This window comes from Pinus tabuliformis, chromosome 5_2, assembly GCF_031772625.1.
Source record: "Pinus tabuliformis cultivar Carrire ecotype Pingquan chromosome 5_2, CPIR1, whole genome shotgun sequence".
Taxonomy (NCBI): Eukaryota; Viridiplantae; Streptophyta; class Pinopsida; order Pinales; family Pinaceae; genus Pinus; species Pinus tabuliformis.
In genome coordinates this window covers 479,524,072-479,596,160 of record NC_142306.1, presented here as the reverse complement: position 1 = coordinate 479,596,160, position 72,089 = coordinate 479,524,072, and the positions used below count along the sequence as shown (strand labels likewise).

The window sequence follows — 72,089 nt, the reverse complement described above, 5'->3', positions numbered from 1 at the left end:
GGGAAAATAGTGCCCCCCCACCCCTATGACATTAGCAGGGGGGGTGGGACTATTGAGTTTAAATTGTAGGATGATTCAAGTTGCAGGGAACCATCAAATCTCCACCCTGGAACCATGAAATGGAACCAAGACAGCTGAGCATCCCCCCTCTAACGTTAGTGAGGGGATGGGGTCACGCTTTTAATTGTTGCCATTATTTGAGTTGTAATATTTGGTTTGTTAGATGGTGCAGGACTACAAAGGGTGGGCCCATCGTTAAACACATGCAAGCATTAGTGGCTAAATGTGTAAGCGTTAGAATGTGTGTGTGTGTGTGTGTGTTCCACCATTATATATATACATATATATATATATATATATATATATATATATATATATATATATATATATATATCTATATCTATATCTATATATGTATATATATGTATATATATATATATATACATATATAGATATATATATATATATATATAATATATGTATATATGTATATATGTATATATATATATATATATATATATGTATATATGTAGATATATATATGTATATATATATATATGTATATATGTATATATATGTGTATATATGTATATGTATATATGTATATATGTATATGTATATATGTATATATGTATATGTATATATGTATATATGTATATGTATATATATATATATATAGATGTATATATATATATATATATATATATATATATATAACATGTATATATATATATATATAATATATATATATATATATATATACATGTATATATATATAATATAATATATATATATATATATATATATCTAACGCAAGCACCTGCCACCATGTTGTAGTGTAGAAACATGCCACGTGGGTTCCACATGGAAGGAAGGTGAGGTAATACAATTGAATTAGTAATACTTTAAAGGACCATAATTTGTAATCTTGGAGTTCAATTGGCAAAAAATTTATACCATTGGAAAAGTCTTGCCGAAGCAAATACATTGATGGTATCCAACTTGAGTTTTGGAAATTTGGGTGAAAGTAAAAATAAATTACCCCAATTCTCTAACTATACCAGGTAAGTTGGGTTAGCATATTAAATACACTCACAAGGGCGTGGGAGTGTGTTTATAGGTGGTATCAGAGCTTCCAGGTTCAACACTTGGACTAGATGGGCTATATCGTAGATGAAACAAAGCCAAGGGTGCAACTTTAAGCCTTTGGAAGCAAAAATTGGTTCCATGTTATGAAATTTAATAAAGTGGTAAGTCCAATGATTGAATCTTCGGAGATGGAATGGAGAATAAGCTTTGGGCGCATAGGTGAAGGTAAATAATGACTACATACTACTCATAGCACTGATTGTGAATTTTATTTTGTTTATGGTATTTGATTATATAATTTCATGTGGAATGTAATAATGTTGCTAGCATGTTGTTTAAGGGGGATAGTAATGCATGCAGTTACTATCTTGCGTGCTAAATGTTGTGACAACTTACTGTTATGAATTGGGATAATCATTATTTCTTTAACTGTTGCAGAACTACCTGCACGACTTTGTGCATTATTGTTGTAGTGTATTATCACAACAACTGGGATGTATGAACATGTGAATGCTTATGTGATATGAAGGATTTAGGGGAATCCTTGTATTTCTTGTGTTATTTTGTGTTTTATATAAATGTATATATTGACTGGGACGTGAGAATCCCATGGTTTGATTTTTAGATGGCAAGGAACCTTGGTGGAGGTTGACTATTTCTATAGGATGATCCTCAATTATTATGTTTTTATTTATGAATGTTTGTTATTCGTGGTTATTGCCTTCCTTGTTTAAGAAATGGGGTGTAACATATGAAAATGGATGGTTAAATCCTATAAAGGTTGTTATCTCACTATGAAATAGAGCATCCAAGTTTAATGCTTCAACTAGACGAGTTCAAAGGCAAAGGTCTTGTGTAGACTTTGTGGATAAATGATTTGTAGCTTTGCTAGAGATTGATGTTCTTGGTGATTGCTTGTTTGTGCTAGTTGTAGCACTGTGAAGGTAAATGGCATGTTGATTTCTTGCTTGTGCAAGTAGGCATTGGGTGAAATACTGTGATTGAATGCCTATATATACATTGATTGTGAGATTGCCAACATATACATGATACAATTCGTAAATGTGATATTTTTTTATAAGTTATGAAATGGAAAATGCTTATATGTTCAATGGTTTTTAACTAACCTTTGAGATTGCAGATGTTTTTTTGTTGTTGGCCTTGAATAAAGAGGCTGGATATACATACTACCATGGTTGCTTACGGAAAATTCGATTCTTCGATTAGTGAAGATGGTCTCAGTAAAGAGACTAAATGAAACTAATGAAGGTTGATTGGTCTCAAAGAAGAGGATGATATTAATTAATGCCAATAATTTTGGTAAAATTCTGAATATTAATCATGTAAAGGCATGATTATACATGAATCGATATGCTCATATGCATGAAAATTCTGGTTTTTGAAAAAGTTATAAAATATGCATACTTACATCCTGGATTTTGAGACATATGACTAATGAATGAATTGAGATATGTGTGCTGTAGGACAACATGCTTGGTATAGCATGGCAGGGCAACAACTAATATGTGTTATGCATTGATAATATTAATAGATAGATGAAAATAACAATGCTTAAAGAGATTGGTACAACAAGAAGAGAGTGGCTTGCAAGAGCTCTCAAGCACTTGAGGCAACAAATTTTAATGTTGCAAGAGAGGGAAGAGGAGGGGGATTTCCCTCAAGACCCTCTAATAAGTATTGAAGGATTCCTCCTGGGAGAAATTGGAGGGGAATTACAAGTTTAAAAGGGCTGCCATGAAATCTTAAAGAAGGATGGGACTAAGATTTTATTCATGAAGCATTGAAAACATTGGAACTCATGGGGATTGAGTGGTTGTGGTTGTTGAATATTTAATATTTTGTGTTCTTCAATTGATTTTATGTTTGAATTGCCATTTTTTTATTGTTATCTATGCATGGTTGTGCTACCTTGTCTGTGGTTTTGTATTGTTCCTATGAGCTTTTATGATGTTTCCTTCATTTTCTTCTTATTCTTGCCTTCTATGTTTTTGGGGGTCTTGGGAACTTGTTGGGAAAAATAAAACTAATGGAGCTCGGGGATAGATGAGTGGAGCCCAACAAGAAATGTAAGACCTGGATATATACCAGAGCCTAACGAATGAAAAAAGGGAAACTAAAGGTAGGAAGGAAAAATATGACAACTAGTTGGGCTAGTTGGGTTTATAGAAATAAATGGACAATGGCAAGACGACCATGAAAAAGGGAGCAAAAGGAAGATTTCTAATATTTTAAATGCATGTGTATTTGTGTGTCTATATATATGCATCCCTTGTATTATTATGCGGTGAAGGAATAATGATGTTGGCTGGTATGACATGATTTTAGTTGAAAGCCACCATAGTAGCAGGATAAGCCTAGTTATCCTTAAAAATATGATAATGCAAATGGAAAAAAATTGTGATTGCTATGTTTTGCTAACTGGTGAAGGTACCTAAGGGGTTCCAAATAACATGGAGCAATATTGGGAAAGTGCGGAGGAAAGGCCATTGCCAGAAACTTTGTTGGAATGACGTTCCTGAGTGTGAACAACTCGATAAAGAAATACGAAGTTCACGAAAATATTGGTGATTGTAGCAACAATAATATCAATTAATAATGTTGATGGTAGTAAAAAGGAAATGTCAAATAAATGGATTTGGGGTAACAAACTCCTAGATCCGATTGGGAACTATTGTTCAATGTTGTATATGCTTTCATGGATGAAGGAAGTTCTTTTAACCTTGACTTTATGGAAACATGTAACTATGTTGCATTCATGATCATGTTGATGAATGAATAAATGTATATGGTGCCATAGTGATTGATAGGTTATTGTCTAGAATGTTCTTGTAAAAGAATAATTGATCATGCTTATGCATTTAACATATAAATGGATGGCATGTTTGTGGTTCCTGCTTATGTGTGGAATTAATTGGGAAAGAAGTAGCCTTGAGCGATTTATGATCTTGATGTCATGCAATTATGATTCTCATACGATGCCCATGCTTGCATTATGAATAGGGAAGGATGAAGGATATACCAAAAAAATGAAAGTGGTGTGATCTGTGGCATGTTGGGACAAGCATGGACAATTAAAGGAGACACAGATCCATGATTTGAGTTGTGGTTTCACGTGGAAAAAAAATGGAAAAAATAATGTTCAGGTGAAGGAACACGGTCCTCTAGATTTCCAGTTTGGGTGGAGGCCTTGTATCCTTTGGATTCTCAATTTATACAGGTGGACATGGTATAGTTTTTGGATTCACAATGATATATACATGCTTGCAATTAGTAGTGTTGTACATTTTGTATTGTGCCAAGTGTACGTGTTATGTTGTATATGCGTATACATTGTATTGTGCCACATGTATATGTGTATCTGTTGTATAATGTGTTGGGACAAGCAGGTATGGGATTGTCTAGGCCTTTGTGTTGTGTAATGTGTCGAGTGAAGGCGAGTTAACCTTTGGATTCTGGATGATAATATTTTGGCGACAAAAGACGACCTAGTTTGGTAGCAACTACCTAGTTTGGTAATGCCCATAGTCATGAATGGGTTTATATATATAATCATCATTGGGTGGAGGTATAAATCTTTGGATTCCATTGATGATTCAAGGTGGAGGTGTGCCTTTGGATTCCCCTGTTGCTTTGGAAACATATCCAACATGACTGTGGGGTTGGTAACTTAGCATTTAGCCTAGAGGGTATGTGGAGTCCTGGAGTAGCATGATTATTGAGTTGGTACCTTGAAAAATAGTTTGGAGGGTACCTGGAGCCTTGGAGCAGCCACTTTGGGTTGACACCTTAGTGGTGGAGGACATGTTATTATCTATGATTGGGTGCTTGCCAGGTGTTGAAGCCCCGAAAATCGGGTCTACAACAAGGGGGATACCTGCCCGGTCCGGACCTTGGTTGGCAGCTCCTTATCCGTTTGATATAGCGGGTCCAACTGGGGATATGGGACCAGTTTCCCAATCTATGAGTGTGTGTGTGTAGATTTTGATGTTCCTTATCTAACAGTTCCTAATTAAGATATTCTAATTCTAAATTTAATCTAATGCTATGCTATTGTAATCTAATAAGCAGCAACATCTAAGTCTAGACTAACCCGGGATGTAATTCTTCTATTATGCAATCTAAAAAGATTTCAAATAACAACTAGTAATAAAGATCATTCAGCTATTATGAGAAAATAAATCAATAAGGATGAACCACTTCGTATAAAAAGTTAGACGAAACAGTTGTGAAAAACATATCGCATAATGAGCTATTCATACATTGAGCATAAATAAATAGCTATCACCGTACAAAAGTGCCAAATGATAACTTAGGCATTCATGCAGTAATACATAAACAACTAAAAGCTGTATATCACTTTAACACATAAGCAGAAATGGTCAAAAGATAAAAGTACCATTTATGACTAGTCCTACTCATGAGCTTCAAGCGACAATGATTTATCTCTCTTTGCTCTAACATCCACTAAGAGTACAGAAGTGCAACATCAGTAGCAGATATCAAATGCAAACATCAACAAATCTTGTTCCATTCATTCACCAAAACCTCCTCTGAGGGTGCAAAAGTGCATGTTCTGAGGACAAGTTTTTGATAAATTTCTGGACCCTTCTCTAAATGCATGAGAAGGGTTTAAATACTACTAACTAAATAACTTAATTACATAGATTCAGGATACGGTTTAAATGACCGCCCTTTTTCTAAGCAAAAATAAATCAAAACTATTTCTAAAAATTAAATCTAATATCTAACTATTTCTACATTTGCTCCTTAATGTTGCAAGCATTCAGTATTTGCCTGAGTAGAGTCGGCTGACTGTCTTCCGCTTTTGGTTGAGCTAAGCAAACAAAATTGGTAAGAGCTGGCACCATTTTCTCAGCAAAATCGATGATATACTCGAGAGTCATCCTCTGACTATGTGGCTTTACCGCGTGTGCCCAGTAATATTCTCAGTTCAACTTGGTTAACCCTTTGGATTGCTTCTGCCTTTTCTTTAGCTTTCTGTTTCTAGTTTGTTTTTTACCATTGCTTTCTTTCATTTTTCGGGCTTACAGGTGACTGAGCAGTTAGAGGCTTTCCTTCTTGAGCAATTTTCTCAGCGACGCTAATCGTGCATCGAAAACTGCCTCCGTTCTTTGATCCGGGCTTCTCTGATGCGTCTTTCGCCTTTTGCGCCTCTTCATCTTTATCAGGTATAAAGCTTCAAAATTTGTAAAAATAATGACCTCGTGAGCTCTTGACCCTGAGCATTAAACTGCCTGTTGATATCAGCATCGCTTAGTACCCATTTAATCATGGTTGTATATGAGAGACCTGTAATGGATGGCTCAGCAACATTCTGTGAATCTGTGGCTCTGCTACATGCGGTATCTATTTACGAGGGTGTCTTTTCTCTGTCTTTGAACATTGGAGCTCTACCCTTTTTCCTCATAGCTTCCTGCACATTGCTTTGTGTAACTTTTGTTTTTCGTTCCTGCAGTTCACAAGTGAGGAGAGAGTAATGATAATAAATAATGACAGGAAAGCTTTAAATGCTACGGATATGCAAAAACACGCCACCTTACGTGAACTGGCTCTTCGAACAACACAAAACCATATTTTATTAACAACTGGCATATAACTCATTAATTATCATTAAAGCGCGTATCCAGTTCTTGGTTCATGGAAAAATTTTTCTTGAATATTGAGCCAGGAAAATCTGCGATGGAATGTTTCTGCGATCTGCATCGCAGTATCGCATTTCGCTGTATCGCATTACCGCAATCTCATCGTGTTGTTCTATCGCAAGGATCGCAGATCGCAATATCGCAAGGATCTTTGATCGCGCTATCGCAAGGATCGCAGATCGCAGTATCGTTTAATCGTTATGTGTCCTCCATGCAATTTTGCGATATGCGATATCGCATATCGGCGATTTTTAAGGTTTTCCAACGTGAGCGTTTCTTAATGCATGCGATGCGATGGAGTTCGCGTCGCAATCTCACATTTTATCATTTTGATTCATAAGAAAATGCCCTATCATTCTTTGCGCGATGCGATATTTCTTAAGGAGTGACATATATGAGCACTATGATTTTTTGAATTTTTTGACTAAGGGTCCTCACTTACATAGTGTTATTGCTAATACTAAATAAGGAGGGGGGTTGTTGGTGGCCACAACACCAGGATAGGCAATTGACTCCGTGTGTACGAGAAAAGAGAAAGCCATCGAACTCAAGATAAGTACCAATACTTTTTTGATTTCTAAATTTTGATTCAACGCTCTGATTTACGATAGTTGGGTTCTTAGCTAACCTGATGTGATATTTTGATGGTTTTATTTATAAAATAACCTGATTTTGTTGTGATAGGAATCAAATAAATTTCAAGTTCACCTCATGGATAAGTTTTTTTTTTTTTTTTTTTTTTTCTTGTTAAGACTAACCTACGCACCCACGGGGATTTGAACCGGTGACCTATCGCAAGGAGTGCCTTAACAGCGCACCCATTCACCGTCAATCCAAAGCCCCGTGGGCCACCTCATGGATAAGTTACCAATGAGGTATGATTTAAATTCATTACAATTACTTTATGAGGAGTCTAATGGAAATTATGTGTTATGATGTAGGAAAGCATGGAAACTGCCTAGTTTGGGTGGTTGGAGTTGGCTACAAGATTGATAGAAGAAACAACAAAATAATTAAAGCATGCAATAATATGTTGGTAAAAGATTTTAGGAACAGGACCATTGTGGGACACTAGCACCAATGGTGCCAACTGATTGCCATAAAGCATGTTATGACCAGTATGATAGTTTTGAGGCAGGGATATGCCTTGGATTTGAGACCCTTCTAATGCGAGGAAACCTTGCCAAGGAATGGATCGCCCAAGGGACTGGGAAGCAGAGAAGAGGATGTCTAAACTTGGAAGGTGAGTGACTGCATGAAAGGGGGATGACCAGATTGCCCAAGGGACTAGGAAGTAGAGAAGGGAAGGCCAATAAATAAATTTGTTTTTGGTCATGAGAATAGTTGATTGGAATCAAAGGCACATTGGGGTGTGCTTGGAAAAAAATGAGTCAGGAACTGTTTATTGAAGGAACAAAGAGCACAAGATAACGATGCTAGACTTTAAAGGTAGGAAACACTCCATAGAAAGGGAACAAATATAAGTTGGATTGAATGTATCTAAAGCATCAAAACACTACAAAGAGGACCATTGGAAGATGGTTGAATTATAAATTAATGTTTTTTGTTTGTTGGTTGAAGAAAATGTATATAATTTTGTAAATATTTTACAGAGTTGTGTATATAAAGCTCCATAAATAGCATGTTTGTTTTTAAGCATGTCTTTTGTGTTGTATACAGACAAAGAACACTGAGGACGACATTCCCCCAAGGGGGAGGGGTTTATGATAACCCTGATTACTTTCCACCAATGTATATGATGTACATATTTGATTAAAAAAATGGGTTGAGTCAAATGAACACAAATTCTGGAGCTAGGCGGTTACTTGCTTGGGATATTTTAAGGTTTACTTACAACAAGAAATATGCATTGGTTCATGGTAGCCGACAACTATGCAAAAAGGGAAAATTTCAATTATCTTATCAGTTGGATGCAGATGACAAAAAAATGTGCTTCTTTGTAGCAGTATAGAAGGAATCAAGGATGAGAATTAAAAAGGAAAATGGGCAAGTTGCCAGCTCTTAAGGTGTGTTGAACACCCACTATAAAAAAATTAACCATTGAAAACAAACTTGGGGGAAATATAGACAAGTGGCACCATTCGATAGATTGGCAAGATTTTGGCAGACAAAGGAAATTGTCTTAAGGAATTCGTAAGGGATAGAGGAAAAAAACATTCGAAAGACCTGCTACAAGAGAGGATAACGTTGTTATGGAATTGGGGGCTGGCTGGAAAAAATGGGAGGAAGCATAACTTGGGAATGAGAGATAAAGAGGAGGGATCTCGAAGGCAGGGAGGAACACATAGATGCAATAGGTAAATCAATTTTCGGTTGACAAAATGGAACAAAAAAATTGCTCTCTGGTGAGGAACATTGGCCTCTCGATTCCCTATTATCTAGAGGGTGGAGATGGTTTTCTATGGAGTACCTTGATGGTTGGGGTGGAGGATTATTCCTTAGATTTCCGAAAGGAGGATTTTTGAAGGCCTTTCTTCTTGTGGTTATTTTTATAGTGGGTTTTGGATTTTCCAAGATGGGTGGAAATACTGTGTGGTAATTGAAAGGTGGAGGTAACATGCCTCTGGACTCCATGTGCATTGTTGACTACTTAAGTAGTTGGTGGTTGGAGGTGGTAGAACATCTGGAATCCCTGTATCAATTAGTAGTTGGAGTTTAATCCCTTGAGCAAAAATATCCTCAGTCTACGGAATCTGTCTTGGGGGTGACAACTGCAAGTGAGAACGAACTGTAGCTTGTCTATGGTTGGGTGGAGAGTCATTGTCCCAGACTTAGTTGCCCAATCTTAATTTGAGATAAGTGAGCCTCCGGTTTGATTTATATAATGAACTTCAATTTATGTTAGATATGATTGTTTACATGGTTCTGGATACTAATATTTTATAATGCTAGTATAATGTCGAATGTGATGACATTCATAGTTGGCGAGATACTTGAACACAAGATACTCAGAGTTATATGTGAATGAGTTGACCTAGTGATTGGTTAGCTTAACAAGAAACTTTGGACTTGGAAATTGCTTAGAAGATAATTTACAACCCTATATATATATATATATATATATATATATATCCTTGTGCAATAAAAGGAAAGAATCACAGGTATGTGAGCTCGAATCCTGAAGCATGCATATGCGCAAATATGTGATGAATGTAAGTGTAAAACCTTTGTTTCTCTCATACCAGGGAAAAGCCCATAACCCGTGAATCAACCAACTACAACAAGATTCCTTGCAGGTATCGATTTGCATGTGTGTTTTCCTTACTAGATTTGGCATGCATGGTATTGCATGTGGTTCTTTGCTATTATGGCATGGGTTTTGCTAGGTGTGACAGTGTTTTCAGCATAGTCTTTCCATTTCCGGATATCCATGATGTGACGGGATTCTCATGTTTTAGTTGAGATGGATTGCTAGATGGATTCGAAGTTGTCTAAGGTGGATCTCTAAAAGAGAGAACACATGGCCTAGTGATCCCTGAACTGGACTATGGATTGTGGTAAAGCCACTGGCCTAGTGACCCCTGAACCAAACTGTGGGTTGCAGTAAAGCCATGTATTGTGTGCCTCGGTGGGCCTAGGAATCCTCGACTAGATAATGGCGGAATGTATGGTAAATCCTAGAGGTGGTTTCCCTTGATTAGGCATAAGAATCCTTGCTAGTGAATGGCGGGATATACGGTAAAGCCTAGAGGGTGGTGTCTCGGTTTAGGGCCTAGTGATCCCTGGATCAGACAGTGGACTATGGTAAAGCCTGGGAGACTAGGAGATAGGAAAATTCCTCACAGTGTGGGTGGATAAATCGGTGGCATCCATGCTTATTTTGGCCTTGTGATCTGGTGGAGATCATGGTAAAGCCTGTTATTACATGTTTATTATTTGGCCTAGTGATCCGAGATTGATTGTGGTAAAGCTTGGTTTCTATTGATGAGGGTGAGGTGGTTTAGCCTAAGGATGTCGTAGTTGGTTCTTTTGGTTTGAGTCCCACATTCATGCTTGGAATATGGCACGGGGGTGAATAGCTGAAGAGAGAATTGGCTCAACCATTCTATGGTCAAGTGGAACGTGGTAGTCCCATCCCAGGTTGGATTTTGCATTCATTAATAAGAGCTTCTTTCCTTGTATCTTATGTGTAAATGTATTGGTTTATATGTAGATTCTATGGCTGATGTATCCTTGATATTTCTGTTGTTATTATGTTGGTCATAAGCATGCATTATGACAATGGTGATGTATGGCTCTCCTAATGTTTTGATTTGTAAATGAATGAACAATGTATCTATGCCCTAATAGATGATAACATAGATAATGATATAAGGGATCAATGCTTTTTAGAGATTCTCAAATAAGTATGAGATCCCTTTGCTCAGATCTGTTGTTTACTCCTATAGATTACATATTTGTGATATGTTTGACAAAGTGCCTGTCATGGTTAGTAGGGGTCTAGTCAAGTCCTTATTCAAGTAATTTCATTTGTATCATTATTGTGTTGTTATATTTCATATCTGAAGGTGTCATTTAGTTCTGGGCAGTGAACTGGGTTCTGGGCTTGAAAAAGTAGCTAAAATCTTGGGGATGCAGGCACAAAAATGGGCAGAAAAGTCCCTGGATGTTGACATACCCTTGTTGTGGGAGCGTCTAGAGCCTCATGGACGCATGCATGCCCATATTAAGGGAGCATCCGAGAGTTAAATAGTGTAAAAACTCTTTGGGACCTAGGGGGTGGTTACCTAAGAGGATGGGATGGTTCCTGGGAGTCTTGTTGCTGATGTGGAAGTTTTGTATGGTGTGTTTCCATCAGTTCCACTATCTTAAGGTGACTTAGGAGGTCGAATCATCTCATAGTAACTTCTCATCACATGTTTACCCTAGTTAGCCAGTTACTTGGGTAGACGTGAGAGGAGGGTGTTACAGAGTGGTAACGGAGCATGGTTCACTCCTCTGGCTGGATGGGCGGTGTGTGTTGGTTATGCATTCATGTCGGTTGCACATGTGTTAATCATCATTGTGGTCTATATGCTTGTTGCATATGCATGGTGTCAGTCATGGTTGTAGTGATGTCGCCATGTGAATGAAGATGTTTTTGTTGTGAAGTGTGTCATCATGAGTGTATGATTGGTTACATGTTGTTTATGCTTGTGTATTGTCAATGTACATTGGTATGGTTGTTATTGTCATGCATGAGGTCATGGTATGTGTAGTTGATATGGTCATGCATTGATGACTGGACTCTAGCTAGAATGATGGTTATATGGTTACGTGCTTATGTATTATATGTATATATGTTGTCATGATTATGTTATACATGTATTACGCTGATTTGGATGATCTTGCAGATGAGATATCCTCCTCGAATTTTGCTAAGGTATGTTGGTTTATTGTGATTTGGTTTAGCTAACATAGTATGCCTTGTAGGAAAGAGATCAAAAATGGCTAGCAAGATGGTAGACTACAAAATTCTCCCTATGAATTAGATGGGTAGCGTGGCGTTGGGAACTCTTCTGATTTAGCAGATATATTGAGAAGCTTGAAGGAAGAAATAAGGAGTTGTAAGGCATACATTGAAAAAATCATGCATGCACAAGAGAACCAAGTATAGGTTAATGAAATACTCCTTCAAAGTTTGTTAGAATTGCAGCGACAAGGGCCACTTCGGATCAACCATAGATAAGAGGATAGAACTAATGGGGCATATGGCAGTAGGTCTCATGGTGGTCACAAGTCAGATATAGATGACACAGTGAGAGATGACATGTTTTTGGATACTCTAGATAGGAGAGGTGATGGATACAAGTATTATTCTAGTTCTGGTTCTGATAGGCATCATGATCATCATCGTTATCATCCTTACAGGAGGAGTGATAGGGGATACTTTCCAGATGAGTTTAAGAAAGAAAATCCACCTACTTTTGATGGAGACTTGAAGAAACCAGAAGATGCAGAGGCTTGGATACTTGGGATGAACAAGTTCTTTGAGTTGCATGAGTACACAGAAAACATGAAGGCCAAAATTGCTATCTTCAGCTTGAAAGGTAAAGCAAATATCTAGTGGGAAGATGTGAAGTGGGTCAGAGACATCAGGATGGAGGACTTGAGTTGGCATGAGTTCAAGAGGCTTTTTAGGAAGAAGTACTTGTCAGAAAGGTACTACAATAGTAAGGCCAAATAATTCTATGAGTTAAAGATGGGATCAATGACAAACAAAGAGTAGACTAAGTTCCTAGATCTATTGAGGTATGTACCATATCTTAAATATGAGAATGCTAAAGTTCAACAATTTTGTTAGTGGTTTTCCATTAGAATTTAGAGATCGGATTGAGTATGATGAGCCTCGGTCACTTGAGGAAGTTATTGGGAAATTGAAGCATTGCTATGAACAGTCAAAGCATAAGAATGAATCTCAACAAGGATGGAAATGGAAGGATAAGGATAAAGGTAAGGGTAAATGGTAGCCGAAAAGAACAAGGCCTCATAATGTAGAAGAGAAAGAAAATGTGGCACCACAAAAGAAGTTCAATGCAGCTAGATAGGGACATGGATCACAACATCAATGTAGAGGTGTTGGTACTGGATGGTTGGAGTGTTGGACATGTGGTAAGGAACACCTTAAGAGAGATTTCCCACATAATCAGGGTGGTAGGCCTCAAATATATAGTGCAAAAGAGGCACAGACTGTTGGGGATGTTGGTTAGAGTGTTCCTCGTATCTATGCAACACTGGACAAAAGACATGCAGACCATCAGGCATCGAGATGGACAGTAAGCTTTGTGAGCAAGTTGTTTCTATTTTGATTGACCCTGGATCTAATTATAGTTATGTTAGTCCTGACTTGGTGGATAAGTGTAGTTTGAATAAAGAAGTGCATGTAGAATCTTAGTTAGTGCAATTGGCTATAGGTACAAAGAAGCAAGTTCATCATTGGGTAAGAACTTGTGCATTTGATTTGAATGGTATGCCTACCACGACACACCTGAATGTATTATTGTTTGGATCATATAGTATGTTATTTGTTATGGACTGACTATACCTTCATAGGACCAAGGTGGATTGTTATGACAGAGCCATTTAGTGCGTGGATGACAATGGGGAACCAAGATTTTTACAGGGAAAGAAGAAAGCCACATCAGTTAGGATGGTGTCAGCTATGCAGGCAAAGCATAGTCATAGGAAAGGGTGTGTGTTATTTGCAGTGCATATCTCTAGTGAAAAAGGTAAGGAAATTGAGGATGCAGATGTTTTGAGCAGGTGCCAAATTCTACATCAATTTCAGGATGTGTTTCTAGCAAAGATTTCAGAGTTTCCACCTCACAAGGAAGTAGACTTTTCTATTGAGTTGGTGCTAGGGGCAACTCCAACATCAAAAGTACCTTACAGTATGAGCACACCTGAGTTGGTAGAGTTGAAGTTGTAGTTGAAGGAAATGTTGGACAAGGGATACATTAGGCCAAGTGTATGACCATGGGGCGCATCAACATTATTTGTGAAGAAGAAGGATGGTACTCTCATATTATGCATTGACTACAGGTAGTTGAACAAAGTGACCATCAAGAATAGGTATCCATTGCCAAGGATTGATGAATTATTTAATCAGCTAAAGGGAGCAGAAGTGTTCTTGAAGATCGACTTGAGATCGGGATACCATTAGGTTCACATTAAGGAAGAGGGCATTTACAAGAAAAAAATTTGGACCAGATATGGGCATTATGAGTTTGTTGTAGTTCCATTCGATTTGATTAATGCTCTAGCTACATTTATGTGCTTAATGAATAGTGCGTTGCGTCCCTATTTGGACAATTTTGTTATTGTGTTCATTGATGACAGATTGGTATACTCTAAAAATGAGGAAGAGCATGCTGATCATTTAGCAGCAGTGTTGAGGTTGTTGAGAGAGCATCAGTTGTATGCTAAGCTCAACAAGTGCAGTTTATTTCAAACTAAGGTACATTACTTGGGACATGTTGTTTCCAAGGAGGGCATAACAGTAAATCCAGAAAAGATAAGGGTCATTATGGAGTGGGCAGCTCCCAGGAATGTGGATGAGGTGAGATCTTTCATGGGGTTAGTAGGTTATTACAAGAGATTCATTAGGAACTTATCATAGATTACTTATCCTATTACATCGTTGTAGAGGAAAGGTAAGAAGTTTGAATGAACAAAGGAGTGTGAGACCAGTTTTGAACAAATTAAGCAATTGTTGACACATGCACCAATGTTAAAGATTGCAAATCTAGACAAAGAATTTGTAGTATGTACAAATGCTTACAAGAGAGGACTTGGTGGAGTCCTTATACATGAAGGAAAAGTAGTGTGCTATGAGTCACAACAACTGAATGAACACGAGTAGAACTATCTAATGCATGATCTTGAGCTAGAAACGATCATACATGCATTGAAGATGTGGAGGCACTATCTTCTTGGAAGGAGGTTTGTATTGATGAATGATCACAATGATTTGTGATATCTATTTGACCAACCAAATTTGAATGGCAAACAGGCTCAATGGTTGGACACAATCAGTGAGTTTGATTTTGAAACTAGATACATCAAAGGAAAGGAGAATAGGGCTGCAAATGCTCCTAGTAGGCAGTTACATGTAAATCATATAGAAACTATGAGTTCCTATGAGACAAATCTACAGGATAGAATCTTGCAAGCAGGTCAGCAAGATGTCAGGTATATGGAGATTGTGCACAAGTTGCAACAGAGTATAGATATAGGTACATGTAGTGGTACATGTACATGTACTAGTAGTAGTATAGGTACAGGTGCAGGTGAACAAGATGTTGACTATCATCTTACAGTGGATGGATTGGTTAGGTTTAGAGACATGATATATGTGCCAGACATCAGTGAGCTCAAGAAGGTGATCTTAAGGGAGTTTCATGCGAAACCATATTCAGGTCACCCAGGCTATCATAAGACATTGACTGTGGTGAAGAAGTTTTATTAGTGGCCAAATCTGAAGAAGGATGTAGTAGAGTTTGTGGCTAAGTATTTTGATTGTCAGCAGGTGAAGGCAGAGTGTAAGCACCTAGGTGGACTGCTACAACTGATTGCAATTCCAGAATGGAAATGGCAGGTCATTTCCATGGACTTTATCATTGGTGTGCCAAGGACAGTGAGACAACATGATTCCATCATGGTTGTTGTGGACAGGTTGACAAAGATAACGCACTTCATTCCTGTGAAGTCTACATTCTCAACGAGTGATGTAGCACAGGTATTCATCAGGGACATGGTCAGATTTCATGGAGTTCTGAAGAAGATTGTATCATACAGGGACAAGAAGTTCACTTCCAAGTTTTGGAAGGAGTTATTTGCAGGTTTGGGCACAAAGTTGGCCTTCAGTACAACTTATCATTACAGACAGATGGAAAAATAGAGAGGGTCAACAAGATATAGGAGGACATGTTGAGGATGTATGTGATGCATCAACATCAGAAGTGGGAAGAGTAACTTCCTTTAGTAGAGTTCACATACAACATTGGGTGCTAGGAGTCACTCAGGATGAGCCCGAGGGATTGTATGGGCGGAGTTGCAATACTCCCATCAGTTGGAGTGATCCAGTTAATAGGGTGTTTATTGGACCAGACATGTCGGCAGAAATGGAACAAGAAATGTAGGTAATTAAGAAGAATTTGAAAGCAACACAAGATAGGAAGAAGAACTATTCAGATCTGAATAGGTTGTTCAAGGAGTTCTAGGTTGGGGAACATGTGTACTTGCGTATCAAACTGAAGAATAGATCCTAGTGGGTTGGATCATGTGCCAAGCTGACACCCCGATTTTGTGGACCTTTCAGGATTACTGAGAGGATCGAACCAATAGCCTATCGACTTGCATTGCCTCTGACAGTAAAAGTCCATGATATTTTCCATGTGTCATTGCTTAAGAAGTATGTTACAGATGTTGATCATGTGATTGACTAGTTTGTATTGTAGGTGGATCTAGATGGAGAATTCTAGCTAGAGCCTTAGTGTATATTGCAAAGAAAGGTTCTCATGCTTTGGAACTGAGCAATCGAGCAGGTTAAAGTGCAGTGGAAGCACTTTGGGCTCAATGAAGCTACATGGGAGATGGCGGATCAGATGTGGGCTATGTATCCTTCATTTTTTTCCGGTTGAGGCAAAGCGGTTTTGGTATGATGTTTGGTATATGTTTGGGTGATGTTTTGATACATGTACATATGTATATGGATGTAAATATTGCCATGAGCTATGTTATAAAGCTCCAATAAGTGGTATGGGTGTCATGTCATTATAGTTGTCATGTTGTTATGTTGTCATGTTGGTTTGCTTTTCAATAGGGTGATCATTGTAAATACTGCATCGAGCTATGTTATAAAGCTCCATGGGCAGTATGTTTTCTTTTTAGTGGTTTTGCTGAGGTATAGGTGTGGTTGAACACCGAGGATGGTGTCCCCCAAGGGGGAGGGTTTTGTAACAACCCTGGTGAAAATTCCATGTAATAAAAGTTAATAAAGGAAAAAATAATAACCACGGTTGATGGGACACTTATTCCAAGCTGAATGTTGGGCAAAACATCCTAGTTTGGGTGTTTATTTGGTTTATTATGGCTAAGGAAATTGGCAAAGGCAATGGCAATGGCTAAGGCTTTGGAAGGAAAATGGCATTTTGGCACATTTATTCATGAAAATAATGGAAATTAGGAGAAAAGGAAGGTGAAAGGTCACAGGTTGCATGTGAGGAGGAAAATGAAGAAAATATAGGCCTAATTGATAAAAAGGATTATGAGGATTAGTTTGTAACCTTTTGTCAGTTCAGTTTTGGAGCTCTCTCATTTCTCTCTCTCTCTCTCTCTCACACACACACACACACTCTTCGACATTTAGAATTTTCTTGGAGCACTCTTGGAGCACTTTGGCATTGGATCAAGAAAGGCAAAGAAGGCAAGAGGAAGGAAGGAGCAAGTAAGGAAGAGCATGATCAAGCATCTACAACATGATTCTTTGCAGGTATCGATTTGCATGTGTGTTTTCCTTGCTAGATTTGGCATGCATGGTATTGCATGTGGTTATTTGCTGTTACGACATGGGTTTTGCCAGGCGTGACAATGTTTTCAGCCTAGCCTTGCCATTCCAGATAGCCATGGTGTGATGGGGTTCTCATGTTTTGGTTGAGTTGGATTGCTGGATGGATTTGAAGTTGTGTGAGGTGGATCTTTGAAGGAAAGAACACATGGCCTAGTGATCCCTGAACTAGAGTGTGGATTGCGGTAAAGCCACTGGCATAGTGACCCTTGAACCAAACTGTTGGTTGCTATAAAGCCAGGTATTGTGTGCCTTGGTGGGCCTAGGAATCCTCGATTGATTAATGACGGGATATATGGTAAAGCCTAGAGGTGGTTTCCCTTGATTAGGCCTAGGAATCCTTACCAGTGAATGGCAGAATATACGGTAGAGCCTAGAGTGTTTTGTCTTGGTTTAGGGCTTAGTGATCCCTGGATCGGACTATGGATTATGGTAAATCCTGTGAGAATAGGAGACAAGAAAATTCCTCACGGTGTAGATGGAGAAATCCAATGGCATCCATGCTTGTTTTGGCCTAATGATCTAGTGGAGATAATGGTAAATCCTGTTATTACATGTTTATTTTTTGGCCTAATGATCCGGGATGGATTACGGTAAAGCTTGGTTTCTATTGATGAAGGTGAGGTGGTTTAGCCTTGGGATGCCCTGGTTGGTTCTTTTGGTTTGATTCCCACATTCATGCTTGGAATATGTCACAGGGGTAAATGGCTGAAGAGAGAATTCGCTCAACCATTCTATGGTTGGGTGGAACATGGTAGTTCCATTCCGGGTTGGCTTTTGCATTCATTAATAAGACATTCTTTCCTTGATATCTTATGTATAAATGTACATGTTTATATGTGGTTTTTATGGCTGATGTATCCTTGATATTTATGTTGTTATTATGCTGGTTATAAGCATGTATTATGACATTGATGATGTATGGCTCTCCTCATGTTTTGATTTGTAAATGAATGAACAATGTATCTATGACCTAATAGATGATAATGCAATTAATGATATAAGGGATAAATGCTTCTTAGATAAGTATGAGATCCCTATGCTCAGATATGTTGTCTACTCCTGTAGATTACATATTTGTGATATGTTTGACGAAATGCCTGTCATGGTTAATAGGGGTCTAGTCAAGTCCTTGTTCAAGTAATTCCATTTGTATCATTATTCCACTATTATATTTCATATATGAAGGTGTCATTTAGTTTTGGGTAGTGACCTTGGCTCTGGTCCTGAAAAAGTGGCTCAAACCCTGGGGACACAAGCACAACACTAGGCAGAAAAGTCCCTGGATGCTGGTATACCATGCTGTGGGAGCATCTAGAGCCTCCTGGACGCATGCATGCCCATATCAAGGGAGCGACCGGAAGTTAAATGGTCTAAAAGCTCAGTGGGACCCAGGGGCTGGTTACTTGAGAGGTTGGGATGGTTCCTGGGAGTCCTGTTGCTGATGTGGAAGGTTTGTATGTGTTTCCATCGGTTCCACTACCTTAAGGTGACTTAGGAGGTTGATTCATATCATACTAACTTCTTGTCACATGTTTACCTCGGTTGGCCGGTTACTTGGGTAGATGTGGGAGGAGGGTGTTACACTACACTAGCTATGAGTAATCTTATTTTCACAGACGATGAAGATTTATTTATGCAATTGACGACCAAGGACAATAATGCTACCCACACCCCATGCATTCTGACATCAGTAAGGGGAGGGGGGATGACATTATTGAGTTTAGACTGTTAGATGATTAAAGTCATAGTGAACCGTCAGATATCCACCCTAGAACCGTGAAGTAGAACCAAGATAGCAGGGCCTCCCCCCTGTGATGTCAATAAGGGGAGTGGGGGTCACGCTTTTAATTGTAGTCATTGATTGAGTCATTTAATTTGGTCTGTAGAATGGCAGCGGACTGCAAAGGGTGGGCCCATCATTAAATGCACGTGAGCATTGATGGCTATATGTGTAAGTGTTTAGAGTGATATATATATGTGTGTGTGTGCATACACACCACCACCACCTTATATATATATATATATATATATATATATATATATATATATATATAGATATATATATATAATAGGATCACATGTGACATGCCATTTAGGCATGTGCCATTAAACCACAAGAGCCCGTCACCATGTGATAGTGTAAAAACATACCACATGGGCAACACGTGGGTGCCATGTGGTAGGAAGGTGATATGCTACAATTGAATTAGTAATACTTTAAAGGAGCATAATTTGTAACCTTGGAGTCCAATTAGGAAAAAAATTATATCACTGGAAAGGTCTTGCCGAAACAAATACGTTGATGGCATCCAAGTTGAGTTCGGGAAATTTGAGAGAAAGTAAAAAAAAAAATTACCCCATTTCTCTAACTGTACTAGGGAATATGGGTTAGCATACTAAATACACTCGAAAGGATAAGGGGGTGTGTTTACACATGCTTCCCACATGCTTCTTGTGATCTTCAAGAGGAACCTTATTATGGTTTGGGTGGGTGGTAGTGTAGTGAGAGTGAGATAAGAGGTGCCTCTCATATTTCTCTTTGCTCCATCTTTCCCGGGGCAAGGCAGTTCTCTCGGGTGAGGGATATTTTCCATGCACAATTTGTGTTGACCCTAATGCCTTAAAAATTAGTCGTTACACACCATATGCTGTAAGTACACTTAGTAACTAGGGAGAGATATCTACCACACATAATTTTTGTTGATCCCAATGCCTTAGAGGTTGGTTGCACCATTGCATATCATTGGATATATATATGATTTTTTGACATTATTATTTATAGTATCCAATTAATATTTGACGAGATCTTTCCATTTTAATAATATCATGTCAATTGTTTGATTTCTTAGGTATAATGGTTACTTTGAGTTAGTATCAATTAATTCTCATTGATGGTAATTCTTGCCTACTATTTTAAACTTATGGCTAATTTCCTAATGATGCATGGAGTGTCCACTTGAAACATTGAAAGCATTTTAAAACTCAAACAAAGTTTACTTCCATAAAATCTTTCACAATTATGAGCAATGTGAAAATCTACATTCTTAGGGCTTCTATGACTTGTATGTGAGAAGGTACACCTTATAGATGTACTACATATATGCTAGCATAAACACCTATACCATATTTCTTAGATACATTCACTTATTTCATTGAATAACTATTTAGTCTCATTGATGATTACTCTTCTCTACTATTAAAACTTATGATTAATTCCCTGATCACTAATAAAATGTCCACTTGAAATGTTGACAACAATTTAACACTCAAATATAACTTAGTACATAAAATCTTTCATAATTATGAACAATTGTAGAAATCATTGTTCTCATAATTTTTATGACCAATATGTGTCAATGTCCACCTAACATACATATGATGTACTAACCTAAACACCTACAACTTGGAAAGTGTCCCTATATATGAAAGGTACACCCAACAAACATACATCAAGCATTTGATATGGGTGTTAAGATCACTCCATTTTAAAAAAGTTCCATTTCCATTCATTCTTATCATTTTTTTTTGGAAAAACTTTGAGTCCAAAACCCTCAAAACCAAGTTTTATGAACAAGACTTCCCTTACACCAATAAAACTTAAACTTTCGACATAATTCCAACCAAATTTAGAAAAATATAAAATAATTTATCCTTACTCATATGCCATGCTAAACGGTTTAAAAATATATAACCAGTGTTAAGCTATCTTTTGGTGAAAATCACATAATAAACCAAATTTAAAAAAAAAAATGTATAACTGATTAGGCATCTAAGGCTAACTTCTATCCTTGAATGCACAAATTGGGCGTGGTGCGGATCTCTCCCCAGCAGGATCGATTTGATCATCAAATATGGTTAAAATTCAATTTTACCATCAATTCCCTTCGTTACGGTTGTGAATCGTTATGAATTTAAACGAACTTTATCATTTTAAAATCCTTACCTGCTTCTTAGCGTCTTGGGCGACTACAAGAAATTTGGCTTCTCCTCTTAGAAAAGAAGGAATTGTCGCTTGACAGTCGCGTGTACTCAAAATTATCCCGGGAACAAGAACACCAACTATTGTGGCCAGCGACAATTCTTCATAATCTTTCGTGGAATGACAGAACACTATTCCCAATTATATATGCGGCGGTGATCAGCTTTGCTGGCACGCAGAGCATAAGTGCAAGACCAATCTATATAGATAATCGCATTGTTCTATTGAATAAATCAATTCTCCAGTTGCAGTCACAGGACATCTGATCTATACATCAAATCTCGCCTAACAGGTGCATAAAAGCCCCGCTTTTGCCTTTTTTGGTTTTTTTTTAAGGTTGTTGAAAATGTTGATCAGAGTACGAAGTCGAGATGGATTGGAGAGAGTTAAGGTAGATAGGCCAAATGCCACAGTAGGGGAATTGAAATTTCTCATTCAAGCGCAACTCCAAGTCCCAATTGCCAGCCAAATCCTTTCGACCAATCAGAACCTGTTGCTGGCCAAGGACAATAGTACCCAACAATTTAAGGACATGGAGGACCCCAACGTTCCCCTTTCTTCATTGGGTATAGGGCACGGCCACATAGTTTTCCTCTCATACGAAGGCGAGAGGTCCGTATCCGGACCCCGGGTAAACGTAAATCCTGCTGGGAGCTATGGCAAAAAGATGACCATGGATGATCTGATTGCTAGACAGGTGAGAATTGAGCGCCAGGAGAAACCCCACAGTGTCTCTGCCTCATTTGATAGAGATGCTGCCAATGTCTTCCAGCAGTATGTGAATGAAAATCTTGCATTTGCTGTCAAGAGAGGAGGGTTTATGTATGGGACGGTGAGTGAGGATGGTGAGGTTGCTGTCAATTTCATTTACGAGCCTCCCCAGCAGGGGACAGAGGACAGCTTGTTACTGTTCAGAGATCAAGATGAGGAGAAGCAGGTGGAAGCCATTGCCATAGGGCTGGGGATGAGGAGAGTTGGTTTTATTTTCACTCAGACTATCAGTCAGGGAAAGAAGGATTATACTCTCACGAATGCCGAGATTCGGCAGGCTGTGGAGCTCCATGCTGAGAGTGAATTGAAGGAATTTGTTACTGCTTTGGTGAAGTTGGAGGTGAACGAGGAAGGTGGCGCTGATGTCCATTTCGAGGCCTTTCAGTTGAGTGACCAGTGTGTTAAGCTTTTTAAAGAAGGGTGGTTCGTTGACGATTATACTGGTTTGGATCTAAAGATTACAAGGTTGAAGAAGGATGTGGTGATCCTGGGGAAGGATACCAAGGATGTTGACAATGATTTCTTTCTGGTGCTGGTAAAGATTCTTGATCATCAGGTATTTATTCCCCCTCTTTACTCGTACATATGCATTTTTGATTTTGATGATTGAAATTTGAAAGTGGCTTGTGAAATTGGAGTTGAAATTTAATGAGCAAAATATATCAATGGGACTCTAGAATATGATAAGTCCTAACATCTGTTAAGTTATGTTTAAAGTTTTGACCCTCAGCTTCCCAACTCAAAAGATGCATATGCAAGCACCTTCATACTATATTCTTTCGCTAACACTTTCTTTATGTAATTCCTTGAAACTCACTCAATTAGATAACCGATCCATAGGTTCCCTCTGTCTCAAAAGTAGAGAACACGCCTATTATGATTTCTATAAGATTTCAATTCTCTGTGAATAGTGAAACTGCATAAACTCCTATTATTGGACCCCCACTGGACTGTAATTGATTGACTTGAAGTGAACGCTTTTCTTCAATGCCTCTTTTTACGCGGAGCTATATTTGCAGTTCATGAAAGGGCATTATTCCCATTGAATACCATTATGCAATGACGTTAGTGACTTTTCGGATTTTTCAGTGGAAACTGGTGACAGGAGTCCTGATGAGATCACAATGTTTTGTGGTTTAAATTGCATTTTTGAATGCAGAAATGGATTCAGTGCCCTGAAAACACCCAGGGCACTCGAATTATGCTGACTGAACAACTTAAAACTATAATTTTCCAATTTCTGACTGGATTTCAGAAATTGACCAGAAAATCTCGCTGTGAAAGGGCCAAAAAATCACCTCATTAGATTACTGCTATTTATGTGCTTATATTGTTAACAATTTCATCCTTGGAGCTGCTGCTGGTTGAAATTTAATTCATGGTACTCAGATCTGCAGTGAAGAAACTCTAACTAAAACTGATTAAACACCTATCAAAATAGTGGACTGTTTACACTCAGAAATCAGGACTGTAAATTTACAAGTTCAGACATTGCAATGATTGCATTAGATGGAAAACTGAGAACAGCAGACTGTTGTGTGTTAATCTGCCTAAAAATCAGTTTTCTGGAAATTGTAACATGTAGATAGCGACACTCAATCACTCATACTTTGGATTATGCAGAAAAGAGGAAAGTTATAAAAGCAATTGCTCAAAATTGAATGTCTCACACACTCACCTTTCTTTTATAGACTAGAAAATGCTATAGTTTATCACGATAACTCATGCAATGGTGTGCATCCATTAGGAGAAGAAACCCTAACCCCAACTTATAATAATGCACCCTCCCTGTATGGATAATGCTGCCTATATTAGAGTGCCCACCAGAGAAGACTAGATGCATGCATGCATATCTTCTAATCTTGCAGAAAATGACCTACCTAAGTCTGAAGATTCCATGATCTGTGCATCCCATCTAAACTTAAAACAACAGGTGACCAAAGATAAGAAAGGCATATTCAAAATATGCAAAATAAAGGCATATTCAAAATATGCATAAAATAAATTTAAGGCATACTCAAAATATGCAAAAAAATAAATTAACTCTGCTTCTAAGGATTGCACATGCATGCTTGGTGCCTCTTATAGGCTTCTGTAATACTGTGCCTCCTTCACTATTATCATAACTGTAAGGATCTATTGAAGTGCACTATGTTGAATGAGAATCACCTTTGCAGCAACTAAGTAAAGCTAACACTCCCTTTCTGTTAAGAATGCGTTTTCCACCAGACCATGTTACTCTCTTTTTGTCTCCATTCTCTTGTATCTTCAATGTGTACTTTCCTTGTATACTGCATCAGCAATTGCATGCTTAGAATCAAGCACTGATTCCATAGCAGGCTTTGGAATTGTCTCCCAGACATCATACTCCATCATATTATCTTGCCATACATTCACTTTACTTGCTTCCTCACTGCTTGAAGGCTGTGTCAATGATAGCAGACATCAGTGCAATGTGTGTTGGAAAATTCTGAGGGGAATTACTCGTCTGAATTGTAGCTTTAGGTTCCCCCACTTGTTCCTGAGCCTTTTGCAATCTCTAGGTAAACCATCTCTACTTCTTGATTGAATTGGATGGTATCTGGGTCTTATTCTTTCATCAGAACATTATTGATCTGAATTTGATTCTTTTGCATCTTTTTGATAAGCATTTGGGACAAACAAGCTTATCTCCCTCCTCTACCTTTATTGGAGGCTCCTGAGACTCAGAGGATCATCATTTCTAATTAAATTTAACATCTTCATTCATCATGTTGTGTTGGAATAGATTGGGTAAGCCTTGAAGGTCTCACTGTAACCAACAATTATACTCTTGATGCTTGAGGCTTCAAATTTAGCCCTTTTTTGTCAAGCAGATGAATATAAACATGAAAACAAAATAAATGAAAGAGTGATACTTGAGGTTTCTCACTAGTGAAGGCTTTCTTTGGTGTTTTGTCCTTCAAAATCTTGTTTCTGCCCATAGATAGAAGGACAAATCCGCATTGTGGATCATTGCTTTGGCTGTCTTGATAATAGACTGGTTCTTCCTCTCTGCATCATCATTCTGTAGTGGGTTTTATGGTATTGTCAGTTCCCTCTTTATCCTTGCTTCCTTGCAAAAGGCATCTGAGTCCTTGGAGGTGTACTCCCCTCCATTTTTAGACTTTATGCCTTTATCTTTCTTACTATTTGATTCTCAACCAAAGCCTTCAACTTTGTGAAGACACCAATCCACACAATTTTATTAATCAAATCAAGAATCTTTCTTGATCTGTGTTTGACTTTTTTGGAAAACAGTCTTGACATGCTTGTTGAGTGCACATCCTGTGCATGCTTTTGTCTTCTTGCTTGTTGAGTGCACATCCCATGCATGCTTTTGTCTTCGCTATCTTAAAGTCCAACAATCGAACCATGTCCTTCAAGAGTGGTAGAGCTCCATAGTGCAGGCTGTTACACCTCATCTTGCATGGGAGTAACTCTAGAGATTTTCGTCACAAGATATGATTTGCAGTATGGTACCCATGGAGTTTTTGATGGATTGGGGGTACACACTCTACTTCTTTGCTTGTGGATGATGCTTTTCTTGGTTGAGTTGGTGTTTTGGGTTGGAGGAGATTTACTTCTCCTTGTGAGATGATCATGCTAGTTGGCTTATGGTTTTATGGCTCCTCTTATATTTGCATGCCTTTGATTGATGGATCACCCTCTTGGTATTTACTTTTGATCATGGAGCATGTTGCATCATCATGGTGCTTGGACATCGTTTATATGTTGTGATTATCCTTGCACATAGACCCCCTTTTGACATTATTCGAACATGATTTATTGGTCTAACTGATGTGGCATTATTGTGGTTGGGGTTTTCTTATGTGAGTGCCCTAGCTTACTTCGGGGTTTTTTGCTATACATTACACTTTATTATGGCATGTGCTATAATCCTTTGTGGAGCAGTACACCGTAGGCACATTTGGATGATGATTGCATCATTTAATGGTGGTTTTGGCTCTCCTTTGAAGGCCTATCTCTTGATTTCCCTATCTCATCTTAGTATTATTGACACTAGAAGTGGTTTGTTATGTTGGTTCGACGTGGAGTGCTCACCTTGTTGGCACACATGAAGCATCATCATATTTGGCTGTCCCCTCTCCTTGGAGTTGATTGGGGCATTATTATATGGATTGTTGACTTGTCATCCCCTTGGAGACTACACTATCTATTGTTTTATGGTTATCTTGATGCAATGTCTTCCCTTTGGAGCTACTAGTGCCATATGGAGCATGCATTCCACAATTTTCATGTTGTTTGATGAGATAACCTAGCCCTGCAAGCCACACGTGTGGTTTGAGTTGGCTACATTGCACATTTATGGAGTTTTTTTTGTAGCGGTTTCTCTTGGAGTGGTTTGAAGAGGTCATTGAATTTTTACTTGTTCATCTTACCATTTTAGATGGCATATGTGAGAGTGTGCTGCAGTTTGATCATATATTCCACATGGAGAAGCATACCCTTGATATTTATTTACTTTTATTGTTGGTTGGTGCACATATGGTGGCTTATCTCATGGTCAGCCAACCACCCCACTCATTTAGAGGATGTGTCCCAATTTGTGCTATTCTTGGAGGGTGTTCCATAACCAACTCCATTATTTTACTGTTGTTGACTTGTCTCATGTAGTTGGTTATATGAGAGCATTATTGTATTGTTTTCCTTGGATATTTTATTGTTTCTTCTTTGAGAAGAATATGAATCTCAAAAATTCATTGCTATATATTTAGTAAGGAAGTTCTTGGAGAACTAATGGATCTAGGAAACAAATACTTCTTTATTGTTGAGAAGACAGAGATGAAACCTAAGGGTTTTCTCTCCATTTGATGTATGGTTGGAATCTGGATTAGAGGAGCTCTCCCATTTGAGCTTTTGTTGAAGATCTTGAAGGCAATGGATGGTTACAAGCTTTCTACTTTTGGGACATATGTTCTTGGGGTTAATATTGTTGAATACTAATGTTTGGAGGTCACTTGCATAAGGATGTTTTAATGGTGGAAATGATAGTTCCCTTGTTAAGAAGACTTTGATTGTGGTTCTTTCCCCTCTTGTTTATTTTTGCGTTTATGGTTTGTAATATAATGTAACATCCTTTGTCTTAATTGGAATTTGCTTCTATGCTTATGTTGTGCATTTTTGACATACCTTCATACATGCATTGTTGGTATTCCTCATTAAGAATTCTTGCAAATAGTTTTCTACATTTGTTGGCAGCAAGATAAATAGTTTGTAGACCCTTTATTAGGGTTATCTCCATGTTCAATCCCATAGTTATTGCCCTTGGTAATTGATTCTTGACTCCACTTGACCAATGGACTTGACCCTCCCATCACATTTTAAAATCTATTCTACAATACTTGTTTTGCTAAAGCCACTCTTCACTTTACCATGAGCCCTTATTGCTTAAGCTTTAACCATCCTACCTTAAGAAAGCCCCCTTTGAGTTGGAGAAAGTCCTTCCTAATTTGTGAAGAGGGCCGGTGAGGTGACATTGGCCTCCATATTAGCTATTCTTAAGTTAGTACTAATCTTTGGACTTTAATCTAATGGTGCTAGTTTGTGAGATAACATAGGTGACCAAATTGGTTGTGCCTGTGCCATGATTTGCAAAGATTCTCTCATGCACTAATGCCTCATGCCTCACTAGTTTTGCTAACAACGTATAAAGGCCACCTTCATGTACGCCTTTTGGTCAAAACTCGACTAGGTTCAATGTTGTGTTTTTAAATAATCACTTGTTGATCATCCACTTCAGCCATATACTGTAGATTTGTCATTCAAGAAAATGAAAGAACATTCTTTTATAAAATTTAAACCAAGAACATACAAGATATTGTGCCTCTAGAACATCACTTAAGGCATGTGGAATGTGACAATCATCCTGATCATTGTATATATCATATATGGCATCATCACACAGGTTGAGCTATATGCATATTTTGTTATTGAAGTTTGTAGAAGGCCTTCTTTTGAAGGTCATGTGTTTTGGTGCTCTACTACTCATGGACCATCTACACCAAAAATGTTGTTAGTGGCAAGGATCGATACTATGGAGAAAGCTATTTGAAGTTTGGATGCTAACTCATTTACTCCTACATTCCTCACAATTGCTTTTGTTGCCTATATTTCTTCTTTTTAGGACACTGAGATGCATAGTAGCCCATCTTATGGCACTATCATTGAAGTCTTTCTTCCCTTAGTTTGAAGAACTAGAAATCTTCCTCCTTAACCCCTATTGGGTCCTCCTTATTTGCCTCCTCTCCTCATCTTCCCAATGAGGGCTAGGTTTTGGATCTCCTCCACTTTGGTTGAAATCATCTCTAGCCTTGTCTCTTTTTGGATGAAATCATCCCAAAGCTTCTCAAAGTTGGGTAGTGTTTCACCGACACATACACCTCAAACAAAAGGGTTCCAAGGTGAAGAGAATGCATTTGGTGCTATGGGCATCAACTTCTCATCCTCAATCTTCATCTTGATAGTAACAAGGTCTCTCAAGTCATTGGTTTTTTTTTTTTTTTGGTTAAATTGTTGTTTCTTGGATGATAGAGGATTTTGGAGACAACTTCCAATGCTACATTTTCTTTGTTGTGTATTGATATGGCCTGGCACAATTGGTTATAACCGTGATGCAAGGTCTCTCAAGTCATTGGGTTTTTTTTTTGTTAAATTGTTGTTTCTTGGATGATAGAGGATTTTGGAGACAATTTCCAACGCTTCATTTTCTTTGTTGTGTATTGATATGGCCTGGCGCAATTGGTTATAACCGTGATGCATAGAAGACGTTTGAGTATTAATTATATCTACATATAAGGCTACACTATACACAATTTTCTTTACAAGAACTATTAGTTATTATACACGAATTTTCTTACAAGAAAATTGCCAACCTACTTCCAATTATGTTTTAGAGTTTAGATTTGTTGAAAATATTATAAGAAGTGCATCACAATCCTTGCTACTCACTATTGAGTTTGACGTTTGCCCTTTTTAAGTTTGTTTTGTTTTAATGGCAATGATAGATGGGCACTCTACACTCTCTTTCACCCTTTCTTATGCGTGAAATCAAAACTCCTATCCAACTAGGTGGGAAGTGTTGGGATTCATTCATGTTATTTCAAGCAACACGTACACTTGGTAAATAAAGATTTTTATGAGCCTTGGAGGCATTTTTTAGTTCAATTTCTCTTGCAATTTTGAGAAGGCTTCTTAGGGACGAGTGAAGTCTATGTAATTGCACGAGTCTAAACAAAATCTTCCCTTTTGGTAGCATTCATAATATAGTTCTTGCAAAGTTGTCATACCTTACCTATCTTAAAGCATTAAATAAATCCATCACCACGCTTTAGGGAAATCCTCCTTTAATTCATCTCTTCTTTTTTGGTATTCTCTTTTTGCGCATCTTTGAAGGTGACCATATGTTTTTGAAAAGAAGACAAAATGGGACATTGAGGGGAAAAGATGTGGAATCACAATTTTTGTGGGAATGATTGTCATCAAGGAAAACCTTGCATTGGTTCATATACCCATGTGAGAAGGCATCTTTGTGGGCTATTGCAGATTGATGATAATAAAGGGGCCAGTGTGATTTCAATTCGCCCAAAGCTATCATAAGGAGGACAAAAAAATACATTAAGATGGAAGCTGCAAAATGAATGCATGGTTTGTGGAACCTCGGGTGGATCTAGAAGAATGATAGTAGATTTCCTTGATGGTTGTGGTAGAGATGAAGTGGATGCAAAAATGGTGCATGTAGTTTCTCTATGCATGTGGTAAAACATTTTAATATTATTTGCTCTCTCTATTAGCATGATATGGTTCATGTCATCAGCAAAGATCCCCAAGGATACAAGAGCCCTAGGTATGAGAAAGCTAGAATTGTGTTGTTTCTTAGGGAAAGAGCAAAACCCCAAAGAGTTCAACATGGATTACATATGAGTGGGAAGATAGTGAAGAGCCCTAATTTAATAATATAACTAGAGACTAAAATTTGACAATCAATAACAGAATGAAAGCATGAAAGCCCTAATTTAACCATTTATCCAGAAATGAGGCCCTAAATTTATGGCTCAACTAGATATTCTTAAATTTTAACAAATCATTAAATTTTAGCAAATCATTAGCAAGTACTTACCTGAAATTTTGTTTGGAGATGTTCCTGAGCTGTTTTTGCTCCCATTCATGCTACCAAATTGACCCTTTTCCTCCCAAACTGGGATCAACCTCCTTGGTTCCCAGACCCAGAAGACTTTGAAATAGCAGTGTTTTGGCCCTCGTTCCCAAAACCCAAGAACAATTGCTCAAGCCTCTGTGTTTCTATCCATATGATTACAGTCTTGCTTCTCCCACTGTTAGAAATGAGACCCCTCCTTCGTGTTTTCCTCTCCTTGTTCTTCCCTTCCCTTTCTCCTTATATTGCTGAAGTTCCTCCACCGTCCCATCTCTCCACCGCATTCCATTGTATTTTCTCTTGAATTTGCAGGCGGTTCTTGCCCTTGAATACTGTGGATTAATTATTTGAGGTCGCTGCTTTATTTTGACAACATGACTTAAAATGTCTTGAAGAGTTATATTTATTTTGAATGTATTACCTTTAGTAAATATAATATATAATGACTTATTTTAGTTTGAATTTGATTAACAAATAAATATATTATTTTTAATTCTCTTTTTAATATAATAAATATATTATTTTTTTAATTCCCTTTTTTATAAAATATGTTATATTCCAATATATGTGTTATGTTATATATGTTTAATTGCAGATACATATGATAGTTTCTTTTGTTAGTATAATATATATATGTTTTATAGTTTCTCAAATCTTTTGGTTTGGGTGTTTGGTGTAAGACAACCTTGGGTATGATTGTGATGAGTGGGATGACTTGAGCATCGAAAGAGATGGTGCTAATGTAGTGAAGGAAATTTTTCTTGATAGTCATTTTTGGTCATAGGTGCGGTATGTTATGTAGTTCTCCAAGCCAATTTATAACATGGTTCAGTTTCCAAATTTAGATTGGCCAATCAATGGGGAGGTTTATGAGTGAATGGACACCATGCTATGCTAGATGAAGCATATTCTTAAGCCTAACGATGTGAACTTGTATAATCATATTTGTATAGACTCTAGAGGTGGAAAAAATGGTGGGAAAACCTAAATATTCTATTATATGTAACATGCCTTTGCATATGTGCTTACTCCAGAATACTATCATATATCATGGTTGTGGGCATCGACACTTCATGTTTTAGTGAAGAAAAAACCACACAAGATCTAGAAGTTTAGGTTGGGACCAACCATGCAATTAGAGATTGAGGGAATTTGACTTTGTTGGAATTATGATACAAGTGTTGTCCTTGATGGCAACTCACTCAGAGGTTGGTACAGGTGATGGCAATTTAATCAGAGGACAGATCTTAGTACAGCAGGCCAAGAAAGTTCATACACGCAGGTTCATTAAGCCCAAGTCGCGTATACAAGCAGGTTCACTATATACCAAGTCGCGTATACGCAGGTTCGCTATATACCAAGTCGCGTGTACACGCAGGTTGGCTTCAGTAAAAGAGCGTGTATGTGGAAAACTTATCTTTGGTCCGTGGCGGTTATTCCTTGGAAGTTGTGCCTATGGTTTTGGACCATGGTGTCTCGACGGACGTGTTGATCCCTAGTTTTGAAGTTGATGGTATTGTGTTACTATGGTTTTGGACCGTGGTATTGTAAAGGGCCTAAGGCTATATAAGGAGAAGATCATTAAGCAAATGGAAGCAAGCAAGGCGTGTCTGACGAAGTGAGAAGATCTGGTATTTCTGGTTATCTGTTCGGGACGCTTGGCAAGGGTCGGATCTGACAGCGAAGGTATAAGTAATTATTTCTAGATCTGCACGCGGGTTGCCTTTGGAGAAAGTGCGTATACACGCGGTTTTGGTACAGTGAAGTAGCGTATGCATAATAAGATTTGATATTTCAGGTTGCTGTTGATTCTGGTGGTTGTTGCAGAGTTCTGGGCTCTGGTTTGTGTTCTGTGTTCTTGATGACAGGGTTTCAGTGATTCAGTATTGGGTGGTTTAGAGAATTATGATGCAAGTATAAGTTGATGATTGTATTGCAGTAATGTTTGTTTTGTACTCATGGATCCAGTCTGAAAATTGATGAAACGTGATCCCTGAAGGTTGTAACCGTCTGTAGGGTCAGCACCTACGTACTAGAAAATGGATCGGCTAGTACAAGAGCTGAGGGGGTTGTAGCTCCCTTCCAGAAGTAGCTGGAAAACGAGAGAGAGGGTTGTAGCCCTCTGCAGGTTGTAGCCTGCGTACTGGTAAAGGACTGCACCAGTACATTGTAAAAGAAGGTTCTCATTAAAGAAGAAAGAGACAAATTGCAGCAGGTGGTTTTCACCCACATTGGGTTTCCACCTTATATCATGGTGTTCATGTGTGTGGCTTTTGTGTGATGATCTGTTCTGTTATACTGCACTTGTTTACTATTAATATGGTTAATAATGTTCTGATGCATTTACTGAAGATAAGCTAACTGAATTATAAGATCTCTGGATATACGCTAGTTGCTTTAGACACAGTAGCGTGTACACGCAGGTTCACTTAACTGAAGTAGCGTATATGTTTCTGAGTATGAAATTGGAAAGGTTTTACTGATCTGATAATACTGATTCACCCCCCCCTCTCAGTATTATTTCCAACAATTGGTATCAGAGGAGGTCCTTCAGAGGAAGCTTGATCGCTTGAAGGAAAAGATCCATCAGAATGGCTAATCCAGAAAGAGAGGCACACATCAGGCCACCAGTCTTTGATGTGAACAATTTTACTCACTGGAAGATAAGAACCACTGCATATCTACAATCACTTGGAGCAGAAGTTTGGGGAATCGTAGAAGGAGGATACAAATTCCCATCAGCAACTCCTACAGATCCAGCAGAGAAAAAGCAATATGAGCTCAATGCCAAAGCTGTTACTGTCCTATTGAGTAGTTTGACACAATCAGAATTTATGAAGATCATGCATTTCAAATTAGCTAAGGAAATATGGGACAAAATCGTTACAAGCTACGAAGGAGATGATCAGGTAAAAAGAGCAAAGCTTCAAACTCTCAGAATCCGGTATGAAACTCTTAAGATGCATAGTAATGAAAGCATAGCTAATTATTTCCTGCGTATGGATGAGATTGTGAATTGTATGAGGGATCTGGGTGAAGAATTTGAGGAAGTTGTCTTAGTTGAAAAGGTTTTGAGATCTCTGTCTGCTAAATTTGATTCTAAAGTATCTGCCATAGAAGAAAAGGAGAATGTGCAGAAAATCACCATGTCACAGCTTCACGGGATCTTAACTGCTTTTGAAATGCGACAAGAGGTACCACCAGAAGCCGCATTCGAAGTGTCAGAGGAAGAAGATGAGGTAAATTTTGTCAAGAATCTTGAACGGGGAACTGGACGGTTCAAAGGTAAGCTACCTTTCAAATGTTTTCTATGTGGTAGAGTTGGCCACTATGCTGCTAGATGCCCTCATAACAAAGGAAAGATATCTGAAGAAGATGGTAGAAGCTATTATACCCATATTAAAAGTTCATTCAATGATAGTGAAGATATTAGAAGTCTCATGGCACATGAAAAGAAGAATGCTTCATCCAATAATAGCGAAGATATTAAAAGTCTCATGGCACATGAAAAGAAGAATGCAGAAACTGAAGAAGTTGCCAAATTAAAAGAACAATTGGAGACAGAAACCAGGGTAAGGGAGCAATTGCAGGATATAGTAAAGGATCAGAGCACAACTATTCAGAGACTTGAATCAAAGATCCTCTCTCTAAAAGAAGATCTTAAAAAATCAAGAGAACAGAACAGAGAAGATCTTGAAGATCAAGAACATGAAGTGATCAAACTAAAGCGACAAGTGGAAGAAGGAAGAAAAGCTGAAGAAGACCTAAGGAATCAGTATCTGAAAAAGGAAGAACAACATCAAGTTGAGGTAAATATCTTGAAAGGTAAAATAGAAGAAAAGGATAAGCTTTTACGATTTCAAGATAGTACTAAAGTCTTGGATGATATTCTTAATAGTCAAAGGTCTCCTGCTATCAAGACTGGTCTTGGTTTCCATGAATATGAATCTAGTTCACAAGGTGAGGCAAGAAACTCTAATGAGAAATCTGAAATGCTCAACAAGGAACAACCAAAGAAAGAAATTCCTCAAGGAAGATCCTTTACTCCTAACTATGGACGTGATAGACGATCATTTTCTCCACTGAATAATGTTGAATGTTATGTATGTCATAATCTTGGACATGTTGCAGCCAGATGTAGAAGTAGAATGGTTCAAGACCATTACAAAAGATCATCGCATCCCAGGTATTTCAGAGGATATTGCTTTGCCTGCAATGCATATGGACACAAAGCAATTGATTGCGATAGAAGGAACATGAAATATGTAAGATGTTATACATGCAACAAATATGGACATATAGCAAGGGAATGCAGAAGCAGATTTCAAAATTCAAAACAAGAGGACCATACATCATCACAGTTCCAGGAATTGAAGAAGACAGAGACAGAAAAGTGTGGCATAACTCAGTCAGCTGACATAACAGACACAGGGGAATCTGAAAGTGATGAAATTCAGTATTCCATCTTGCATACGCTGATATAATGAAGAAAAGTCGCGTATATACGCGAGTTACAGGCTGCAAAGTCGCGTATATATAGAAAGGGCAGCAGAACAGACCCAGGAAATGGTTCAGTCATGGTTGACTCAGGCTCAGGGGGAGCATAAAGGGCAGCAGAACAGACTCAGGAAATGGTTCAGTCATGGTTAGCTCACACTCAGGGGGAGCATATTCTTCAAATAATTCATTGTTGGCATTATGGTTAGAAGTTGATGATGAAACTAAATGATACATCTTATTGTTTGATCAAAGGAATGGTTTTGCAGGCTTATGATAAATAGTTATTGCTGGTCTTAGAACCTGCATCTGCTCAGGGGGAGCATGGATGGATTGATACAATTTGGCATATACAAAGGGGGAGCCAAATCAGAAACTTCAGCATGTACTCAGGGGGAGTATGGACAGCAGTATGGACATCAGAAGGTGTACCAAAGAAGAGAATATCTTGGTCCGCCCTTTGCCCTTGATGTCAAAGGGGGAGAGTGACTTGGTGTGGTGGTTGCCATCAAGTCCAAAGGGGGAGATTGTTGGCATTATGATACAAGTGTTGTCCTTGATGGCAACTCACTCAGAGGTTGGTACAGGTGATGGCAACTTAATCAGAGGACAGATCTTAGTACAGCAGGCCAAGAAAGTTCATACACGCAGGTTCATTAAGCCCAAGTCGCGTATACAAGCAGGTTCACTATATACCAAGTCGCGTATACGCAGGTTCGCTATATACCAAGTCGCGTGTACACGCAGGTTGGCTTCAATAAAAGAGCGTGTATGTGGAAAACTTATCTTTGGTCCGTGGCGGTTATTCCTTGGAAGTTGTGCCTATGGTTTTGGACCATGGTGTCTCGACGGACGTGTTGATCCCTAGTTTTGAAGTTGATGGTATTGTGTTACTATGGTTTTGGACCGTGGTATTGTAAAGGGCCTAAGGCTATATAAGGAGAAGATCATTAAGCAAATGGAAGTAAGCAAGGCATGTCTGACGAAGTGAGAAGATCTGGTATTTCTGGTTATCTGTTCGGGACGCTTGGCAAGGGTCGGATCTGACAGCGAAGGTATAAGTAATTATTTCTAGATCTGCACGCGGGTTGCCTTTGGAGAAAGTGCGTATACACGCGGTTTTGGTATAGTGAAGTAGCGTATGCATAATAAGATTTGATATTTCAGGTTGCTGTTGATTCTGGTGGTTGTTGCAGAGTTCTGGGCTCTGGTTTGTGTTCTGTGTTCTTGATGACAGGGTTTCAGAGATTCAGTATTGGGTGGTTTAGAGAATTATGATGCAAGTATAAGTTGATGATTGTATTGCAGTAATGTTTGTTTTGTACTCATGGATCCAGTCTGAAAATTGATGAAACGTGATCCCTGAAGGTTGTAACCGTCTGTAGGGTCAACACCTACGTACTAGAAAATGGATCGGCTAGTACAAGAGCTGAGGGGGTTGTAGCTCCCTTCCAGAAGTAGTTGGAAAACGAGAGAGAGGGTTGTAGCCCTCTGCAGGTTGTAGCCTACGTACTGGTAAAGGACTGCACCAGTACATTGTAAAAGAAGGTTCTCATTAAAGAAGAAAGAGACAAATTGCAGCAGGGGGTTTTCACCCACATTGGGTTTCCACCTTATATCATGGTGTTCATGTGTGTGGCTTTTGTGTGATGATCTGTTCTGTTATACTGCACTTGTTTACTATTAATATGGTTAATAATGTTCTGATGCATTTACTGAAGATAAGCTAACTGAATTATAAGATCTCTGGATATACGCTAGTTGCTTTAGACACAGTAGCGTGTACACGCGGGTTCACTTAACTGAAGTAGCGTATATGTTTCTGAGTATGAAATTGGAAAGGTTTTACTGATCTGATAATACTGATTCACCCCCCCCCTCTCAGTATTATTTCCAACAGACTTCTCTCAAGTGGTCGAACATGCATGGTGGCTTTGCTCGACAACTACAATATTTGCCAACACGGGTGTTTTTGTAAGTGGTAAATACTTATATAGAGAGGTTTTGGAGCACCTATAGTTCTATTGATGGTGTTAGAAGAAATTGGTTGATGTAAATCAATCAGAGAGCTTTATTTATGTGTATGACAACTTGCAATTGTTGTCCCATTACTATGACAAGTCAAAGATGGATAAAGCATAGAAGACTTGGGACAGCGATCTAGAGAAGCATAATTTGGAGGATGGAGCATTGGTTTTGGAGCCATGGAGAGTGCTCTTTTTGATGATGATGATTATGGTGAGATGCCACCCCCATCTACTACCATGGCTTCTTTGATCACGACTCCAACAGTGGGGACATCATGTTTAGTTCCACTTCCATCTACAAAATTGCCTTTGATTTTGGCTTGAGTTTTGGCTTCGATTCCACTACCACGTGGAGGCTCATAGGGAAATTGTGGTGGTGCAAAGAGGGAGGGAGTGTAGATAGTAATTAGAATAATTGTTTCTCCATTATCACTACTTTGTATGTCATAGATGTTAGTTCAATTTAGTCTTTTGGCCCTTGAACCTTTCAATGAACATCTCAGTTAAATTTGAACCCTAAACCACTTTCTCCACAAAATTTGATTTAACCAACTATACCAAAATCATTTCTATGTTAGTATTTCTAATTGTATGGATTGAGGAAGGGATTTTTTCAGTCCATGGGCACACAAGGTTTTGTTCAAGGCCATCTACAAGAAAAAAGAAGCTGTGCTCATCTATTTTCTGCTCGGTGTAACCATCTAATCCAATTAGTTTGCTTGTTCTTTGTGTGGTGAAGCCAATACTTATCTTGAAGGTAAATCATGCTAATTTGAAAAGCCTTGTTGCAAGTGACTAACAAAATCCCTACCACAAGAATCCTTACGTGATGAGGGTGGTAGGTATGTGAAGTCCATAGATACCTGTACCCTCTTGTGATTAAGGCTTTTACTATGAGTGAATATCCTTGCTTCCAAGGGTCATGAGTCCAAAATGGACTTTCTAAAATGTGATTAGAGTTGATGGTTTGAGACTTTTAGTTTGATAGCACTCACAACCATTTTGTTTAAAGGAGAGAAATATCCCTTGGTGATTTGTGGAGTACGTCCTCTATGAATCTACCATTGAATATTGAGGTCAACATCCACCCTTCAAATGTACCTAATATAAAGCAATGTTGCAAAAGTCAGATTTGGGAATAAATTGACAAGGGTCCAAAAATTGAAAAGGTATAGTGAAAATTGAAAAACTGGCAATAAATCGGCCAAAAATTGGCAAAATTAAAAAATAGTAAATACTGGTTGAAAAACTCATCCAGTGGAAAAACTCATTATTTGGGGATTTTATCAGGATTTTGATTACAATGATATAAAGTTGTCCTCAAGGGCATAGCCTATGACCGTAAGTTCTACATTATGGAGTACACCTGCATAGTGAATGTGTTTGTGGCTCGAGAAACTGATGAGAAGCATCAAGAAATATTAAAATGGAGGTCCCCTATCTTTTAACTTGTTTCTAGGATATTCAATGTACTACTAGTACCAACCATGAATAGGATATTGTGTTGTTTGATGTGGGCAAAAATATTATAGATGTCAAATTATGAACCCTAGTCATTCTAGCAAGTGAAATTTAGTGTTCTATTTTCCCTATTGCTACAGGGATTGGTTTATAATGTTCACCTTGTGCATTTTTGTTCAAGATTATAATGTTCAGCTTATGCACTTGTTCAACATGTCTATTGAGGAATAAATAGACTGTTTTCAAGCATTGAAAAGGCAATACTACCTGCCAACCATGTTCAAGACATTACATATCAAACCTTGAGCCCATGAATCAAAACAAAGATAAAGATTTTTTGAACTTGATTCTTTTGATAAAGCCATTAATGTAGCTAGGAAAAACACACCATGTTAGAGCCTTTGAAAATAAGATTTCCCCTCAAGTAAGAGGGACCATGCAAAGTTCACAAGACCTCACAAAACAATACTTTGCATAACACCATTGTAAGCCTAAGGATGCAAGTTACTTGTAGTCCATGTGAGTTTTTGTATTGAGATGTCTTAGGCCTATTATGGTCAGCCATAGCGGGTGCTTTTGGTTCTCACTCCTAGCTCCTTTTGTCTTGTATAGGATTGGAGGACTTGCACTGGATCACATTGGAACACATGGTTTATGGGAGCATTTTGTTATGTGGGGGAGATCACAGTTTTAGGGGTCAGTCCAGCCCATGTCATGCACACTCATCTTACCATATGTGTGTCATAGAGTTTGTATCCATCCCTGGCCTTACTGCAATATTTATCAGCTAGTTCTCAACATGGCAATCTCAATTTCAATAGTTTTCAATGTTGGAGGTAGTGCATGTTTCCCAAGGCATGTGGTCTTGGAAGGCAAACAGTCAACTTGGTCTTTGACACGTAGACATTTTTTTTTTAAATGTGAAGGCATCATTAAGAAAATGCCATCAAAGGTGGTTCAACATCACATGGGGGTTCTAGGGGGCAAAACAGGGTCAAATCTTAACCAAATGAGACTTGCATCATGTTAAAAGTTTTCTACAAATTTGGTTGGACAAAACCCAAGCAATAGATTTGTCCTTTTCCCTAGAGTGTTAGATATCCTCATTTATTGCATGATTATGTCCTCACTATATGCCACGTGGGGTCAAGAAACTTGACATCAAAAGTTATGTAAAAAATTAGTTGAACAAAACAGTCATAGAATTCCTCAAATTCTCAAGGGTGTTGCTGATCTAGCATCCCTGCAAGGTGATATCCTTCCTTTGTGCCACGTGAGGGTCAAGCTAGCTATTGCACAGGGTCAAACTAGTTGTTTGGAGTCAAATGGATTGTTGGACCATGTTGGAACAAATTATAGTTGTTGCAAAGTCAAGTCATCTTCTTTTCCATTGAAGGAAACTTCTATGGACCAAATCAAGCCAAATTTAGTGGAGAAAATTACCAAAAAGAGCCATTGAGTCACCTTGAGGAAGATGTTGGGCAATTTAAGTCTCTATTCTTCACCTTTTGCCTTTTTGGGGTCAAGTCAAAGGGAATGTTGCACTTCTAAGGGACAAATTAGTTAAGTGACAAGTCAAACTCTTGGTGGACAATTATTGTATCAAAAATATTTATTTTGCATTTACTTTGTCTCGAGGTTGCCGATGACAAGTAAAATTATTATTAATATTATTAAAGAAAAAGACAAAAGGTTATAATATTTTGCAAACATTTTATTGTCAATTTCTATTTCATTTTTTCTTCCTTCTTGTCATAAATACTAGGTTGCACGAAACGGGGAAACGGGTACAAGTTTCAGAAACGGGAAGCGATACGAAACGCGACCTACCCAAATTTTTGAAACGGGGAAACGCGAATATATATATATATATATATATATATATATATATATATATATGCAATCATAAAGCATAAATGATACATTCTAATTTATTACACTTAAACGTTAAGATTTAATTTACGTCACATTTACTCATGAATGATCACATAATGAAAATAAAAGTATCGGAATATCCAAAAGCAACCTTTATTATATATCCAAATCTCAAAATCAGCCTTTATTTATATTAATATATGAGGCTGCAAGTACAATAAAGACTATAAGGCTGCAAGAGAGAGATCCAAATCAAGATTTTCTGCATCCACATCCCATTCTTTAGAAGGACCACTGTTGTATTGGGAGTCTCCTCCTACATAGTCGAACAACCTTAGTGCTCTTGATTAAATACAAGTTTCATACCCTAGTACCCTACATGATCTTGATTATTGGGAGTTTCCCCTGCATAGAGGGCTTGGTTCTCTTGATTAAATACAAGTTCCATACCCTAGTACATGATAAAATCCAATGGAAACATTGCAATCCCCCCAATCCTGAAATCCTGAAAAATAGATAAGTTTGTTGGATTTTGAGTGAGATATAAAATTCTACTTTCTCCATATGAAATCCAATGAGGGCGAAACCGCTCTCAAACTTTTTGGCAATGCGTTTCACGGCCGTACCAAACGCGTTTCCACGTTTCGTACCAGTTTCTGTACAGAAACGGACCTTTGTACCACGTTTCCTGCAACATAGCATAAATAGTAGCACATAAGATAATCACAGGTACATTTAGTTTACCCAAATATTGGAGGGATGATACATTGTGAGGCTACATGGCCATGTGGAGGGAATTGCCAAGGCGCTAGTTTTCGCTACTTTCGCTGTTGGAGGTTGAAGAATCTTCTTTTACCCTGTAGTTAATTCGAAGATTGTAGACACTTATTGAAGTTGCTCCTTGTTGGATTTGGAAGGTCATGGAGATTTTTGACATATGTGGGGGCAATGGTCTTCTTGACTCCAAGCTCACTTCAGTGTCTAGGTTGCAAGATCAACTTTAAAATGAATGAGATTCACAACCCAACACTTCAGAGGTAAAGTTGTGGCCAAGGTGAGCATTTCTCAACAACCACTCTTCTTATTAAAAAATGCAAAAACCTTTTTATCTTTTGTTTTGTTAAAACTTCACTAGCTTGTAATTTTCTTATTTCTTAAATTTAACTAGTAATTCCTGGGGTTTTTAAGTGGGATTTAATCCCAAAACCTTTGTAACAGTTTTTGGCTGCTGGTAACTCATATTTGTTGCAAGTCTAAAGCTTAGGAAGGGTCTAAAGTGATCTAACATTTCTGTCCCAGCTTCACCAACTAGCACTATTGATTGGCCCTATAAAGGGACATCTGCTGTTGTTTTGTATGCCTTTCTGCAGATTTTCAGATCTGCAGTCACATGTTAGCAAACAAAAATACTATGAACACCCCATTACCAAGGGCCTATATCAAGAAAAACTCACCCCATTACCAATGGCCTATATGAAGAAAAACTTGTAGATTTGGTAAATATATTAAATTCTCACTCATTTGAGCAGTAAATATATTAAATTCTCACTCATTTGAGCTTTTTCATGTTGTTTATCTTCAGTTTTGAGTGAATTATCTTGTTGGTTTGCATTAAATTCCTGCATAAAGTACATTTCCAGATCAATAAATCAGTAAAATTTTTAGTTTGTTGAAATTTGATGACTGAAATGTTTCCTCCACTCCCATTTAGTTAAATGCCCTTTCCCATAAACATACATTCAACATATAGAATTCTGGAGATGAAATTTTCAGATTAAAACACATGGGATTGTCAACACATGCTGAAAATAAATATGGACATAAACAGACCAGCAACATACCTAAAAATAAACACAGATTTTTGGTCAACTTAGATCCAGGCAAAACCCCTTCACCCCGGAGAAGATTGATAGGGTTCCCTTCACCCCAGAGAAGATTGATAGGGTTTTGCCTCCCCGGAGAAGATTGAAGGGTTTTTGCCTCTTCTCCGGGGAGGCAAAACCCTATCAATCTTCTCTGGGGAAACCCTGTTAGAGAGCTCTTCAAATTTATTTATCTTTCAAGTTCAGGAAAAATACATTTGCAGACAAAACAAAACAACAAAATACAACTTATTTATTTAGCCCAAAACTTGTCTCTTCAACCCAAAACTCCTTGAAAACTGTGCCCACTTTGCCTCAGTTTCTATGCCCACTTGAAGCTGAAAATATGTACTGTACGTATACAACTATACAGAATGCACTGTATGGATTCTGTACTGTTGTATGGACTGTACATATTTTTGTCAATTTTTTTTTCAAAAACTTCTTTGGAACAGTGTGTAACTCACAACATTATGCATTGTGTGTATACAACTGTACGAAATGCACTGTATGGATTCCGTACTGTTGTACGGATCGTACAGATTTTTGAATAGCATGTAACTCACAACATTAATACTGTACCTTATGTTGTCTTCTATGCCTTGATTTATGTGCCCAACTTTGCCCAAAAATCACTCCTAGCTTGCTGCAACAAATTTCTTCGGGGAGGCAAAACACTATCAATCTTCTCTGGGAAAACCTGTTAGAGAGCTCTTCAAATTTATTTATCTTTCAAGTTCAGGAAAATTATATTTGTAGACAAAACAAAACAACAAAATACAACTTATCTCTTTAGCCCAAAACTTATCTCTTCAGCCAAAACTCCTTGAAAACTGTGCCCACTTTGCCTCGATTTCTATGCCCACTTGAAGCTGAAAATATGTACTGTACATATACAACTGTACTATATGGATTCCGTACTGCTGTACGAACTATACAATTTTTTTTCAATTTTTTCAAAAACTTCTCTCGAACAATGTGTAACTCACAACATTAAATGCTATTCGTACTGTACCTTATGTTGTCTTCTATGCCTTGATTTATGTGCCCAACTTTGCCCAAAAATCACTCCTAGCTTGCTGCAACAAATTTCTCCTATGCCTTGATTTATGTGCCCAACTTTGTCCAAAAATCACTCCTTTAGCTTGCTGCAACAAATTTCTCCTTTAGAACTTTTCTCCAGCTCTCAGCCTCCTTTCTCCAATCTGCTCATGAAGAATGAATATAGTCTCTATTTTTCCCCCTTTTGTTTCCAAAAATGACTTTTGGGCAACCCTAAGATCTAATGGCTTAGATTCATTTAGATAAGGGATGAGAATGAATGTGCATTTAATTCTCACTTTCTATTTTTTAACTCACCCATTAAATAAAGTGTCCACATTGTACTTTATGTCAAAAGCCACTTTTCACTTTATATAAGTTAACATTGACTTTACCACTTATAAAGTCACTTTCACTTTGTAAACACACTTAGGAATAATTATTTTGGACACTTTTCCCTAGGTAGAGACTAACCCATTAGAAACCACTTGTCCAAGGTACATTAAAAATCAACATAGTCCTCTCTTCACCCAAGACCCCTTTCATGGCACTAGTCAATCTTTTGTTGGGTGAAGTTGTCTCACGTAGGGAATCCTCCTGTAGCCATTCTAGCAGTTGGGCTTAAAGAGTGGGTACTTGTGTTGATGTTACAATGAGCGCTTCTTGTGTGTGCCTTCTTAGTAGCTTGCAAGGACCTTGGCAAGTCTGCGAGTTTGGGTGCTAATAAGACCTAATTGTAGATCCCCATAATTGTTATAGGAGCAACAATCCTCGCAACAATTGTTATGGGGGTTGAAAATGTTAAAATTGGCAACTAGGGGCAAACTCCATGTGGGTCATCTTATTCATGGCTAATAATATTTTTATTAGACTCCTCTTGTCGAGAGGTGTAGGATTGATCGAAAGATCATCCATCATCTGATTTCGATAAGTATTTATGGAGATATGAATTTATTTTGAATTATTACAAGCCTACCAACAACTCATGTAGGCTCAGAAGCCCAACAGTTGCACCAATTCAATTATCATCAGATGTGTATAAATACAGGAGGACTTTTCCTCATTTGGACTCACTCAACTCATCACATCTCTCTCTCTCTCTTTCTCCATCACAAAAAAGAGTCTCTTCTCTCTTGCGTAGTAGGTGACTCTCTCTCACACGGGTGGAAGGAAGGACACAGAATTTAGTGCTGCAACTGTAGAAACAAAGTTTGACCAGCGTTGACCTGAAGACTCCCTCCTCAGAACTGCGCTGTAGGTCCATCTGGACCTCCTTTGAAGGCTGCATTTTTTGGTGGTGGAATCAAGCCGATCCGACGGTCGGTTTGCAAGATATCGACTGCCCTAGTTTTGATGATGAAGCCGCTAATGCTGATGCTGCTAATCTAGGGTTTGCTATTGCTGATATAAATCAGATTTCTTTGTACTATTTCTCTCTGCTGAATCATTTAAGATAAAAGAAGATTTGATCAAAGGGTTTCCCCATATTGGGGTTTGTCCCTGGCTAGCCGCCACATCTTGTGTCTCTTGTCTTGGCTTGTTTTCTGTTGATCGTTTAATGTTCTATCTGCACTTTACTTATGCACATGTGATTGCTAATCTGTGAATAATAATAAGAAAGAGAAGTAAATTGCTCTAAGCATAGAACATAGCATAAATTAACATGGTATTGGAGCTGAGGTGTAGACAAAGCCCAAGCAAGAGCAAGAGAAATCACTGAAGAGAAGATTGGAAAGACTATCCTAAAAGAACTATGGGGTCCTCATCACTCTTTCCTGCCGAAGACAAGCTCCGTGAGAAAGTTGACTATCACGGATGGAAGATGTGTATCGATCTAACCTTAGAAGATCAAGGAGTATTGGACCATGTGAGAGGCAATATTGTTGAGCCTCCATCAAATGCAACCGTTGCTGCCAAAAACAAATGGAAAACCGGTGAAGTCAAAACAAAGAAGATCATCCGGGACTCTATCGACAAGTGCTTGGTGGCTTACATTTTCGACCTGAACACCTCCAAGGAAATCTAAGATAGATTGGTGAGTTTATTTAAAGTTAATGGTGCAAATCAAGTTTTGTTTCTTAGAAATAAGCCGAAGGAAATTAAGAAGGGCAAAGATGAGAGTATGCAAGCATACTTCTTAAGAATCATCGAGATCAGGAATGATCTCCTATCTATTGGGGAGACTATTATTGATAGGGAAATGACACTCACGACTCTTGGAGGATTACCATTCGAATGGTACGTGTTCAGGACTACTTTTCTGAGCAATAATGTAATTCCTGGTTTTGAGGAATTAATGGCTAGATGCATTCAAGAAGAAACAAGGGTTGAAGAGCAAGAAATGCCCATGCCTAAAGGTCCTTTTGCTGCTTTTTCTTCTCATGCTAAGAAAAGGAAAAAATTTGGGGCTAAATAAAAAAGGAACACTGGACCTAAGGGTGGAAGAAAAGGATGATGTTACATTTGCGATAAAACAGGTCACTATGCAAGGGAGTGCCCTAATAGAAAGGACTCACACCGCAATGATGATCAAAATCCATCTCATGGCAATCAAAGGAATGGCGAATTCAATAGCAAAGGTAAAAGGAGTGCTGGTAATCAAGGAAGAGGACAACCATTTAAGAAGGCTAGAAATTCCAGGTATGAATCTGACATTGTTGAAAATAAGCAGGATGAATATTATCTACCAGCTGCTCTATCTACCTCTGCTCCTTCAGACTCAATGGGAATTTGGCTCATTGATAGTGGTGCTTCAAGGCACTTCACTAGTTACAAAGAAGTTCTCCATAATCTGATAGAGAAAGAAACTAACCTGGAAACTGTCCTTGAAGATAATATGAAATACTCGTGAAAGGTGTAGGCAATGTCTCTCTCAACGTTGCAGGAAGCGCCCCCCCCCGGATCCTAGGCCGGAATCGCGCTCCGTACGGAAGCGTTCCGGAAGCGCCCCAGGAAGCGCGATTCCAAAAAATCCGAAGCGCGATTCAGTTTTTTTAAAGCGCTTCCTGGATTTTAGGAAGCGTGGGCCCCGAAGCGCGCTTCGGATGGCGCTTCGGGCCTCCGAAGCGCCACGCTTCGGGCCCGGAAGCGTGCGCTTCACGCAGCGCTTCGGAGCGCTTCCTCCAAAACCGCGCGGGCAAGGGAAAATACATCATTTTTTTAATTTTTTTTTAAAGTTAACTTAACTTAGCAATGAGGGGGTGGGTTAGGGTGAGTTTAGGGTGAGGAATGAAAAGAATAAAGCCCCCATTCATTCCTCATTTTCTCACTTTGAGTTTATGAGAGTTGGAGAAGAGAAGAGAGGAGAGGAGAAGAGAAGAGAGGAAAGGAGAGGAGAAGAGAGGAGAGCTTGGAGGAGTGAAGAAGGAGGAGCTAGGAGAAGGAGGAGGAGCTTGGAGCAAGAGCTTGGAGGACTTCATCTACAAGAGCTTGGAGGACTTCATCTACAAGAGCTAAAGAGGTAAGTTCAAACCCCAAACTCCCTTGTTTTTTTGAAAAAAAATTTGTATTTTTCTCCTCCCTCTCCTACTCTTTCCCATTGTTTCTACTTGCTCCTTTATTTACAGGTTGTCCACCACCTATATCCATATTCCAAGATGGTGTTCTTTTGGCTTCTATGTATCATTCCACTCTTGGTTTTAATGATGGCAAGGGTGAAGAATAGAAGGGAAGAAACAGAAGAGGACATTGGTGATGGTCCTAATAGTAGTGACCCAATGTATGATGAGGAGGAAGGGTTTGAAGAGGAAGGGGATGAACTTGAAGGGGACACTGAAACACAAGATGGGAAAGCTACATCAACACCCTTGTGGAACTATGTGACCAAACTTGATGGGGGAAAGGGTGGTGGATCTTACAAATTTGTGTGCCCTCATGGTTGTCATGGAGGAAAACCATATTGTGGTTCATATACCCGTCTGAGGAGGCATCTTTGTGGGGTGCTGGACAGTGATGAAAAAAAGGGTTCTGTGGGGGTACAAATTTGCCCAAACATTTCAACTGAAGAAAGAAGAAAATACATCCAAATAGAGATGGCTGCACAACAAAAAAACAAGAAACCAAAAACTCATTCTGAATCAAGTGCAACCTCTAAATTTGGTAGTTGCTCATCTCCTCATGGTACTTCTGCAACCTCTGGAGGTAGAAGAACAATAGGGGATTTCCTTAATGTTGCTGGGAGGGATGATGTGGATGGAAAGATAGTCCGTTTTCTTTGTGCTTGCGGTGTACCATTCAATGTGCTTCGCTCTCCCTATTGGCATGACATGGTAAAGGCCATCAATGAAGCCCCAAAAGGATACAAGGCCCCCAACTATGAGAAAGCTAGAACAGTGTTATTAGAAAGAGAAAAAGCTAAGGTTCAAAGAGCTTTGACACGTTTTACAAATGAGTGGGTGGATTCTGGGGTATCCATTGTATCAGATGGGTGGACAAATATTAGAAACCAACATTTGATAAATGTTCTTGGTGTTTCTTCTAGTGGTGCAGTATTTATTGCATGTCATGACTCCTCCTCCATCAGTGCAACTGCACAAAACATTGCAGATCTCCTATTGAAATCAATCAAAGATGTTGGTCCGAATAATGTGGTTCAAGTGATCACAGATAATGCAGCAAATTGTAAGGCAGCAGGAAAAATTATTGAGCGTACTCATCCAAACATCTTTTTGTCTGGGTGCCTGGTTCACACATTGAACCTTTTGATGCATGATATTGTGAAACACAAAGATTGTGGGTGGATTGCTGAGGTTTACAGGAAAGGGAAGCAGCTCATTAAATTCATCACAGGGCATACAAGGGTAAACTACTTCTATGGCACTTACTCCAAGTTGCAATTGCTTAAAATTGCAAAGACAAGATTTGCTAGTTATTACCTCACCTTTAGGCGGCTAGTGAAGGTGAGACAAGCTTTAACTAATCTGGTGTGTGCTGAAACATGGGATGAAATTAACACTGACACAGATGGTGCTAATGCAGTCAAGGACACTGTTCTTGACAGTTACTTTTGGTCACAGCTTAAATATATTTTGCAATTCACCAAACCAATTTATTACATGATCAAGTTTGCAGATTCAGATCGACCAGTAATTGGGGAGGTGTATGAGCAAATGGATAGCATGTTGGGGCAGATTAAAGACATTGTTGAGCCTAGAGATACCACCTTGTACAATTATATTCGTGTAGAGGTGCAAAACCGATGGGAAATGCTAAATATTCCATTGCATGCATTAGCATATGTTTTGACACCTAAATACTATCATCCATCATGGCTTTCAATACCAGCACCTGGGGGGGAAGCAGGAGAAAACCACACCAAGATCAAGAGGTTCACCAAAAATATATGGCTGCATTGAGTAAATTAATCCCTGATGAGGAGGAGGCTGCATTGGTACGGAGACAGGTGAGCAACTATACGCTCAACACTGGTCCATTTGGGAGCATGCATGCAATTAGAGATCGAGAGACTTTTTCTGCTCTTGAGTGGTGGAACATGCATGGAGGGGGTACTCCACTTCTACAGAGTTTGGCATTGCGGGTGCTATCACAGGTGGTAAACACTTCTTCTGCAGAGAGGTGTTGGAGCTCTTATTCTTTCATCCACAGTGTTAAAAGGAACAGGTTGAGTTTAGACCGGGCAGAGAGCTTGGTTTATGTTCATTACAACTTGCGATTGTTGTCCCATTACTGTGAAGATGCAAAGTCTAATAAAGACTTGTTGATTTGGGACAAGAATCCAGAGGAGCCCAATTTGGAGGATGGAGTGTTGCGACTAGAGCAATTAGAGGATGCTCTTTTCCAGGTATGTCCATTGTGGTATGAATTTTCCAATTTTCCCTTATAAAGCATTTCTCTAATTCAATTATTCATGTTTTTAATTTTTTTGTTAACTAGTGTTTTTTTTTTGCATGAATTTTTTGAGCGATTCTAGGATGATGATGACCGTGTTGATATGCCACCACCCCCACCCCCATCTGGTCCCTTGGTTCCTAGGTTCCATGGTTCAACACCAACAGCAGGGGGTTCTTCTTCATCAGTTTCAGTGCCACGACTTCCACAGGCACCATCTTCTTCATTGCCACCACGTGGAGGCCCGCCACCACGTTCTATTCGTGGTGGAAGGAGGAGATATTAGTAGATATATTCACAATCTACTACTTTTTGTCATAGATTACTCATTAGACTTGTAGACTTGTGAATTTGAATTTTGAACCTTTTTGGCTTGGCGGTGACCAAGTGACATATTTTGTAAACATTATTATTTGAATTTTGGACATGACAAATGTTGACAGTTGCTCACTTGCTAGATAAATCATAATATGCTCTATGTTTTATGTTTTATAATATGCTTAAATGTTTTATGTTTTATAATATGCTTAAAAATTTGATGTATGTTTGTAATAGCTAGAATATAGATGATTGTTGTACATACTAGTAACTACAATGGAATCATGGATGCCATATCTATCTTGATTTATGCAAAAATATGCATGTTTTCATGTCTTCTACAATTAATTTGGTATTTGGGATGTTTGTTTTGAGTATAAATGCAAAAAAATATAAAAAAATATATATATATATAGCAGACGCTTCCGCGGACGCTTCGCTTCCTAGATTTTTGGAAAATGACGCTTCCGCGCTCCCGCTTCCGCTTCCGCGCTTCCGCTTCGCTCCCGCTTCGTGCAACATTGGGACTCTCTCTTAAATTGAATCAAGGTAACACGATCCACTTATAGGATGTATTATATGTACCTGACCTCAAAAAGAACCTGGTGTCCATCTCGGCAATGGAAGACAAAGGCTACAAGGTGAACTTCAGAGATGGCAAGGTACATATATGGAAAAACAATGTTAAAGATGCTTTCACTCTTGGGTTTCGAGTTGATTCATTATATCAGGTCGGTGGTAGTCCTCTAGGTGCCATGTCTTGTGACACATCTCTTCAGTCCGAACTTTGGCATCGTAGGTTTGCCCACCTTCATTATAAAGCTCTACTCGATGTTAGACAAATGGTGACAAGGATGCTCGAATTTCGAGTAGAGAAAGGTGTATGTCCGAGATGTGCTGAAGGAAAGCTCAAAAGGGGACCATTCCCCTCAAGCCAAAGTAAGACCTCCGACATATTACAACTAGTTCACTCAGACATATCTGGTATGATGCCTGTGAACTCCTTAGGAGGATATTTATATTACCTTACTTTTACAGATGACTATTCTCGAAAGACTTGGATATACTTCTTGAAGAAGAAGGATGAAGTGTTCTCTTGGTTTCGACACTTCAAAGCCTTGATCGAGAATCAAACCGAAAAGAAGATCAAGATCTTAAGGACTGATAATGGGACTGAATATGAATCTAATGAGTTTCATGACTTTTGTAAAGAGGCTGGCATCAAGAGGGAGACTACTACACCATATACTCCTGAACAGAATGGTGTGGCGGAAAGAAAGAACCATATGATTGTGGAAGCTGTTCGTGCCATGCTCCATGATTAAAGACTTTTGAAGTTTCTATGGGCCGAAGCTACAAACACTGCCGTTTATGTACAAAACCGATGCCCTCATCAAGCATTGGGTTCCAAGACTCCTGAAGAAATGTTCACCGGTTAGAAACCTGACGTATCTCATTTTAGAATTTTTGGAAGCTCCGTATATTTTCATGTGCCGAAAGAGAAAAGGAATAAATTGGGTGCATCTAGAAAGAAAGGAATCTTCGTGGGCTATGGTGAAAATACTAAGGGATATAGAATCTATGTTGCCGGTCAAAGGAAGTCGTGATTAGTCATGATGTCACCTTTGACGAAGATATGGCTCTCAACAAGGTGGACAATCTTCCAACTTTGAGGAGCTCTCAAGAAGCCGACACCAGGAAACTGAAAGAAAAGGATGATGAATCAATGCCTGATGTGGAAGAACCCATGGATCCTATTGATCCACCTGAGCCTTCCTCTTCTAGGAAGAGGCCCTCTTGGCTTAGGGGGCTACTCGATGATGCTGAAGGACACATTGCACCCCGAGGAACCTTCGATGAAAGTAAGAAACCCAACAGGTATCAGGGATGTCTGACCATCATGAGCACGATCATACAAAATGAGCCTTCATCATTCTTAGATGCCGTCAAGCATGAAGTATGGAAGGATGCTATGACCGAAGAATATGAGTCTATTATGAAGAATGATGTCTGGGAAGTAGTTCCCAAACCCCAGGACAAGACAATTATCACTTTTAAATGGCTTTACAAGATAAAGCATGCAGTAGATGGAAGTACGGAAAAATATAAGGCTCGTTTTGTCGCTCGTGGCTTCTCCCAGAAGGAAGGTATAGACTATGACAAGATATTTGCACCTGTTGCCAGATATACCACCATCCGCTCAATCTTAGCCCTTGCGGCTTCACAAGGATGGAACCTACATCAGATGGATGTCAAGACCGTGTTCTTGCATGGTTCGATCAAAGAAGAGGCCTATGTGGAGCAACCCGAAGGATTTGAGATTTATGATCGAAAATCTCATGTATGCAGGTTGAAGAAAGCCTTATATGGGCTTAAGCAAGCACCCCGAGCATGGTATGAGAGAATCGATAGCTACTTGATGAAGCTGGGATTCACTAGGAGTGAAGTCGATTCTAAACTTTACTTTAAGTTTGAAGATGACAAACCTCTCATACTGGTGCTGTATGTGGATGACCTCTTCCTAACAGGTGTAGACCCTCTCATTCACAAATGTAAGAGGGAGTTGGCTTCTGAATTTGAAATGAAGGACCTAGGATTGATGCACTATTTTCTAGGACTTGAAGTTTGGCAGAAGCCAGGGGAAATTTTCCTATCTCAAGGAAAATATGTGGTGAAGATTCTGTATGGTGGACTGCAAGCCCGTAACTACCCGATGGAGCTTGACTTCAAAAAGTTAAGCGGTAGTGCTGCTGGACCTGTTTTACGAAATGCCACCGAGTATCGTCAACTCATCAGAGCATTAATGTTCTTGGTGAACTCCTGTCCAGACATGTTTTGCAGTCAACACATTGAGTCAACATATGGTTGAACCTCACCACATACATAGGATTGGTGCTAAGAATCTGTTGAGATATCTTCGTGGCATAATCACTTATGGGTTAAGATACATTGTCGGAGATGTGAGACTACTTGGATATATTGATGCTGATTGGGCAGGCAGTGTGGTGGACCGTAAGAGCACTTCCGGGTGCTGTTTCACCTTGGGATCTGCTTCGATACCTTGAATGAGCAGGAAGCAGAAGTCTGTGGCTTTGAGCACTGCTGAGGCAGAGTATATTGCTGCTAGCATGGCCTCTTGTGAGGCAATTTGGTTGCGGAAGCTCTTCAGTGAGCTGTTTGGATTTACACTGGATACCACCATGATCCTATGTGACAACCAGAGTGGGATTCGTTTGTTAGAGAATCCCGTATTTCATGATTGCTCCAAGCATATCAATATCAGGTACCACTATATTCGAGATATGGTGTAGCGGGGAGCTATAAGGCTCCAACATATCGGTACAGATGAACAGGTCGCCGACATTCTGACAAAGCCCCTAGGGAAAGTCAAATTCCTGACTTTCTGAGAACAACTTGGTGTTGTTCAAAGACCCTCTGATGAGGGTCCTATATGATGCATTAAGCTCTGGGAGCTCCAGGGGGGGTGCGAGGTACTTCTTGGAGCGACATATGACCACAGGGTGATTCACTATCCCCTGGTGGTGTACATGTACACCCCGTGGCGACTATGTAGCAGGATGATTAGTTCTCCTGTGAGGTCTGGATGATGTGTTCTCCATGACGATTATGTAGCAGGATGATTAGTTCTCCTGTGAGGCCTGGATGATGTGTTCTCCATGGTGATTATGTAGCAGGATGATTAGTTCTCTTGTGAGGATAGGATTGATTAAGTTCTCCTATCAAGGCATCCTACCCATGTAGTCTGGGACTCATGGGAAGTACCTCTCATCTGATCAATGAGCTGGGAAATGAGGATAGGGACCATAGTAGTATCAATGGACGCATCGCTGTATCTACTGTACTCCCTATGCTAGGACGACCTTCATTGATTTGGGTTCAATGATACTAGTGTAGGACCAGTGGTAGGAGTGGTACATACTATGACGTTGACTTCGGCTCGGTTGAGACTGGTCTGGGACCAGTGGTGCACACTCTGAGACTGACTTTAAGTTAGTAGAGGATGATACTGGTCTGGGACCAGTGGTAGGAGTTGTATTCACTATGACGCTGACTTTGGGTTGGTTAAGACTGGTCTGGGATCAGTGGTACATACTCTGAGACTGACTTTGAGTCAGTATGATGCATCCTCGATCATTTCTTCTTCATAATTCGGACAAAAGCAGAGCAGAACAGAACAAAGCAGAGTAGAGCAGAACAGAGCAAAACAATACAGATTAGTACAGGGCAGAACAAGACAAAGCAGAACAGGCGGGATAGAGCAGAGCAGGCAAAGGGTCAAGCTGTACAGGGCAGTGCATTTGATGGATGAATAGTAGCAACCGATAGATAGATTGCAGATGGAGTTCTCCCTAGTTGAGAGGGAGTGTTAAAATTGGCAACTAGGGCCAAACTCCATGTGGGTCATCTTATTCATGGCTGATAATATTTTTATTAGACTCCTCTCATCGAGAGGTGTAGGATTGATCTAAAGATCATCCGATTCCGATAAGTATTTATGGAGATATGAATTTATTTTGATTATGGAATTATTATCAAGCCTACCAACAACTCATGTAGGCTCAGAAGCCCAACAGTCGCACCTATTCAATTATCATCAGATGTGTATAAATACAGGAGGACTTTTCCTCATTTGGACTCACTCAACTCATCACATCTCTCTCTCTCCAGTGCAGAAAAGAGTCTCTTCTCTCCTGCGCAATAGGCGACTCTCTCTCACACAGGTGGAAGGAAGGACGCAAAATTTAGTGTTGCAACTGCAGAAACAAAGTTTGACTAGCGTTGACTTGAAGACACCCTCCTCAAAACTGCGCTGTAGCTCCATCTAGACCTCCTCTGAAGGCCGCATTTTTTGGTGGTGGAATCAAGCTGATCCGATGGTCAGTTTGCGAGATATCAACTGCCCTAGTTTTGATGATGAAGCTGCTAATGCTGATGCTGCTGATCTAGGGTTTGCTACTGCTGATATAAATCAGATTTCTTTGTACTATTTCTCTCTGTTGAATTATTGAAGATAAAAGAAGATTTGATCAAAGGGTTTCCCCATATTGGGGTTTGTCCTTGGCTAGCTGCCACATCTTGTGTCTCTTGTCTTGGCTTGTTTTCTGTTGATCGTTTAATGTTATATCTGCACTTTGCTTATGCACATGTGATTGCTAATCTGTGAATAATAAAAAGAAAGAGAAGTAAATTGCTCTAAGCATAGAACATACCATAAATTAACAGAAAATTACTATAATAGGTAGATGCTATTATGGAGGTTAAAATTTGTCAATACTAAAAATAAGCTTGACGCACCCTCAGAAACTTAAGTGAAGAATAGGTTTTGTTAGTACCTTGCCAATGCCATATTAATCTTCCTGAAAGCTACCTCAATGATATTCAATATAATCAATAGCCACATCTTGTAAAACCCACATGTGTGTTGGGATTTGAACCTAAGTCATTGTCACAATAGTTGCTCTATGTTGTCACAAATGCTTCCCAACATTTGTTGATGGCATCCCTTGTAAACCTGTCAATGTAGACTAGTGTGAGACGACTAGTGTGTCTCACCCTGTTGGATTCAAATTGGGCACTTGCCAACACAATACTAGCCAAATGCTTAGCAACATTGATGACAATCATATGAGCAAGAGCCTTGGGTTGTGTGTGTGTATTACAAATTATATTGTTTATAATTATTTATATTTTATAATATATACATTAAATATCATCCATATAATGATAATCATAATATTGATTTATATATTATGTATTTTATATATTATATAATATATTGTGTAGTATAGATATGTATTACATTTAGTATGAATCATGATTGTAATATACGATTTTCATATGCAATCAAATTATGTATTATTTTTCTAAAATTTCTAATTATTTTACATTTTTTTTTATGTGCGATACATCCCTATACCCATACACATATCTATTTATAAAGAGGTATTCTTGCCTTCTAGTTAGGAATGTCCTACACTTAGAGGGCAAATTTGATACTTGGCCACATGCACATGCACATCACCTTCCAATTCATATTGTGAAATTCTCATTTAAAGGTTGCATGAGAGCTTTTTGGGATTGAAATTTCTCTTCCAATCATGCCTTCATTGTCCACAAGATATTTTATAGTGATGTGAAGAACTTTCATTTAGTGTGGGGTTTTGATATCTTTCTTTTAGAATTTCCCAAACTTCCTTAGTGAACTTTAGAAGCATACCACCAAGTTCTCCCTTGGTCACATATTCATTTCGATTTTCAATATCATTGCTTTTGTTAGCTCCCTTTCTTGGCATTCATGCTTGGTTGCTTGCCCAAATCTCAAATGAGCATTTTGGTATCGATTGAAATTTCTTTTCCAATCAAGCCTTCATTCTCCACAAGATATTTTATAGCGATGTGAAGAACTTTCATTTAGTGTAGGGTTTTGATATCTTTCTTTTAGAATTTCCCAAACTTCCTTAGTGAACTTTAGAAGCATACCACCAAGTTCTCCCTTGGTCACATATTCATTTCGATTTTCAATATCATTGCTTTTGTTAGCTCCCTTTCTTGGCATTCATGCTTGGTTGCTTGCCCAAATCTCAAATGAGCATTTTGGTATCGATTGAAATTTCTTTTCCAATCATGCCTTCATTCTCCACAAGATATTTTATAGTGATGTGAAGAACTTTCATTTAGTGTAGGGTTTTGATATCTTTCTTTTAGAATTTCCCAAACTTCCTTAGTGAACTTTAGAAGCATACCGCCAAGTTTCCCTTGGTCACATATTCATTTCGTTTTTCAATATCATTGCTTTTGTTAGCTCCCTTTCTTGGCATTCATGCTTGGTTGCTTGCCCAAATCTCAAATGAGCATTTTGGTATTGATTGCAATTTCTTTTCCAATCATGCCTTCATTCTCCACAAGATATTTTATAGTGGTGTGAAGAACTTTCATTTAGTGTAGGGTTTTGATATCTTTCTTTTAGAATTTCCCAAACTTCCTTAGTGAACTTTAGAAGCATACCACCAAGTTCTCCCTTGGTTACATATTCATTTCGTTTTTCAATATCATTGCTTTTGTTAGCTCCCTTTCTTGGCCTTCATGCTTGGTTGCTTGCCCAAATCTCAAATGAGCATTTTGGTATCGATTGAAATTTCTTTTCCAATCATGCCTTCATTCTCCACAAGATATTTTATAGTGATGTGAAGAACTTTCATTTAGTGTAGGGTTTTGATATCTTTCTTTTAGAATTTCCCAAACTTCCTTAGTGAACTTTAGAAGCATACCGCCAAGTTCTCCCTTGGTCACATATTCATTTCGATTTTCAATATCATTGCTTTTGTTAGCTCCCTTTCTTGGCATTCATGCTTGGTTGCTTGCCCAAATCTCAAATGAGCATTTTGGTATCGATTGAAATTTCTTTTCCAATCATGCCTTCATTCTCCACAAGATATTTTATAGTGATGTGAAGAACTTTCATTTAGTGTAGGGTTTTGATATCTTTCTTTTAGAATTTCCCAAACTTCCTTAGTGAACTTTAGAAGCATACCACCAAGTTCTCCCTTGGTCACATATTCATTTCGTTTTTCAATATCATTGCTTTTGTTAGCTCCCTTTCTTGGCATTCATGGTTGGTTGCTTGCCCAAATCTCAAATGAGCATTTTGGTATCGATTGATTTTTTTTTTCCAATCATGCCTTCATTCTCCACAAGATATTTTATAGTGATGTGAAGAACTTTCATTTAGTGTAGGGTTTTGATATCTTTCTTTTAGAATTTCCCAAACTTCCTTAGTGAACTTTAGAAGCATGCCACCAAGTTCTCCCTTGGTCACATATTCATTTCGATTTTCAATATCATTGCTTTTGTTAGCTCCCTTTCTTGGCATTCATGCTTGGTTGCTTGCCCAAATCTCAAATGAACATTTTGGTATCAACATGTGTCCCTGAATACCTACTCATGCAATTTGTTAAAAAAAAATAATAATAGGAAAGGACTAAAGTGCCAAAAGTACACAAAATATTGGGGATGTAGACCCAAGTGGATTACACTTGCAAATCAAATGTTTGGAGGAAGATCTCTCCAATGAGAACTTTGTTACTTAAAAAGTTACAGAAGAGGGGAGAAACCTTTATTATACAACGAGAGAAACCCTAACTTGAGGTCCAATTCAATGTTGCTTGGGAGCGGGAGCGGGAGCGACCATTTTCAGAAGCTCCTGGTTTGGGAGCGAATCCGGGAGCAATTTTTTAAAAATATATATATTTTTTATATTTTTTAACTTTTGATACATATATGTCAACAAAAACATGTAGAATGATGAATTAGACATAAAAAACATAAAAAACATAGATTGATCATTGAACCATATCACATCAATCATCTAGAAATTATAATCGTCATCAACCATGTCCACAAGTTAGTAAAATACATATTACAACTGCAACATATTGAGTCTCGTGAATCATGATTCATCAAATTCAATCTTAAAGTTTCAACTTCAAGCTTTCAAAATTGAAAATTCAATAACATTTATCATCATTGATCACCAAAGTTGTACTTGTAAGCTAAGTTTAACCATTACAAGAAGTAATATCTAAGATATTTCTAAGTCCTAACTTCTAACTGTTAACATGATATGAAATGTTATAAATTTACAAAATGAAACATGAATAATGAAATGAAATGAAACAACTTTAGTCTTTCACGAAGCATCATATTCATAATTCACAATCATTACCAATGAGTCATAATTGCCAAGGCCCAACTTCAAACTTCAAATTTTCATTGTCACAGTGATATATTGTTTACAAAAAATATCATTATGATATGAAAGAGTCAAGAGTCAAGAGTCAAGGACTCAAAACTCAACAGTTATGAAAACTAAAGTCTAATAGAAACTAAAAAAGACAAGTAAACTGTAAATCTACATGTGGCCCTTGCCACGAGAGTCTCCAGGAGTATAAGCAGGTCGTGGTGGTCTTCTAGGAGTCTCCCGCACAGACCGACAACCAGAACTAGAACCTCCACATGAGGGTGTAGATGGAGGTGGCGACAGCAAAGGAACAAGACTCGGACCTCGAGCACTGCTACTGGATGGTGGAGGTGGAGGTGGAGGTGGCATGGCTGCTGCAGCTGCTTCATCTTCATCCCTTACAAATTCCTCTTCCAGTTCTTCAATATGTACAACGCCATCCTCCAAATTGTCATCCTCTGGGTGATTGTCCCAAATTTTATATGTGGGATCCTCATAAGCCCGATCACAGTAATGACTCAACAACCTCAAGTTGTAGTGCACATAAACCAAGCTTTCTGCTCAGTTTTCATTGAGTCTGTTTCTTTTCACATTATGTATGTAGCTGTAGGTGCTCCAACACCTCTCTTCAGAAGAAGTATTTACAACCTGTGAAAGAACTTTTTTGCCAATTTTGGCAAAAATCCATGGCCGCCATATGTTTCCCACCATGTGAGAGTATCAAATCTATCTCTGTCGTCCATTGCATGGAAGTTACCATACAAACCAGTGCCACTGAAGTATCTGCCTATTTCAAAGCGCACAGCTGCACATTCCTCCCTGTCAGGTACCAACTTTTCTAATGCTTCCAAATATCCTCTAGTTACCTCTGGATCTAAATGGGGTTTGGTCCTAACCCCACCCCCTGCTGCAGGTTGGCCCAACCAAGATGTAGAGTAGTATTTTGGCGTAAGGATATACGCCAAGCAATGTAGTGGAAGATTAAGTCTATTCCACCGTTCACACACACAATCGTGAATCAGTTTGTACAAGTCGGGATCTCTGTTATGAACAATATCTTTTATTTCCCCCAACATGGTATCCATCTGCTCATACACCTCGCCAATCACTGGTTTGTCTGTATCTGCAAACCGAATCATGTGATAAATGGGCTTGGTGAAATCCAATACTTGCCTCACACTTGTCCAAAACTGACCATCAAGAGCGGCCTCCTCCACCATTTCAAAACCTCCCCTGTCAGCTGCATTTGTAGCCCTTTCCTTTAATACCTGCCAATGTGGACTTGATACCATGCTAGCCAATGCCTCTCTTACCTTCAAAAGGCGCCTGAAGGTGAGGTAATAGCTACCAAATCTGGTGTTTGCAATCTTCAACAACTCCATGGGTAGTGACTGCGGAAAAGGCCATGGGTATTGCTATGATTTGTAATAAATTTTATTATTTGTTTGCCTTTCTTGTACAAATCACCAATCCATTGTATTGTTCATTTTTGTTCTTGACAATATCATGCAACAGAAGGTTCAATGTGTGAACCAAACATGCAGACCAAAATATGTTGGGGTATTTATCCTCAATAATTGCTCCCGCTGCCTTACAATTAGCAGCATTATCAGTGATGACTTGGATGACATTGTATGGCCCAATACGCTCAATTGTTTCAAGTAATGCTTCTGCAATGTTGATGGCGGTCTTGAACTTGTCTGAGTAATCATGTGCAGTTAGAAAGATGGGACCACTAACAGACACAACAAGAACACTTATCAATGGCTTGCCTTTTACATTTGTCCATCCATCAGATACAATGGACACCCCATGGTCAGTCCAAGAACTTGTCATTCTATTCAAAGAATGTGATATTTTTGCTTTTTCATGATCAAGGCCAACGGTTCTTGCCTTGTCATACCCAGGGCTCTTGTATCCTTTAGGGGCATCATTTATGGCAGAAACCATTTCGTGCCAATAAGGTGAGCAAAGAACATTGAATGGTATCCCACATGCATAGAGAAACCTGTAAACCTTTGAATCCACATCATTCCTACACCCCTCATCAAGGAAATCTGATATGGTTCTACGCCTTAAAGATGTTGACCCTGTGCCTCCATATCCACTGCCTTGGGAGAATGTTGAAGGAGTTCTTTGTGATTGTGAGCTTGGTTCAAAGAAACCCCTTTATTTTTTTGATTTGTATTGGGCTTCCTCCTCTTCCTGCTGACACCGCTGTACAAGTTTTGATTCCTATTTGTTCTCCATCCCATGGCCTTTTCCTGCAGAGGTGTCTTCTAGCACGGGTGTATGAACCTGTGTAATCATTGTTGCAATGGGGGCAATGAAATTTAGTGGTTCCACCCCCTCTCCTTGTTTCAACCCTGTTAACATATTTCCACAATGGGGTTTGGTCTTGTTTAGTTTTTTGAGGGTCATGTTCACCCTCCTCCAGCTCCTCCTCACTGGGGTTTTCACCAATTCGACTTTCTCCAGCTTCTTCATCCCCCTCTTCAGTTTGGCCCCTCCGTTTCCTACTCTCCAGCACCATAATAACCATAAAAGGGACCAAGAAGAGGAAAATGCCAAGAAATATAGCCAGGTCCATGGTGTTTGATGTTTGTAGGGTTTTGATTCTTGAATCTGCAAATTAATTTAATTTATTGGGATTAATTAATTTAATTTATTAATTTAATTTAAATTCATGATTTTTAAACTCAATAAACTAAATTAAATTAACTAAGTTACTACCTAATTAAATTAAACTAACTAAACTACTAAGTTACTTACCTCTGTAGGCTTGCTCCTCGCTCCTCGGCACTTGCTTCTCGCTTCTCCTTGCTCCTTTGCTCTTGCTCTCCAACAAACTCAACTCAATGAAGTGATAATGAAATTTTTTAGGCCCATTGGGCTTTTAAAACAAATTTTTTTTTTTTTAGGTCCGCGGATTTTTTTTTTTGGTTGCTTTCCTCTTCTTCTCCGCCGGATCGCTCTCGGCGCCGCTCGAAACGCTCCCGGAGCGATTTTTTAATGCCCGGGAGCGATCGCTCCCCGATCGCTCCCAGGAGCGTTGGAGCGATCGCTCCCTACAGCGCTCCCGAAAATGGCAGGGAGCGCAAATTTTTTTTCGGGAGCGTGCTCCCGAACGGGAGCGATTTTGGGTGCGCGCTTTCGAGTCGCTCCCGCTCGGAGCGTGATTCGGGAGCGGTTTCAAGGGGGGGGGCCTCCCCCGCAACTATGGTCCAATTTACCATTAGAGATAACTATCCCCTTACTACATAAATTGATTTTTTGTAATATATGGAAACATTATAACACAATAATGATGTTACATGGGACAATGTACCCCCCATGTTGAAAATGTAGCCAAGGAAGGTTTTCTAGCTTGTGCCTTAGCCAATAAAGATTTTAAATTTTCTCTCTAGCATGAATGTGAATTCATGAGATAGACTTCAGTATGATGAGTTGATTTTTAGTTCATTGGAATGGTCATCAATAGATTGCATGCGTAGTGTTGGAGCTTTAGTTTATTGGAGTCTTCTTCAGTTAGACTACAGGATGAGGTGGCAGAGACAAGTCTAGTTAGGACGAGTTAAGACTGCAGAGACAAGTTCAGTTAGGACGAGTTAAGACTTCAGAGACAAGTGAAGAGAGGACGAGTTAAGTCCTCAGTTAACTCGGTTCACAACTAGAGGAAATCAAGGAGCAACTCGAGCTAGTTAACTAAGAGCTAGTCCAAGTGTAACTAAGACTTGCTCCAGTTAATTGGCAAAAGGAACTTGTTGCACTTGTGTGAACAAAATTTTGAACTTGGCCTCCTTGCGTGAATCGAAGATCTATTAAGGCAAGAGACTCATAAGGTGTGTATTTTTACACAACATATGAGGTGGGGCACCTTCTCTCATAAAGAGGTTATGGGTATACATAAATGCCTAGGTCTTCCTTAAGCACCTATAATAATATAAATATTGTTGATCAGGTTGGCTGTTAAACCATAACATGGTAATACAATAATGAGGGTTCTCAGCCATAATGTCAGTAACCTCAAGTAAAGATTACCATCATTTCAATACCCCCTTTGCTCTAAGCATAGGGTAATGGAGAAATATGATAAAGCATGAAGGGATTGGGCATATCCAATTGAATAGGGAGACAATTGTAGCTACAATAAGATAGAGAGGGTTTGTGATGACTCTATTCAATACAAATGGGATAGAGGGTTTGTGATGACCATATTCAATACAAATGGAAGGGTTTTTGAATACCCAACCATCATGAACATATAATTGCTCAGCTCCTAAAGGAATGCCATCATTGTGTTGTTGATCATTTGGGGGAATATGTTCTTTGATTTGTCCATTTGATGTCCATTTGATAAAGAATGTTGTAAAGAGGTGTAAATACGAGAGAGAGAGAGAGAGAGAGAGAGAGAGTCAAAAGTGAGTGGGTATACCCAACTCAAGTGAGTGAGGAGTTTGTTGTGGTTGGAAGAAGGGAGAGTGGATTTGTCTTGACCAAGCTCAATACAATAATGGACCCAATAATCTGTTGGAAGAATGCTTCCATCAAACTACTTATCCTTTGGTAAACTATGATACTATATTGTCCATAGCGAAGGATTTTTGAATACCCAACCGTCATGAACACATAATTTCTCAGTGAGCCCATGCTTGCCTATGTGCACAATGACAGACAGCAAAGGCTAGAGCCCTTTCCACACAGCTGAAAGTGACAATGGAAGGAAAAATTGCTATTTAAGAGGTTCCTGCAGGTATTTTTTATGCCATGCTGTTGGACACATTGGGACACGTTTAGGGCACATGTTCGACATGTTTTGTTTTCAGAGATTTTCCAAACACGTCTGAAGATTGACATGTGGGATGCAAACACAAGCTACCTCAGGGATTTTTCCTATTACTTAGATGAGGAGGGATTTGATGGGGTGTTTTCTTTTAGGACTTATGCTAAACACGTCCTAGCATGTCATGTGTCTGAGTCTCTGACACATGGGATGCAAACATGGGCTCACTGAGTGATGTGTCCCATTACTTAAATGAGGAGGGACTTGATGGGACACAACTTAGTTGTTGTACCACTGAATATTCTTCAACATGCAAATGACACCGATTCAGACAGTGACATCCCATGGTTGGTTCGCATTCTTTTGTGTAGTAGCTGGATATGGAGACTAGTGGGGCTGGGGCATTGCCTTGAGTAGTGATGCTTATTTGTCATTTGACCTGTTCTTAGATCAATTATATCAATACCTAAACCTGTATGCTCTGAATTTTATTAATATAAGGAAACATGCAATGGTGATAGATGATTTGTGAATTGTTATTATGTTGTTACATCATTACATGTATCATTTGCAGTTATTATGTTGCATGTAATGACTTACGTTATTGGCATTTTGTTGTTTAAGAATTCAATGATTTATGTTTCAGTTTTCATATTTTTTAGTTTTAATTTTTTAGAATTTCGGGTGGGGTCCTCTGACACTCAGAAATTTTGGGGGTGCTTCCATGTGTACTGCGGATATGTTTTATAACTCCTGCATCCCTGCATTGCAAAAACTTGGTGGAACATTACAAAATAATGAGCTGATGGACATATTATAGCTCATTAATATAAGAGTTTGCTTGCATGATTAAGATGATGTGTTTATGTTTACAACAAACTGTTATGGGGATCTGCCTCATTCATAGGCATAAGACTGGTTCTCTTTCGAAATAAGGCCTAATTGTCATATGTAAATACTAAATACTACATAGGGTAGATAGGCAGACATTGAAAATGCATCGTATATCTGCACAAAATTGTTCATCCAAGCCATACAAATCAGTGAACCAGGCTGGGGTTATACAGGTTGCCCCTCCCAACATAGGCAAGCAGTGCCAGTGTATCTGTCTTGTGATTTATTCCGAGTCTCAAGAGAATAAACATCTCCATGGAAAATGCCAATCCTAGTGGAAAGCTGGACTGCCAATTCTGCTTTGAATGTTTTAGTCTTACTTAACTGAAAGGGGTAGGCATCCCCATCAAATGTATCTGCTTTTTCAGAAAAACATGATGCTCATCAACCTAATGTTGTTCCATATTCCTTTTTCATATTATCTGATTATTCACACTAACCTCTCCATCAGGGAGGGGAGTGCCCATATTCGCTTGCAATGAATTAATTTATAGGAGATATCAGGAGATACCATAATGCGGCCACAGCAAAAATATGGAAATAGGGGGCCAAGGAAAACCCTATAGGCCATTTGAGCAGAATCTCCTCAAGTCCTTATTAACAAAAAACTCTGGTTGAGAAAGCAGCTTCCAGGAGATATCCTAAGGCATCGACAACAAAAATTTACAAATGAGAGGGCAATGAACACCCTTGCTTGATAGACCTTTGGAGCAGAATCACCTATGGCAAGTTCTTGTTGACACAAACTCCTTTTGAGAACCTCTTCAATTTGTTGATGTTATCTTTGCTCCCATATTAATGAATACAGTCTCTTTTTTCTGCTGCTTTGTCTTTCTGTTTGGAGAACTTTATTACATTTTCATCAATACTTTTGTACCCTTGTACTATTTTCCTTTTTGACCCAATTTGCTAGCCATTTTTCACTTAAAATTTAAAATTAAAATTTGATAGTAGTGCTTGGATAACTGTTTTAACATTTTAGACATGTACAGTTTGCATGCCTTTATAGGTTGCTTCAGTGCTGTCTTTTGCTTATTGTTCCTGGTATGGTTTAATTTTTATCACTTCCTGCATATAACTGGTTTCTATCTCCTGCAGGGTCCCTTGTCATCAACATTTCCCATTGAGAACAGAGCATCTCCTGTCACTTTAAGGGCATTAAAGAATCACCTTGACAAGACAAAAAATTTGTCCTTTGTGAAACGCATATCTGATTTTCACTTATTGCTTCTTCTAGCAAAATATCTTGATATTAATGAGGATGTTCCTCAGTTAGCAGCACATGTGCAAGCGCAAGCCTCAGTACCAGAAGGATATCAAATCATTATAGATTCTCTAGCAAACTCTGGAAATTGAAGCTTGTGTAGAAAAACAAGTGGTTACAGTGTATTCAGAATATTCTGGTGAATCAGAACTTTTCATCTGTACCGTGTCCCAGTTATGATCATGATATGTAAAATCATTTCAGTTTGCATTCATTATAAAATGTTATTTATCTAATTGCGTGCTCATTTCAACAGTTCTGATTGATGAATTTGTTGCAAGCAGCATACTTCTCCTATTTGAGTTAGATCTGTACTATATATGAGGCACAACTAGAGAAATACTGGAGTAGAAGTGTATGATCATGATATGTAAAATCATTTCAGTTTGCATTCATTATAAAATGTTATTTATCTAATTGGGTGCTCATTTCAACAGTTCTGATTGATGAACTTGTTGCAAGCAGCATACTTCTACTATTTGAGTCAGATCTGTACTATATACATTGTACGTGCATTTATGAGGCACAACTAGAGAAATACTGGAGGAGAAGTGTATTGCAATTTTGTGAAATAGTTTGTTTAGATGTGTGCACACACATGTGATCTTCATTATTCCGTGTGTAATTCATCTGTGACAGAGTGCAATCCTTTGAATAAATGGCCGAGAAGAATCATTGAATAAATTTCTATTTCCCACACAGCGCTGAAGCTGAGAATAAATCTTTTCTACTTCATTTATGAGTCACAGGTTAAACTGTCCTCGGCGAGGATTTGTTATTATGGTAACTTGGGAATGGCCCAATAATGATAGAAGCCTACTTTTAGTTTGTGAAATACTGTCTTGTATTTCTTGTAGACATTCCATCATGTCTATATGTCAGGCCAGGGTAACTCCAGACTTTGCAGATAAGACTGATTGATTATTTCATTAGATAGCTATCATTTATATACAAAAATGGGACGGATCAGTTCATCTTCTTGATGACTGTTCACGTTCCAGTTTACCCAACCGTTGAAGATTAGGTGTGAACATTCCCCCCCTTAATCTGAAGGGATGTTGGTGAGTCCAAGCATCGTTCTGAATCTTTCAAGCTTTTCTCTTCCAAGCGCTTTGGTGAAGATGTCTGCAATTTGCTCATTTGTGGAACAATGACGGAGATGGATTGTTTTGGCCTCAACATGATGTCGGATCAGATGATATTTAGTATTGATGTGCTTAGTACGATCATGGAACTTTGGGTTCTTGGCCAACTTTATTGCAGAGGTGTTATCAATCATGAGTGGAGTTGATTGTACTTGTTTTACCTGCAAATCTTCAAGAATTTTCCTGAGCCACACAATTTCTTTCGTTGTTTCAGCTGCTGCCACGTATTCTGCTTCTGTTGTGGAATCTGCTGGAACTGATTGTTTGCGTGATCTCCAGGAGACAGCTCCTGATCCAAGACTCATAGCATATCCTGAAGTAGATACCCCAGTTTCTTTGTCTCCATCGAAGTCTGAATCAGAGTATCCAATCAAGCTGAAGTCGTCCACCTGTGTATACTTGATTTCAAGGTCTTGAGTTCCCTTCAAGTACCTTAGAACTCTTTTTGCAGCAGACCAATGTCCCTCACAAGGCTTTTGCATAAACCCGGAGAGGATTCCAACAGCAAATGAAATGTCTGGTCTGGTAGTAGTGAGGTAGATGAGACTTCCTACAAGCTGTCTATACTTTGTTGCATCCTCAAATTCCTTTCCTTCAATAGATGTGAGCTTCAAGTTTTGTTCCATTGGAGTAGAAAGAGGATTGCATTCTGTCATGCCAAATCTGTTTAACAAATCTCCAATGTATTTCTTTTGAGAAAGAAATATGGATTTTGGATGTTGGGTTACTTCAATGCCAAGATAGTAATGAACATGGCCCAAATCAGTCATTTCAAAACTTTTTCCTAATTCTTTCTTTATGGATGCAATATAGCTTTCATTGTTCCCTGTCATTAAAAGATCATCTACATATACCACAAGATATACAACTGTTTTGCCAACTTTCTTGACAAATAAAGTTGCATCATCAAGATCAAAATGATTGAAGTTGAGTTTCAGAAGATGCTCAGTTAGTTTTTCATACCAGGTTCGTGGTGCTTGTTTGAGGCCATACAAGGACTTCACAAGTTTGCATACTTTGTGTTCATGTCCTTTCACAGCAAATCCTTCAGGCTGGGACATAGAAACATTCTCTTTTAGATCTCCATTCAAGAATGCAGTTTTTACATCCATTTGATGGACTTTCCAACCGTTCTGGGCAGCTAGTGCAAAGTGTGTCCGGATGGTGGTCCATTTTGCTGTGGGGGCAAAAGTTTCCTCATAATCGACCCCTTCCTTCTGTGCAAAACCTTTTGCCACAAGCCTAGCTTTGTGCTTGTCAAGTGAGCCATCAGCTTTGTACTTGTTCTTGTAGACCCACTTGCAGCCAATTGGTTTGGTTCCAAATGGAGGATCAACCAGCTTCCAAGTGCCATTCTTTATGAGGGCATCATACTCCTTCTGTATCGCTTCTTTCCATTCATCATGAGAAGCAACTTCTTTGAAGGAAGTTGGTTCAAAATCTGTAGACAAGTTCAATTCACAATCATAAGTAACATCCATATCAACAGGTGAATTAGAGTTATCTACATCACCTCCATCTTGTCGGTTTGTATTTCTGGTTCCTGTTTTTCCAATTTCATCAGGATGAACACTTTCAAGTGTCTTTGTCAGCCACTTTGGGGGAACTTTATGAGATGGTCCAGGCTGCTCTGTTGATTGAGTTGGGACTGAATCAAGATTGAGTCTCCCAATTCTATCAATTACATCACTTAAAGGATCATCCGGTGTTGGAGTTTCATGCAAGGGAGATTGTTCTTCATAAGAAGATTCCACATGTTGATCTAGTATATGAATCCCCCCTTCAAGATGTGGAATCTGATTATCAAACTCTTGAAATGATTTCGTTTTTGTGAATCTATCCAAGCGATCAAGTTGCCGCTCAACAACATTGTCAGATTTGGATGATTCAAGAAAAATGACATCTCTAGATACAACAAACTTTTTATTTACTTCATCATAGAGATGGTATGCTTTAGAGGTGTTTGAATACCCCAGGAAGATACACTTACGACTTCTAGCACCAAGTTTGTTTCTATGTACCTTTGGTATTAAAGCATAACAGGTGGAACCAAAAATCCTGAGATGTTTTACCATACCACAATTCATAAGGAGTCTTGTTTCTTATAGCACTAGATGGACATCTATTCTTTATATATGCAGCACATAGAACAACATCAGCCCAAAACATTATCTTTACATTTTTGAAGAAAAGCATGGATCGTACCATATTCAAAATTGTTCTATTCATTCTTTCTGCTACACCATTCTGTTGGGGATTATAAGGTACAATTGTTTGATGTTTGATCCCATGTTGGCGAAGATAGTTTTCAAATTCATTTGATGTATATTCTTTTCCATTATCAGTGCGAATAGACCCAATATGAGATTGTGCATCATTTTCAATCCACTTATGAAAATTCTTGAATGTTTAAAAAGCATCAGATTTGTTCTTCAATAAATAAACCCAACACATTCTGGTGTAATCATCAATAAATGTCATGATATATTTATTTCCATTTGCAGAAGGAACAGGCATTGGACCACATAAATCTGAATGAATGAGTTCAAGCTTCCTATGTGCTCTTGAATGTGAATCATGAAAAGACTGTTTGCTATGCTTTCCTAGAATGCAAGCATCACATTGCTTATGTTTTCTAGGAATTGTAGGCAAACCAGCAACACCATTTTTCTTTAATAAGCGGAGACTGTCATAGTTTAAATGTCCAAATCTAGCATGCCATAATAAACTTGATGGAAGTGTACCTTCTTCATGATGAGAAATATATGAGAAATGTTGTGCATGAGCAGAGGTTCCTTGCAGTTTAAGAAGTCTTTCTTCTTCTATTCCCCTCATGAAAAGTGAGTGGTCAGATGCCTTTCTTACCTCAAGCTTTCCATCAAACATATGAATGGAGTGACCTTGCTGGCGGATGTGGACCAAGGACAGCAAGTTTCTCTTGAGCTGTGGGAGATATAGAACATGATCCAGAAGAAAGTCTGGAAGACCAGACAGTTTAAGCTTGATTGTGCCAAGCCCAGATGGCTTGATTTTTGACTGATCTGCAAAGTATACTGCTCCATCAACATTGTTAGTGAAATCTTCAAAAAAATCTTTCCTATGAGTCATATGACAGGTTGCTCCTGAATCAAGCAACCAATCATTTTTTGAAGAAGCAAGTGAAGCATTAAACAAATCTTCATTTACTCCAATGTTACATTGTGCCTCAATATAGTGAGCGGATTCAGGTGCTTTACCTTTGTCTGTATCATCAGTTTTACCTTTCTGCTGGTTTTTTCTCTGCTCAATTTTGTCCCATGATAGCTTGCATGTAGAAGCATCATGTGATCCATTTTGTTTGCAGCGAATGCAATGCAGATCTGCCTTTTCTCCTTGAGAATGTCTGCCCCCCTGCCTCTGAAGTATCTTCCTCTTCCTCTTCGTCCACCTCTTCCTCTTGTAGACTCTTGAGCAGTATGCTTTTCTTTATGAGCAAGGCACACAGTCTCTTCAGAAGATTCAGGCGCTGTCTTCTTTCCAAAGGCTTTTTCTCTTTCAGCGAACTTATTCACAAGAGAGTCAAAGGTTATATCTTTAAGATTTCCATTTGCTTGTAAAGACTCAAGATAATTGGAGTAAGTAGGATAGAGTGCTTTGAGGAAAGCAATAAGAGGGATATCCAGCTCAACCTTAGTGGATTTTATATCATGCATTATAGACTTTACTTCAGATGCAAGAGCAAGAGGATCATTATTTTGCAGTTCAAGAGTGAAGAGTTTAATCATGAGTTGGACTACCTCAAGTGCAGAATGTGAGTCATAGAGTTCTTTCAGCTTTTGTAAAGCTTCAAAGGCAGTTGAATATGATGAAATATGGCGACTTACTTTTTCATTTATAGATGCTGCGATTAATGCATATGCTTTGCTGTTCTTGTTATCCCAAATGACGAGCTCTTTGTCTGATGTAGGCTGTACTGGGTCATTGTCTCCTTCTCCGACACACACTCCCTTCCACAACTCATTGAAGATGAGGGTGTGTTTTATCATCCGGGACCATTCAGGATAGTTCTCCTTGCCAGTGAGAACTATTCCTACCATAGAGATGATTGAATGCATTCTGTAAAAAAATACTTCTGCTAAAAAAAAACTTCTGCTGATAAGAAATTTCTGCTGATAAAAAAAACTTCTACTGATGTACAGTGAAATTGTACTAAAAAAAGGGCAAATACTTTACTGTTTCTTCAAAGCCCTCCAAAGATCCTCACCATATTACATATGTACAGACTACGCATTCAAAACTCAAACGCTGGTTGATATATATATGCTGTTCAAAACGTTGGCTGGTTAATATATATATGTCAAGGTACTTTCACAAATAATGCTTTTAGCCGCTAGCACTTTTTGTTACATGGCAATCAACTCAAATTTTCACAACTAACATTCAGTTTTCACATGCCATATGATCAAAGTTTTCTAAACGGCAAAATAGATTATTCCGTAAACGCATACCCCGCATCTCCACCAATATATATATAGTTTAATGGGACAGCGCATCAAAACATATGCTAATCAATGTACATATACCATTGTTCAACATTCTCAAAATTCTTTAAACATCTGAACTTACTGTATTCACCATCGTTACCCGAGTTTTCGAATCCTCTGCTTTTCTTTAACGTCTCATTTCCAAGAAAAACAAAAATGTTGGCGGATGCGAGAATGAAAATGCGAAAACGGTGACTGGTAACCAAAAGCTGGTGCCTGATTCTCATGTGCTCCTTCAAGATTATACTAACATCGGAACTGTATTCTTCAAGAAATTTTCTGAAACCCTCGAATCTAAGAATTTGTAGATGGCACGTCAAGCGAAAGAGCACACAGCCCAACAAGAACAAGCCAGCTCTGTAAAGCCAGGAAAAGAGAACAGCTACAAATATAACCCAGTTGCTTAGAAGCCGGCCATGGATAAAGGGAATTGAAACAGTCGCAGATGAATACCAGAGACTTTTATGGACGAGTTCAATGCAAAAAGATGGGAAAAGAATCCAACCCAATAATCTGAAAGCCTTGTCAAGCTCTTTCGTGTATCCTTGTTGGACTTGAGGAGTGTCGTCACAGAGTTGTGTCAGGCCAATCGACTGCGTTTAGCTCTTCCAGCGTTCAGCATAACTCTCCCAGCGCAACTCTTGGTTTCTTGCAATAATTGATGAGACCTGCATAGGCCACCAGAAACCAGAAACGTTTCAGGCTACCACCTAATACGTGGAGCAAACTACCAGGACAACGTTAATAATTTCCATGAAACGCTAGGACAATTAGGACAGTATGGAGGGGCAGCGTTGGCAGTGTCAGGTATTCATGTGCAGAGAGGCAGCGAAAAAAAGGGTATAACCGACACATTCATGTGCAGAGAATCAACGTGGTTGAGATGCAGGACAGAGGCAGCGCTCAGGTATTCATGGGCAGAGAATAAATGAGAGGAGTTACAAGGAATCTGGGACCTGTGCTCTGATACCATGTCAGGCCAGGGTAACTCCAGACTTTGCAGATA

General features: G+C 38.7%; 1 protein-coding gene across 1 annotated transcript; it reads left to right on the top strand.

Annotated features, from left to right (window-relative positions):
• Positions 1-21,642: 21,642 nt before the first annotated feature.
• On the top strand, positions 21,643-65,588 carry LOC149159737 (NPL4-like protein B). The gene is made up of 2 exons (XM_089436551.1): positions 21,643-23,150; positions 65,250-65,588. The coding sequence occupies exons 1-2, from the start codon at positions 22,170-22,172 to the stop codon at positions 65,505-65,507; spliced, it is 1,239 nt and encodes a 412-aa protein (XP_089292677.1). The 5' UTR covers positions 21,643-22,169; the 3' UTR covers positions 65,508-65,588.
• Positions 65,589-72,089: the final 6,501 nt, after the last annotated feature.

What these genes read in the sequence shown, in the direction of transcription:
- LOC149159737 (XM_089436551.1), top strand. Translation starts at nt 22,170, where the DNA reads ATGTTGATCAGAGTACGAAGTCGAGATGGATTGGAGAGAGTTAAGGTA. An exon ending in TAAAGATTCTTGATCATCAG is followed by an intron (nt 23,151 to 65,249) that starts GTATTTATTCCC and finishes TATCTCCTGCAG; the next exon opens with GGTCCCTTGTCATCAACATT.